The sequence below is a fragment of the Thermobia domestica genome, chromosome 9 (assembly GCF_964235325.1).
Source record: "Thermobia domestica chromosome 9, izTheDome1.hap1.1, whole genome shotgun sequence".
In the NCBI taxonomy this organism is placed as follows: Eukaryota; Metazoa; Arthropoda; class Insecta; order Zygentoma; family Lepismatidae; genus Thermobia; species Thermobia domestica.
In genome coordinates this window covers 238,599,235-238,671,323 of record NC_137462.1, presented here as the reverse complement: position 1 = coordinate 238,671,323, position 72,089 = coordinate 238,599,235, and the positions used below count along the sequence as shown (strand labels likewise).

The window sequence follows — 72,089 nt, the reverse complement described above, 5'->3', positions numbered from 1 at the left end:
CACTAAATATCCAGAATTGACAACTGGTTTGTTTTAACTGGTTCTCAGAAGCGCACGATTCATCTAGATGTAATATATCAAGCCTTAGGTGAGAAAGGAGCTGAAGTTATACTGAGAATGAATTCTCTTTCTGGATGTGACACTATTGGTTCCTTCAGTTATAAATCAAAAACTAGTTTTTGGAAAAGCTTCATAAACGCTTGCGACAGAATTCTCCAAGCTGATGCCTCATTAGGTCTAACAGATATTATCGAGGATGAAACATACACTGCACTTGAAGAATACATATGTTCAGTGTACATGCCAAAACTAAACATTAAATCCTTGAGAGAGCTAAGATGGTGGTTGTTTACCCAAAAAGCAAGTTCAGGGATCAAATGTGCCTTCGACTCAAGCTCCCTTCACCTGGCTATTAAAGAGGACATTATCAAGCGATGAAATGGCAAAGAGCTTACGTTCCACAACCTAGTATTCCACCTCCAACTTCTGATTTTGGCTGGATGTTAAAGGAAAATGAATACCTACCTGTCATGTGTGACATGCCTAGTGCTCCTCAAGAACTACTTTCATCAGTACGCTGTTCCTGTGTCAAGTTACGGTGTCTAGCATCTTGCAAGTGTGTGCAAAATGATGTACCATGTACTGAAATGTGCTCATGCTCGGAGACAGATAAATGTAACAATGTTGCAAACGTTGATGAAGTGGATTATGATGACAGTGACATCGAAGACTATGCTGTTCTGAAGTTGGACTTTTCATTCAGTTTCAAGTGTGACAATTTTTAACATATAAGTACATAATATACACAGAGAAAAATCCGTTCTCCGGACAGCGGTATATTGTATAAATATACGGAATCCTCTTGCTTACTATAGAAATCAGTACGGAGCATACGTTATCCGTATGCTACATAGGCACTACCCTTAGATGTTACATCATGCTGTTGCAGGATGTCTGACATCTAAGAGTTTTCCGTATATCACATGCATATACTTATGTTATCTTCGTCAGCTATATGTTATATGCGTCCATTTGTATGTGAGATCCTGACCGCCTACATTGTTTCATACAGAAAGTACGTATAGATGGAAAACTTATACAGAAAGTATTATAAAACATGCGTTTTCAGTTATACGTCTGCTGTACGTTAAGTCCAAAAACTACAGGAATTACGCATATAACCTATCTTTTTAAGTACGCCACCTACAATTTTTTTTCTCAGTGTATAGATACTATACACGGATAATAATTTTGCACTAACATATGCATCATTTAGTAATAAGTTTCTCTTGGCCTGTCTTAAGTCTATAAAGCTTATTTTTTTCTATTCCTGTACTAATAGATTTTCAAAATGTTAACTGCAGACTGTAGTTTTATATAGTTTTATACTCATTTTATTTTATTTTGGATACTATTAAAGCAGATAGTAGAAAAATTGGTGCAAACAAAAGAGTAGAACTGCTAAAACTTATCGTTTAAAAAAATGATAATCGAAAACGAATGAAAAATAAATGAGACAGAGAAGGGTTTCAATTTCATTCGTCCGTCATATTGAAATGGCCACCATGTTTGCCAGTGGATACCCCAAGACCTTCACCATCACATCTCGTACATCTCAAGTATCCAATAAAACTAATTTCTTCATATTCGCAGTTAGTTTAATCTCATCCCAAACTTCTCTTGCAACAATATTGAAAGCAATACAAAAATGACAAAAAACGAATTTTTGCATTTTGCGTAAAAACTAAAGTAGATAGCAGAAGTTTCGTAATAAATAAAATTATAGAGCTACCAAAGATTTTTCGATTTTAAAAAAAGATGATCGAAATCGGATGAATAATAACCGAGATAGAGGCAAATAAAAATGCCATTCGTCCGCCATCTTGAAACGACCGCCATATTTGCCAGTCGCGGGTCCCAGATGTCCATCATCGTTTGCTTATTCTACAATGCATAATGAAAAAATGAGACCACTCCCAATATTTAATCATCAAATTGCACACGGGATGTAGTTACAAAAAGCACTATATTGTTGTACGTGGAATGCGACAAACTATCAAATTTATATTTACGTATGTGCTTGAGACCGACAGCTCCTCTAAATACGCCACTAATCTGACATGAAACATAAATTTTACGTAACATTAACGACGAAGAATAACAGATCACTTGGAGATAGGATCTTAGGGAGAAAACTTATGTAAGAAAAATTTTCATATGGTATATTCAGAATTTATGTTACCTGTTAAGCAATCACTAAAGTTACTATGTTTTGTGTAAATGTGAGAAATTATGTTTCCCAGACTATTTATGTCCAATTATTGTAATTTCTGTGTTTTACTGTAGAAACATTATTTTATTTTAAGAGTCTGATTTATGAGATAAGTTAATGATAAATGTCGTACTAAATAGGAAATGTTCTTCGTGGAAAATGACAAAGTTACCATACGACTCTAAACTATTCGATACGTTTACAAATCCCTCATTCGTGAAGGCATCGCACAATAAGTACTAGGTTATCTACAATACTGTTAATGTTTAAGGAAAAGAAAGTCCAAAGATAAAAAAATATATACCAGTCAATAGGACTTCTTGAACTGAAAAAAAAAATTGATATGGGTAAACGTAAACCCTTATTCGTAGTTTCTGTTTACTCCATAATATATGCTGTAGGAGCCATACTACTGACGCTGTTACACGGAGATGTGTAGAGAATTTCTCTTCAAAGTTGTTTCTTATATGTCTAAGGATAGTTTTTAACTTGGGTGCGCATTCCTTGTATGGGGAGGTTTCTCCAAATTGGCCACCAATATGGATGCCAGCCAATGTTTAACGTTGGTGAAAAATAGCCCATGTCTCCGAAACTGTTACTTTTAGCTCAAAATTTCAAAGGACCAAAATTAATTAGTACATATTTTTGAAGAATGTGAAAACAGTTTAAAAAAACTAGTTTTAAAAGGTATAACAAAGCTTTATTAACACATTACATTATTTGCAACGTTACTAATATAAAATACACATTTTGATAACTTACACAATCTTAAACGTAGGAGTGACTTTAATTATTAAAAAGTAAAAGCAGTAAATTATTATTTGTGAGGTCTAATCTCTATATTAATACAGGCTAATTCCAATCATTGTGACACGTCGAAAGTTCACAAGTACAGTATCTGGAACAGGCTATTACATTCTTCCTACATATGCAAGTGTTTGGTTGTGCACAAGTCTGACAAGTAGAAATGTGTAATATGAGGGAAGTCAGTAGGAAGTTGTTCTCCAGTAATTTGAGAAATCCACTCTAGTTTCCACACATCAATATTCACTAAGATTACGAGTATTTTGTACATCTGTTAACAGACTGTACCAGCAGTTAACTTGTAAATATGCCCTCTCGATGTGTAGTGTCGTATTAGATAATGTTGTTGGAAGTTTTGTGAAGTCTAATATTTTCATTCGATGATACTGTATTTCATGATTCGAAGTCATCCATTTTTCTAAAGTCTTTAGACAACATTCTTGTCAAAAAATCTTCAGCGTTTAAACTTACCGAGCTTGACAGTTCATCTTTTACAAAGTCTTTAATCAAGTATGAATATTCTTCTGCCAGCTTTAAAGTTTTTTTTTTTTTTTTTTTTGCCCAAAGGACCCCGCTCAGAGCTTATGGAAATTTGGTTTCCGTTAAATTGGTTGGTATTGTAGTATGATGTGTATTTTGGTCCCCTGATGAAAAGTCTCAATAGGCACGAATTCCTAAAACCCCGCGCTTTTGAAATATCCGCTAATTATTATCGTCACTTAAAGGCATACGCTCCCTCGTAAACTGAAAATAATAATTAGGTCTACATGTTATCTATGAAGTATTAACGAGTCTCACTAGGATATACTAGGTTTTTGGGGTGATGATTCCGAATCCGAGATCGGTTCGGGTCAGGATCACGTCAGGTTCAAGGTCATTTGAAGGTCAAACCCAGAGGGAACGTTGCAAAATATCTTAACAAAAAGTACATATATGTTTTTCGAATCTCTGGATCCGACTATGTCATTTTCTTGACACGACAAGGTAATTTCAAGGTTGTTGCAGGGTCATTTCAATTTCAAACTTGAAAAACCTTCGGAAAAATCTGAAAAATTCATAGATAGAATTTCAGGGTAGCTGAAAAACTTTATTTAGATCATGAAAGTACTAATACTTTTCAATTAGATAGAAACAGGCTTGAGCCAGGAATTTTACCTTTTAGAATCTTTTCAAGCTTTAGAAACGCTACTTGACATCATCTTTGGGTTCGATTTGCAGTAAATGGTCAGGAATTACCAGCCATGAAGTAAATGATCCGATATCAGGGTATTATTACACTTCCGGGGCTATGATATTAGGTTGTTGTGCACATGTAGCCAGTGTCCTATGGTTTAATGATAGGTTCGACATCAACAACAAGTCAAATACCCTAGTCAAGTTCTACTGGAATACATACAAGATGCTGTTAATCGTAATGTAAACAACGATGGAAATTAAGGTGAGATATGAGATGCAGAACAAATCTTTATTGAAGAAGACAACATTGTAAATGAGTGACTGTAAAACTAAATGGACAATATTACTAATAAATTCGATCAATGCCGACCTCGGATTCGGAATCAGCTACCTTAAAAACAAAACCCCATCTATGATTCCTTTTTCAGATTTTTCCGATGGGTTTTTCAAGTTTGGCCTTGAAATGACCCTGCAATGATCTTGAAATTACCTGGTTGTGCCATAAACCACATGTTGAATAACTATAGCCAGTTCCTTGCGACAAATATCTTGGGTGACCTAAGTACTCCATAACTGACATCTACAACACCTGCCTGTGGAGTCCGACGCTTCCCTGTTTCACTCAGAAGCGATCCTGTTTCTTCCAATTTATTCATTAGCGACTGTACTATGTTCCTGTCTGGAGTACAACGTGAGGCAAATTTGTTTCTAAATGTCCTTTGAGTAGGAACAGCAGATTCCGCTCTTCAAAATTTTTTAACGATAAACGCATTTTCCTTCAGAGTACACTATTCTCACTGTGCCTTGATCATACTCACAATATAGCACTGAACTCTACAACATAATTCCCAATACAACTGCCCAGTTTCTGTTTCTTATTGACCTTCGCGAGTTGCTCTCAAGCGAAGAAAACTCACATCTGCACACCGCACCGTACCTCATTCCAATTGTAAGATACACTGGTGAATATTTGCTGTTTTTCTTGAGGCGTGGCCAATATTACTCCGGAAGAATTTAAACCAGAAAACATAGTTCCATAAGTCTCCCATCCTGCCTTGATCAGTTGACACAAACCGCATGAAAGTCGGACTTCAGTTAGAAATTCTAGACCAAAATGAAATCCGTGAGTTTTAAAAAATCACCCTGTACAATACCAGGCAATTTAACGGAAACCGGATTTCCATAAACTCTGAGTGGGGTCCTTTGCTGGTATAAGGTAACCAAGAAAATTTCGTCTTTTTTTTATGAAGGTCTGTGTTCAATTGGCCTTCACACCGTGTGTTGAATGCGACTGGAGATAAGGCGAAAGTCTGTTATTGGCGTGGGTATACCCAACATACTACCTGGTTGTGGCAGTTCAGTTACACGGTGAACTTGCGTAAGAACAGATGAATATGGGACCTCCACAGAGCGTCATAGGGGCGTGTATGCTGTACGAGTTCAAACTGGGGTCAAACGCCGCTGCAGCGGAGCAGAAGATATGCCAGGCCTTTGGTGAGGGTGTCTTGACTACGCGGACAGTGCAGCGGTGGTTTAACAAGTTTAAGGATGATGACGATATACTCGAAGACGCACCACGTGCCGGAAGACCAACACATGAACAAAATGAAGATCTTCAGGCAGCAATTGAGACGAAAAGTGGCTAGACTGTGAGGAACTGGGTCTACCATTCAGTGTGAGTGGAAAACAATTCGACAGCTACTCCATCGACTTGAGGAACACTAGAAGTTGGGTCGATGGGTCCCCCATGAATTGACTCCGGGCCAGAAGGCAATGCGAGCATATACATGTTTTTTTGCCTTCTCGTATGAGGAAGGACCCATTTCTAGACAGAGTGTTGACATGTGATGAGACGTGGGTCCTGTACGAAGCTACACGCCGCCGTCATCATTGGTTAGCACCCCATGAACCGGTTCCAAAATAGCCGAAACCGCCCTGCACCAGAAGGTCCTCCTGTGTGTTTGCTGGTCTGCTCGCGGCATTGTTCATCTGGAAATGCTACCAGCTGGTCAGAGCATAAATGCAACTGCGTACTGTCACAGTTGAGTCGCGTTCAAGACTTAAAACTTGGGAGCCAGCACTAAAAAATTCTCCAAACGGACGGTTGCACTGAAACTACAAATTCAGTCTTTGCAAAATTTGAAACACAGAAAGTTTTCTGCTAACTGGTCGCCATCTTTGCTACTAGCGGTTTTTAACGGCAGAGAAAACAGTGGATACGCAAGAGTGCGTACAAAACTGTTTGAGTTGCTCTTTCATTTGATGGATTAAAGCCTTAATTTTGAAACATCCTGTATGTCTTGGGTGCTTGTACAATGAGTGTACAACCACATATTTCCATTTTTCCACTCACTTTCAGAAAAGCATAACCAGAAAGAAGAAGGTGTTGAGTTGATTTTGTGTTTAACGTCCCGTTCAGCAGCAAGTCTATATGAGACATGGACCCGCTGATTAACGTGGAATCCGAACTACATGATCTCCCGCTGGGAATTAAAGCTGGATTTCCCACGCTACAGAAAGAAGAAAGAATTGCCTACACGATGTATATAGTGCTAAATTAAAATCAAACTTATATCGAAGTTATGAACTTGTGCATTGTCCGGTATCTCAAGAGATCATCAACATGGTGAAACATTCAATTGAATTTTCAATGAAACGTATTTTGTTTTCACTCAACAGCCTTTGCACATATATTGAGACTTTCCATTCATTTAGTACCTTTATTTATTTATTTATTTATTTATTTATTTATTACATTTCTAGTGTCTAAAGTAAGCTTTCTTGGTCCCTCACTACTTAAACCTTTGTTCTTCTTTTTGAATAGTTTGAAAGTGTTTTACCAACCGTGTTGTTCGGTACGTTTGTATTAGTGCATTCTATTTAAGTAATAACTCTTCCATATTAAGGTTAAATATCTCAGTTTATCTTTTCACTGTGTACTGAAGACTTTGTTGTGCTTGTTTATATTAATTTAATGTCCTAAAAATAATGAAATATTTCCATAACTTAATCTAAACCATCGCTTTTAGTTTAATGTCAGTACATAAATTACCTTTGTAAAACCTCTCTTTATCGAAACCTCATTTCCTCTTCTACCTTATATTCAGTATGGCTTTGAATCCATGACTAGCATTACAAAACATAAAACGCAGGGAAAAACAAAGGAAAATGTAATTGCTCCCCGGTTTATTTGGTATTGCAGAGATGATCCTGCAGCTGAAACTGTCGCTCGTCTGTGACATAACACAACAGACATTCGCTGTACCGCATGGTGAAGCTCTGTCAGCTCCTGACAGATTACCAACTCTCTTCATCGTTATGTGTCTGTGTGTGGTGGTGGTGTGCAGCCAGTTTTAATCAGCTTTTCCCCGTGGATGAAGGCCGCCAAAATCGGTGATACACCTCGGCTTAAGTAAATTAATTTCAGAGTATTATAGCATTATGGGGACCTAATAAAATTGCGGAAGCTTACTGCGTAGAAACAGAAGAAAATCACTCTGTAAAAAGAGTGATATATGAGAACTTACGTATTATATGACAAGCTATTGAATAAAAATACATCACTCTTAAAACAGATACGGTTTAGGAGTGTGTTAGAATAGAAGCATTTATTTTCACCAATGAAAAATAATAATAGTAATGCTAATAATAAAAATCATAGGCTATGATCTAAGACATTGAAATTCGTAAAGAAGAAAATTTTCATTCGGAAGATAGTTTCATATAGCACCTAATATCAGAATATTTAAAACCCTACGTACCGTACATCAACCTAAAACCACTGTTCTAGCTATGAACTATCAGACACGAGATGGATCCAAGTAGAGTACTCAATATTTTGCTGAATGAACTGACGCATTGCTACTAAATGATTATTTTCGGCATTGCGTGTAATGTAAATCTGTTAATAAAATAACACTACAAGAATAGTTGGTTTCTATTTAAACAACGGATCTAATAATGTAGCACAAATATTTGACATATATGATCTAAAATTCTGTTAATTGCAACTAGGGTGCCACAATAAGATTGTAGTAGAGCATGTTCTAGCAATTTCACGCATCTTCTGACGTCCCTTATTCCTATATATACTTTTCATATTCATATTATATATTTCTTCCCTCAACAAACTTACAATGTTGTCCTTGAAACTCATAAACAATATTTCAATAACTTGCTGCTGACAATTGAATCCCAAGCCTTTTTGTCTCCGCCTTTCTAGGGGAAATATCACAAGAAAGATGAAATATATGTCTAATTACATTAAATGGCAGTCCTTATACCAAATTTTATGTCCTTACCCGTGAGAGATTCGGAGATATGAACATTTTAGTATAGTAATTTTCACCCATATTTCCTTCTCTATCCCGTCGAATTTCCAAAACTTCTTACTTAGTGGTACCTTACACCACAATTTCTATGAATTGTCAATATTTCAAGTTTCTAGCTTAAGTAGTTTGGCCTAGGCATTGACTTATTCTTTTCTATATTGAGTTATACGTCAGTTAGCTTGGTACGAACACCTTAAAAAATATATAATCCTGGAATTTAACTTTCAGTAAAGAGTAAATAGTAATATTTATATAATAGATCGATCTTCTACATCTGTTTTATCATTGTCCCGTGTAATACTAACATTTTTATTTTCGAGTTACGATAGGAGAGAAGAAAGTATTATGATTGCGAAAAATATATATATCAAATTCGAATTTCAAGAAAATTCTCATAGCCTTTACACGTTGAAAAAGTGTTAGCGTATGCGCCGTTGGCGTGGGAGATCCTGGTTCAATTCCCGGCAGGAGTTCATGTAGTTCGAATTCCACGTTAATCAGTAGGTCCCGTCTTAAATAGTCTCGCTGCTGAAAGGACGTTAAACTCAAATCAACTCAACTCAATGTCGAAAAATTGATTTTTGGATGCTTGGCCATCTCTTAGTCCGTTCTGATGTGTGTATACTCATGTAGAGGCAATATCATTTAACATATTTACTAGTCAGTTCGTTTAATTAACTCGCTGTTGAAAAATGTTTATAACATTCAATAATCTTTTGTTTCTTACAATAGTAGAATTGTTGTGCATTGCTAAAATTTCACATAAAGAGCATCGTTCTCTGTCAGTTTTATTAAATGTTGGAGATGTTTGCGACAGACTTCTGGAGATACTGCAGAAATACGTTTGCAAGAACTTGGTGAATTCGCTCCCACAATTCATACATTTTTCTAGTTTTGTGTAGTAAATTACCTAGTGTGAAACCAATAATAATAATAAATTAAACTTATCACGTAAGAGTTTGATAACATCACTACACTAACAAGAATGAGTTTCGTTTCACAGTGTAAATCTTCTGTAACTTCCAAACTAGGAAGGTTCAGTAGCAATACTGAAAATAGTCGATAGAACTTCAGGTTGCAATAGAATGATAATGTAAGATATAGAACCTGTTCATCGGACGATGAAAATACATCAAAAACAGTTTTTTACTATCTCATGTTATGATTACTATGTTGGAATAAATATTGATACCAGTATTGTCTCACTGCGAACAGATTCGTCTTCCACCAAGTTATTAAACACATGTGTGTGTCCAGAACTTGTACACAATCTGCTGATGAGCGATTGAGCTCATATCTACCTCTCATCTTTCTGATATAATTTTAAGCACCTGATGTAATTATTTTTATACCTCAATATGTTGATGTAAAGGTGTAAACATCCAATTTTTATTTCTGTTTTTTCACTATAATGATAATTTTTAACTTCCTCATAAAGTATTCACAACCGTACGATTCACTGTTGCGCCTTGTAAAATTTTGGAAATTCCAAATGATTGACGAATTTTAATTACATCAGCAGGTCTCCCCTGAACTATTGGATATAAGGACCTGAAATTTTTATGTATGTGGCCTTTTTGATTTCTTACACAGGACACAAATGTTTCAGTTATTTGAAAGACTTTTGGTCATTTCACCATTAATAGCCAAACCTCAACTATTATTACATCTTTCTTCTAAATCAAAACTACGAAATTAAGTATGTGGAGTATTGCACAATTGTGGAGATAGAATCATGGTATGCATATTCTAGATATTAAACAATGACTTTTTATACACATTTATTAAGGCTTTCCAATCCTCAAAATTCGAACATTCTATTCACTGGCGCGAGTCTCGGAAATTTTGCGAAAATTGAGGGGAAGAGTTTAGGAAATGTAAACTCTCTAATCTTCTTTCTGTTGAACATACAAGCACTAATTTGGAGTGGAGGCTTCTCGATAACTAGAGGAAGATATCGATATCTAGAGAAACATTCCCTCTTACAAACTTAAGAATCAGGAACGTTAGAGGATACAAAAAGTCTACTAGAGGAATTTGACAACAACTGGAAGTTCTCCTTAACCGTTGAGCATTTTATGCATGTCCTATAGTGATTTTGACACTGGAAATACATACATTTGATGAACTTGATGATACTTTGAAAATTTCATCTGGATTTGGTGAAGATATTTAAATGCTACTTTCTTTTTTGGTTTACATAACTCAAATAAGATTTGTAATTTCTTGCCAAGTAGATGAGGAAAATGTTCCATATACGTTCTGAGACTTGAACAAAATTACGAGGATAAATCAAAAATTATCGGCAATGTAGCTATAACTTTATTTACATCTTTCATACTAATCTCTGTCCTCATTTCTTTTATTGTTATTCTGTTTTGGTCATGCTTTGAAAGATTGATCCTAATTCCTCCGTTTGTCTTTCTTTAGTTGCAGATAGATCATGGCCGATCCATTAGAAGTTTGCACCAGAGGACAAATCTTTTTTTTTTTTTTTTTTTTTTTTTTTTTTTGTGGTAGGAAATTCAATTCTATCAGGGGTCGCAATCAAGGCTTTCGGCACAATACGAAAACAGTGTTTTGCTGCAACAGAGTGTCTACGAATGGATTGAAAAAAATTTAAAATAGTCGCACAAGTGTTATGCACGAGGAAGGAATCGTAGATAGTCCTCCGGCTTGTGCGACAATTTTTGAATTTTTCAATCCATTCGTAGACACTCCGTTGTGGCTGGTAGAAGTAACACTTGTAATAACAAAACTTACATAAAAAGATTTTTTAGTCATGCTGTTAAGGATATTTCATTTCGAAGTGTTGAGGAAGTTTATATATTATTGCAAATCTCTTTTGAACTTTTAGACCTAAAGGCATGACATTTGATTAAGGCAGCTTCGTAATAAATCGAATATGAGCACGAATACACTTACGAAAGTTGCATTACCCATATGTAGGAGAGAAAGAAGCTTCTTCTCAATTGTAGGATGAAATTCTGATTTTGGAATGACATTTCTAAATTATCACTAAGTTCAAACTGCTATCAACTAGTTTCCCCATACAGATGCCAGATATTTGAGTGTTACAAATATTTCCCATTAATTTATTTTCTATTGATCGCTTAAGCTAGTTTCCACACGGTACTTGTGAGTAAATTATTTCATCCCAAATAGCAATGAATTGAGATTGCTCTGTATATTTGCATTTTGTAAGCACTGCATGATGTTACTGGAGTCACAAATGTATATTTAGTGAGATTATGAATTTAAATATTATCAAAATGGAAAAATTCATCTTCGCTACGAGGTATCAGTCACAGAAGTGAGAGAGGAAAAAGAAGTGTTTGAAAATGATCTACATTACGTAGAAAAAGACGAAAAGAAACAAAAAAGCCACTTTTAATGGTACTATAGTACGAAACTCAACTATTTCTTTACACTTTTTTCGTTTTTGTTCTTATTAAGCTTTATTGAACTATTTTTCTTTCTTCTCCAATGTCGAATTCAGATTTTCATTAACTGTATCCCGACAAGATCAGACAACCAAAGGGGAGAGAGAAAAGGGAGAAAAGGAAGACAAAGAAGGAAGATCGACCAAGAAAGTCAAACGCTAGCTGCTTCAATACATAAACTTCATTTACCAGCTGTTTCTCTTCAGTAAGAATTTCGTGAAACAAAGGATTCATGAAGACCCCTTCCTTTTTCCGTAACTTTGTACAGTAATCGATTTTCAAAGTTTAATCTTCAGCCAATTGTTTGAAAGTAAGTAGAGAAAGAAGAACAAGAGAAATCAAAGAAGTATGCATAACACCAGTGGCGGCCAATGCTAATGTTGCAGCGTTGCGCAACGAACAAAGTTTTACGATAACAGTATTATTAGAAGTAGTAGTAAAGAAGTGAAGAATTTTACTTTCTATTTCACTCCCATACATACCTTAAATAACATAGTTTTTACTTTTTCATATTTACTTGCTGATCTTACATTTGGCGGCTTACAGTGTACTTTCCAGAACATTGACAAGCACTGTCTCGCCTCATATGGAAGTATATTGTGTTCATAATGCATTGCTTACAACGAAGACCGATGATTTGGGATGTAATTTTATTTTTCGCACATGTGTAGTGTACTTGCAAAGATGCAAATGCTGATTTGGGTGCAAATATGCAAATGCTGATTTGGGTGCAAATATGCAAATGCTGATTTGGGTGCAAATATGCAAATGCTGATTTGGGTGCAAAGATGCAAATGCTGATGCAAATGCAAAATGCACTTGCAAAGATGCAAGTAGCAAGTTTGAAGAAGTTGTATTTTGTGTATTGATTTGTTGCGGCTTTTTTCTAAAGAAAAGTAGGTTTTATGATGTGTAGTATATCAGTTTTCCACATTACGTAATTTACTAAATTACATGTGACTTACGTAAAAACGGTAATGAATAAATATGGGAAGGGGTTGCTCAGTGGGAGAGCTTACAACTCTGGTGCGTGGGGTCCCTATCTCGATCCTAGCTCTCGTGAAGTGGGCTTTGTGGTGGACAAACACTATATTCGTAGGTTTTTCGGAGTTCTCCCGTTTTCTCCTACTTCATTCACTCCATCATTGCATTCATTTCTCATCATCTCTGTCATTTCTCATCATCTCTGTCTTTTAGCCTAGCTGGGATAATCGTGAGACGTAAAACTGAAATATTCCATTTCAAGGTAACAAGTAAATTACTTTATCAACTACGAATCTGACACTTGTTCCCAAAACACCACATACCAAAAAGAAAAGATAAAGAGAGACTATCCTGGTATTTGAAACACAGTGTGATGCTAAAAAGTAATGAGAGAAAAAAAGAGTGAGATTTTCCAGAGTTTATATTGAGTATTCATGGCAACCAAAATCCTCTTTACCTTGAAAATAAAATTTGTATACGTAATGTGTGACAGATATTTATCAAAACACACACTGAGGAAATTAAAAAAAAGAAGGACGAAATGTAATGTAAGAATCTTTGTGTAGACCAAGTCCATCAGACAAACATCTTTTCTAAATACGTTACCTCATTAATTTCGTAATTTACATAATGAATTATCTAAGTTGATTTATTCACTTTCACCCCAGATTGAATCTCATCGGAAGTTAGCAATTACAGGCTACGTCTTAATTGGAGAGGGATTTTGAATGCTACCTTCTCACGTTATTAATTTGTACAAAGGAACAAAAGAGTGGCTCCCACACTATCATCATCTTTTGAGTTATCGCACGAGCAAAGTGAATAAGTTAACAAGTCATCATACAAATAATACATCAAGCCAAACAAAACCTTATACCTTATTCATTATTACAAAAATTTAGTATTGCGAAAAGAGAACAACGTTAAAAATATTGAACTATTTGAAAGAGGGTTTCGATTTTATTAGGAAATTTACCATTGTATTACTCACTGACAAATAGCTAGACCAAGAATTCGTGAAAATGTATAGATAATTTTACACCCTGTGTATTGCAGTAGTTAACTGATTTAAGGGTGTGGTTACCAGCAAGAGCTTACATATAGATTGATAGGTTAATCATGAATATATATAATCCATTTTCTGTTTCTTTAATGTTGTCGGTTTCATTTAAATGTAACCAGCACAGAACGATTAGCTACGACAAATTTGACTTAAAGAAATTTAAGGAGTTTTGAGTTAAAGTAAAGTTTTAAGGAATCAATGTTTCTCTTAGCTCAAATTCCACTTCATAAACATATTTAACAAAACTTTATTTATACTTACAATGGTTCAGAGACTTGTACAGTCCGCAGCAAAAAAAAACTGCAACATGAGCATGTAAGTTTATTGTGAAACGACGAAGTCTTTTGCAAAATAAGTGTACAGGGGAGGACGCCGATGTTTCTGCTGGCGTAATTCATGCCACTTAGACGTTATGTTGATTCTCTGGTCTGTTAGGCGTAGTTTCACAATAAATTTACATGCTCATATTGCAAGTTTTTTGCTGCAGACTGTGCATTATGTAAGATAGGGAAGAAGTATTAATAGTGCTTTGATATGTGCTATTGGACGAAGATGGAGAAGATAAAATGGACAAAGAGAGTAACAAAGAAAGATCTTTCAAAACGGATAGGGGAGAAGAGAATGCTTCTCTCGAGCATTCTTCGTAGAAAGGTCAATTGGATCGCACACATCTTGAGAAAACATTATCTTCTTCATATCACCATAGAAGGAGAGATGGCAGAAAGCGAGGAATAGGAAGAAGAAGAACCTAACTGATCGGTGATTGGAAAAATAGAAGAAAATATTGCGAGTTAAAAGAGGAAGTTGAAGATCGAGATACGTAGAAGAAATATTTCTATACCTAAATCTAAAGTAAAAAAAAAAAAAAAAAGAACAAGAGAAAACGCATTAGTCCCAGGACCTGCTAAGGGGCAGAATATTTTATAATAGTAATACTAGTGTCAAACTTTTTGGAAATAAGTTTCAGTAAAATTTACCGCTCTATGAAGAAAGAAGTTCAACTTTTAATTTTCTTCATTACGTTGTTTAAAGTATTTTATTATGGTATCATTATAAAGCAATTAATCAAGAGGGGCCGCGGTGGCTCAGTGGTAGAGCGTTCACCTCTGGTGCTTGGGGTCCCGGGTTGGATCCCAGCCCCCGCCAAGTTAACTTTGTGGTGGACAAACACCGTGTGCGTGGGTTTTCTCGGGGTTCTCCCGTTTCCTCCCACTTTCTTCATTCCACCATTTCATTCATTAGTCATCATCACCGTCTCCTTTAGCCTAACCGGCATAATCGTGGAACGTAAAACTCAAAGATTTCATTTCATTTTTTTTCAATTAATCAAAAAAAGAGAAACGAAACTATTTACAAAGAAGCAAGACAATGGAAACAACGTGGTTTATTATTTAACTAGCTGAGAGATTTGCACAAAAGGAATATGTTTGTGGAAAATATTTCATAGATATATATTTGAACTTCCTTTCCACATTTAGTATGAATCGAAATAAAATGATAAAAACTCAGCTCGTCCGAAGTAGTATGATAATGATTCATTTCAAACGGTGCAGTTTTTTTTAAAGTATAGTTCTTTACTCCTCTTAGGATATCCACTTCAATAAAATGTTATGATAAAAACTCATGTCAAGCAAAATGTGGATTTTTTGCTTTTGAGGGGCTTGTGAGCTACTCTATTTCTAGCATAAGTATTGAACATCTTTCCTCCCTTTAATACTATTTTAATAAAAAACAATATGATAAAAACCCGGCTCAAAGAAAGTGCTTATTATGCCCAAAAGTGCTTTTCAAATGGTTTAACCGTATTCCCGTCATTATGCAAATATAGGAAATACCTCTTCCTCCTTTTAGATTCAGAATTCTAAACGATAGTATTTAATGAATTTCATTGAACAAACTCTCTTATGCTCAGATAAAATAGTTGAAATATTTCAGCTGGTGTTAAAACCTTACTTCACAGATAGGTATAATAATATATTCTGAGATCATTCTACATTTCCAAAGAAATATTTCAACTTTAGTTCTCGTCCCTGTTAGTGAGGTAAATTGGTCTCATAGGGTATACGAGGTATGATCAAAAAATACGGTGACTCATTTTATTAGAAACAAAGCAATAAGCTTAATGGAATTAGATTTAGTCTTCTTCAAAATACTGTCCTTGGCTAACAATGCACTTATCCCAATGCTGAATCCACGACTAAAAGCATTCTGAAAGATCTTTTTTTTTTTTTTTTTTTTTTTTTTTTTTTTTTTTTTTTTTTGAAAGAGGTTCAGCTGCTCTTCGTGGTCCTCTTAATGTCAGGAGTGGTCTAAAACGTCTTCCTTTAAGCACAGTTTTAATTTTTAATTTTTGGGAAGAACCAGAAGTCGAACGAGCGGATGTGGACAGACAAGAACAATGTTTCCGGCCAAAACCTCGCGGCTCAAAAGCAAGGTGTGAAACTGCGCGTTTTTGTGGTGAAGAGCGAAGCCATTTGTCCATTTAATCAGTGGTTAAAATGCATATACGAGATGCTTAGTTCTTCGGAAAACTCTCTAATAGTCATTGGCTTGTTTGAGTAAATCATTTATCCTACATTTTGCACGTTTTCATCTATTTTTGACATCGAAGGAGTCTCGACCGTCATCGTTTCCAACCGACTCCTTGCTCTTTTTTAATCGCTCATACCATTTGTAAACAGTCTTCAATGCCACCTTCATTGCCATACACTGATTTTGACATTTCGTGAACTTTTTTCGCACTTTTTTGCAACTTAGAACAAAACTTAAATGTTGGCGCTCGACAGACACTCTAAACACGCTCTCACTCTTCTTCCTCTGGAAGCCAACTAACATGTCAAAACTCGTTCAAACTCGAGATTTATGGGACGTTTACACTTGGTCGATTTAGTCGCACGGCTAAATCGACTCGCTGCATTTGCGACTAAATCGAAGCAACTAGACCGAATGAGATCGATGAATGTGTTCAATTGTCTCAACCGAAATTAAATGCTCCTTGTCGACTCGCTCTCCTCTGGTCGATTCGAAATCGACTGGCAATTTTAAAGATGTCCAAGCAAAAAGTAATAGGTGCAATTTGCGGTGTTATAGCAGAAGAAAATAGAATCGACCACAGAAAATAGAACGTCTTTCAATTCAGTTGCTAGTCGATTAGTCGCTTTCGATCAACACGCGATTAAGTTGAAGTCCTGTTTACACGGTCGATTAAGTTGAAAGTGACGTCAATTCAACTGAATCGAACGCAAATCGACTAAGTGTAAACGCCCCATTACTGTATCAAAGACTTAGGTTACCGGGCTTACTAGTTAAAATGGATAGGATTTGAGCAGAGCTTGAGGAAAAGTAATGAGGACAAACAGGTTTCGTAGTATATCTATGCTGAATTTGTCGATTAGTTAATTAAAGTTTGATTTCCCTTTTCATCTTGAGTCAATATTAGTTTAAATTCACTGCTTTAATGTGATCTTTTATACTTTATATCTTTTAAACTATTACCGAAAGCCAAACCTGATATCACGTGCATTACACACTTGGACACAAATGAAGGAGGGCTTTAGCCTTTACAGAAGTGCGTCAAACAAGACGGAAAGGCAGAACCAAGAAGCATAGATGTATTTAAGAAATATGAGATTTTCATGAAAAATTAAGAAATAGACGATTGAAGAAAATGAGCAAAAAATAAAGCAAGGTTTAATGAAATTGCGTCAAACTATTATTAACTAACATCGTTGCTTTACAATGTCCTTTTATATTTAAAAAATACACAGTGTAATATTGAGAGTTTAGTAGAACGTTTTTGTGGAGAAAAACTCTCATTACCAGACATTTTCTGAACATGATTTGTTAGATGCAGTAGCGGATTTTCAAATATCATTCAATTTCTTTTTAGATCATATTTGACATCAAATCAGGTCATATATTTTGTCATTAGATTCTTTGTATTCTGTGTTTTATAATTTAAGTGTGCAAAAGTAAAGTGTTTGTCGGTGTAGGTAGAAAGGAAATGTTTTGCTTTGTTTAAAATACAAGACTGTTATGGTTAAAAAAAGTTCTCGAAGCTTTAGCTCTATTTTATTTCAAATAAAATAATAATAATATTAATAACAAGATTTTGAAGCTAGCTAAAATTGCCCAGGCGCCTCGTGGAAAATGCAGCTAATATTTAATACTCCTGCTATGCATATTTAGTATAACTTAGCTTTTGAATAATATTTTGCTTCATGTCTGGTAAATAATCTTTACCTGTTTTGAGCTTGCAGTTGTCATTTTTGTGCTGAAGATTCAACCACTGTAGCAATAATAGTCAGTATTATTTAACGTGTAGCATGTCGAAAACAGGATCATACATATCCTAAATGCTATACACACAACAACTAAAGTAAATGGAGATTGAAGTTGTAAGAAATATTTGCTCTTTCTCCAGGGGAACGTTGTGGTTCGGTAGCAGAGAGCATGAGGTTCCTGGCACAAACGAAACCATTTGTTTTGAGCTTCGTTTGTACTTCCTCTTACAATACATGGATCCATTATATGAATTTTCCCCCTATGCCAAACGTTTGTGCAAGTGTCCATAAATGAGCATGATTTTTTTCTGTTAAATGCCTGATTAAAGTTCATAGATAAAACCATAGGATTGTTTGATGAAGCTTAGCAACTACCAATTAAATTTCGAATCCTTTGCAGAAGATAGTATATTTTCCTATCTCCGGCAACTGGTGCGGTCTGTCCAAGGATATATTGTTGTTGTCTGTTGTTCATGCAGCCCAAACTTTCATAATCAGGGTTCATTAGTGTGATGGGTCTATAATCAGTGACCAAGTTGCGAAATTTACTTTGGGAATAAGTACTTTCACTCCCGGACATTTATAATTTTGTACAGTCGCAACACTGAAATATTTATTGATTAAAGGCTGTTAAAGTTTCTCCTATCAAAGCAAAGAATCGTTGGTACCATTTAGCTCGAAGTCCATCAAGACCAGGAGATTTGTTACAAAGTACGTTCATCACAGCAGATTCTACATCTTCTTCCTAGACGAGATGTCCATTGTTCTAGCAGCATCATAAGCGAGTACTGGAGAAAGATTATTAAGGATCTGTTTTTGGGCATTTGTTTCACCGTGTTCTCCAAATAGGGTAATATGGTGGGTATAAAATGCTTAAAATATATGCTAACCTCAGAAGGTTAATCTCTTGTGTATTTATATGGAGACTCAAATTATGGAGTTACTGTTTCTTCAAAAGGATACTGTTACAAGTAACTCTTTCCTGAGTATGATGGGGATTACTATGCCGCAGTTACACGGAATTTTACTATATCACAACCAACAATAATCATTCAGTAGGATGATGCCCCACGACATTGGAGCCTTTTTAAAATGTAACAATCCACAACAGTTGGATTAGCGAGTCAACGTTTTGGCCTCCTCGTTCCCCAATTTTACTCTACTGAAATTTTCTCGTGGGGTACACGAAAGCCAAAGCGTACAATACAGAAGTTGAAAATATACGGAACTTAAAACATCGCATAAGAGATGCCATAAATACTGCATAACACATGACATGCAATTGATTACAGATTGTCCATTCTTCCTTCTGAAGGTGCCCATTTGTAGATGTACTGAATTGAAGTGTAGTATATAATTAGTGTTAAACTTATTGAATTATATTATTACTTTCACGTAGACCTAGATTAACAGATTACACATCTTGTATTCTCTTTCATTTGCTTGAAAATTTGAAGTATAACGTTGTATACACCCTGTATAATTTTAACAGAGATCGTGTAATAGTATGTAGATCATTGTTATGATCTGTCCATTTCTTAAGAGGAATAAATATTGAAGTTGAACTTGTTGTATATTATTATTATTATTATTATTATTATTATTATTATTATTATTATTATTATTATTATTATTATTATTATTATTATTATTAAGTATTCTGCCTTTTGGTCAGACCCTAGGACTAATGAGTTTTTATTATTTTTTAAAAAATTTAGGTATGGGGCTGGAAATGCTTCTTCCACGTTTCTCAATTTCCACCTTCATTTTTTAACTTCCAATATTTTCTTCTATTCTTTAAATCATCAATCAGTTATGCTCTTCTTCTTCCTACACTTCGCTTTCTTTCCATCTTTCCTTCTATGCTGGATAGGCTTATATGTAGTGGTCGTTACTATATCCAATTAAACCTAAAATGTTGACAACTGTCGGTATCAGCGCCAGACAATAAATTTCCTATTGATATAGTATCAGTATATATAGATATAGTAATATATACAGTAGATGAAACAAATACAATAATAAAATTAATTGCATTTTTAAATTTGTCACATCGACAAACATCGTTCTAAGATTCACTATTAATGAAATTAATTTATTGTAACTAGAAAATGGATCAATCTAATTAAGAGTAAACTAAAATCCATAGTATTCGTTCATGTTTGTCCCAAATTCTATTGACCTGCTCCTTATCTATTTTTTTTATCAATGTTAATCAGTAAGGAAAAGAAGAAAGAGTAATATGGTTTGGTGACTAACTATCTCTTGAGAAACGGAAAGTCTTTCCCTAAAATTCAAATCTCATGGTTCCTACTAGCACTACGCATATTCTTCCTCTATTTTACGAGAAAGCTAATTTAGTACGTCAGGAAGTGAGGACAAATGGGATGTAATCTGTATAATGCTTTTGGAACTAATTAATGTCACAGCATAGTCTGCAACCGAAATTCTGTGAGAGAATCAACGAGCAAAACACGAGCTAACGAGGAAAGAAGATAACAGATACTGTTAGCCGTCTCGTTTGTATCGCGATATATGCTACAGACAGCTCCAAGATTGGTAGGACAGAAACTGGTTACGGAACAGAAGCGGAGCTGGGGGAATTCTCCCACATTATACATACCCCTGCAGCATCCATCGAATTAGACAACGTTTTTAGCTGAACTGTCAAGTCAAAACATAAGTAAGATATTTGCTAGCTAATTCAAAATAAAATTAACTCTAAACTTTGTTTCAAATCCTTAGCCTAACGAGAGTAATATGATCAGTTCTATTATATTACGCGTTAGGTTTGAAGACGTTGGACAATTATTAAAATAATGAATTTATAATGCCAACGTTTCTATGAAAAACTAACCTACTATGGTGTGTATCAAATATACAGGGCGATTTAAAAAGGCTTAATATTTATTTTTAGTGTAAAGTTCCATTACTATGCACCAAGATTAAGGGAGGAGATGATGATGAGTTGGATGGTAATGATCGAATGAAAAAAATAGAGGAAATGGGAAAATCCTGACGAAACCAATGTACACCGTGTTTGTCCATCGAAAAGCCCAATTGGTGATAGCTGGGATCAAACCAGGGATCCCACCCACCAGAAATGTGCGCTCTAGCACTGAGCCACCACGAACCTGTTAACATTTTCATGTCATCACTTTCTGTAATGAATGACAATTTAGAATCATTCCTATAGCTTTATTAAAACCTAAATTTCCCTTAGTGATTGCGCCTATAAAATATGAACATTCTTTTAGCTCCAAAGCCGCCTCGGACTGGCCAGGGCAGGAGGGCAGGGATCCCTGCCGGGGCCATCTCTAAATATATGTAATGAATATTGAATAACATGCAAAGTAAGATAAAACATGTCTGTTGTGTTAGAGGATTGTTACTGGTGACAGTTTGTTCAATTCCCAGAATTCCATGGCCCCCAGCAATGAATATATTCTTGGGGTTACATTATTAGAATGACACTAACAGTATTATAAAGTCCTGTTTGGGGTCCTTTCTTTGTGCCCTAGTAAGAATATAGTTCAACAATATGAAGAATGGGGCCCCATGAATGCCCAAATGAGACTTACTTTTATAAAGTCCTCTCAAACGACCTTTGTTAGTCGTTTGACAAGTTATTGCAGCACCACAAAGAAACAAAACAGGTCCCCACCTTGGGGCTCCATTACCACGCGTAAATGAGGCTGACAGCTTTATGAAGAAAAGCTCCCCACACACACACACACGCCAGACCGAGACTTAAGAAGATGAAAATTAGTATACTTTGTGAGGCTCCTACATGCTACATGGAAGGGAAGATAGGGCCCTCCAAGTGAGGCTCCCACCGGGGAGCTATACCCCTCAGTCCGAGACTGCTCCAAGCTACCATTAGTCAGATGTGTATTAAAATAATACGATAACAATGATAATAAATTTAATCGAACCTTAGATTTAGTCTTCTCAAATACGTCAGAAGAGAGTCTTTTAAACAAAAATGAAATGAAATGAAATCCTTAAGTTTTACCTTGCATACTTATGCTGGCTAGGCTAAAGGAGACAGTGATGATAATAAATTAATGAAATGGTGGAATGAGGAAAGTGGGAGGAAAGGGAAGGACCCCGAGAAAACCACTCACACGGTGTTTGTCCACTACAAAGCTCACTTGGCACGAGCTGGGATCGAACCAAGGACCTCATGCACCAGAGGTGAACACTATACCACTGAGTCATCGTTAACCCAGTCCTTTAAATAAGTAGAACTGAATCACCCGGTCATTGTAACAAACATCATACCAACAGTCGACAGGAAAAGTGAAGCAGAAGAGTAACGTCTCCGAAAATAACTTTTTAAAAAAGTTTACTTTTTAAAGTTGTAACAGCAACTTTCGTTTTTATATTGGAATTGTGTTCAAAAATATGATACTGTTCACAATTTCGCGAGAAATTTCTATGACATTATATTTAACATATTTTATAGGAATATTCTGCTTAAAATGAGCTCACATTATAATTATCTTTGCTAGTTATCAAAGTATCAAAACCTCGAAACAAAATCGATTCATCATAGTAACTATGAACTTTGTAACTCAATTTATATAAAGAAATTGATGAATTACACACAGGCATTAAGAAAAACATTAAAGTAGCATATAATTAATTTACCCAAAATTCGCAAAAGAATGTCAACAGTAATCCTAAAGAGGTTGAAACTACTTAAAAAGAGGACTAAACATCTCCCTGGGTGTACATTAAAGTTTGAAGGTTGGGACTTTCATCATAATCACGAAATAGCTAGTACCTTTGCTCAATACGCCTCCTTCATATTTGTGTTGTCTTCATCGTATGTGACTATGGCAAACACCTTTTTCAAGTAATGAGAATAAAATCATAAACGAAATTGAAATAGGTATTAAAAACTTCCAGTGCAGAACAGACGTAGGACCTGATGAAATACCCCTGCATAAAATCAAGGACTGCAATGCAATATTTAAATATCCCATATGGATTGCTTTCAAAAGCTTCATTAAAACATGCATTTTTCTGATAAAGAGATAGTCTGCCCGATAACTAGGTCTAATAATAAGTTTGTAAGCATTATATAACATTCATGTAATTTTGCGAAACTATTTGAACATTTTTTTTATAAACGGATTATTGATCATGTTAAACCAATAATTTAAATTTATCAACATGACTTCGTTCCTCGTAAATCAACAATTAATCTACCTAGTCACTGACTTTATAGCTAGCTCGTTAGTTGAAGGAAAGCAAAACCCCTCCTTGGTTTAGTGATTTGCACGCTTGACTTCGTTTCGTGTGGTCCCGGGTTCGATTCCCTGTGGGGGTACAGTTAAAGGACCCAAGTGGTTCGGATTCCACTATAATCAGTAGGTCCAAGTCTCCTTTAGTCTAACAGGCATAACCATGGGATGTTAAACTAAATCAAACCAAACCAAATTGAAGGGTAGCAAGTTAATTTAATATATATTGTCTTCGACAAAGCCTTTGATAGAGTAAATCATAATATAGTGTTAAACAAACTAAATCATTATTGTTTTCCTTCAGCCTTCACCAAATTCTTTTTATTATGTGTAAGTGAACATAAACAAACATTTATCAGTAAAGAATTTAATTCAGACGGGTATTCGCATTATCAGGAGTACCATAGGGCTCGAATCTGGGTCATTTACTACTTCTGTTAAGTATTAACAATTATTTGAATCACATATTCAATAATAAAAAAAATCTTTGCTGAACGATATGAAAATATACGCTAAAATTAAATCTGTGTATGATTGTCTTAATCAGAACACGACTTTGATTACCTCCAACAGTATACAGTATATTGTCTCACAAATAGGAAACTTAAAATATAATATCTTTCTTCATGGCTGTTACAAGTCGTGAATAATATCATAGATCAGTAAAACAATTTTACTTGTAGTGTAAGACCTTGAAGTATTGACATAACCATAAAAGATCCAAGTAGTTAGAGGCCCCTCGATTTTAATTATTGAAACTGTCTCGCAGTTTAACAATTGACGTTTTCTAGATAGCCTGCTTCAAACACAGGCAAATAGTATAACAAATAAAAATATCTTATAGTTTCACGTAGATACTTGCTAGAGCAAAGTAGTCGATATGCATTTGTTACAAATTTCTTGTGCATTTTTTTCACCCTTCTTTTGATTTTCTCGTGAAAAATTCAAGGAGATTTTATATCACACGAACTAAACCAAACTCATTCGATACAAATCAAAGTTTGCATGGAAGTAAATTAGCCTGCAACATAGTTGTAAAATATTATTTTGTGCAGGCTCTCATTTCCAGAGTTATGGGCGATCAGTATCATGTCAGACTTAAAATATATACTAAATTTACTCGATCGGGATTAAACTTCCCATGGTAGTAGAGAATCATCGGCTAAGTAAGCAAGGGAAATATTATATTTTACAGGTTTTTAGTTCCAGAGTTATAGGCTATTAAACTTGAGTTATATTTTCTAATACAATATGCACCAAACTCATCTGATCAGAGTCAAGCTTGATATGGTGGCAAATTTTGACCAGCTGTTTAAGTGTGTAAAATATTATGTTGTGCAGGATTTCTGTTTCCTATTTATGGTAAAAGTTTGAGTCATATGTTTGAAAAACAAAATAATTAACGAAACTCATTTAATTTGGGTAAAATTTGACAGACTGATAGACGTTGAGCTGCTACATAAGCATGCGAAATAGTATTGTTATGTAGGGTTTTGGTTTCCTAGTTATGGGCGATAAAAATCTTGAGTCATACTTTTTAAAAAGGAAAATATTAACGAGACTATTACGATCTAAAATAAACGTAGCATGGTCTTAGACTTAAATACAAATATTCGAATATTTCATAGTACTTACGATTTTAAGTGATGTCCGACACACTACTAGAAGAGAGAATCCGAAGTTATATGGATAGGATATGTTCATTCGTTAACAGTATGTTTGTTATACCATGTAATGCAAGCAAATAGTCTACAAGAAGTCGATTACAAATGCATATCCACAAATTAGTTCTAATCGTAATCTACACGAACCTATTAGAAGGTATGGTCAAAACGTTCGGTGAATGTAGTTGCAGAGTGTCATCTGTCGATATTGTAAGCCAGGTAAGCTAAATCTTTCACACAGACTGTGTTGAGTTTAAACGAGTTGTGACATGTCAGTTGGCTTACAGAGGCAGAAGAGTGAGGACGTGTTAAGAGTGTCTGTCTCGCGCCAACATTAAATTTTGTTCTAAGCTGTAAGAAAGTGCCAGAGAAGCTTACGAAATGGCAAAATCAGTGTGTGGCAATGAAGCGGTAGCATTGAAGACTGTTTACAAGTGGTACGAGTGATTCAAAACGGGCAAGAAGTCGGTTGGAAACAAGCCACGATCGAGACTTCATTCAGCGTCAAAAACAGATCAAAACGTGCAATATGTGTCAAAATTATTTGCTTAAATAGGCGAATGACTATTTGAGAGCTTTGCAAAGAACCAAACATCTTGTATGTGTCCATGAAAAGCATTTTAATCGCTTGGTAAATAAAAAATTGGCTTCGATCTCCACAACGAAAAAGCACCGTGAGACATCTTGATTTTGATCCGCGAGTGTTTGGCCGGAAAAATTGTTCCTATCTGTCCACACCCGCCTTACCCACGATATTTAGTACCATTCAACTTCTGGCTCTTCCCAAAAATTAAAACCATGCTTAAAGGAAAAAGTTTTGACACATTGAGAGAGCCACGAGAGAGCACCTGAAGGCCTTTCCAAAAGATTTCCAGAAATGCTTCCAGTCATGGATTCACGTTGGGATAAGTGCATTTCTAGCCAATTGTAGTACTTTGAAGATTAAATCAAATTCCATGTGAGCTTATTACTTTGTTTCTAACAAAATTTTTCACCGTACATTTTGATCACATCTTGTATCATTCCTTTTCACAAGCTTTTCTTGTTTTGGGACACTATGTACAGGAAACGTCATTTATATTTACCAACATCTTATTTCAATAACTGACGGAAGAGAGTGCAGTTGGAAGGGGAGTTCGACAAGGATGCTGCCTCTACCCAACACTATTTAATGTCTATCTAGAAGAGACAGTGAAAAAGAGTTTACATGATGATGATGGCATTTCGGTAGGAGGTAGAATAATTAGGTACATAAGATTTGCAGACGATATGGCGCTTGTTGCAGAATCTAAAAAGAAAATCAATAAAATGTTAGAAAAAATGAGAAAGGGCTTTGAAGAATATGGGATGAAAATAAATGTTAGAAAGACAAAAGAAGGGATTGGAACGAAGGGGTCTGTGTCAAATATAAAAGTAGAAGGGGAGAAAATAGAACAAGTGAATAGTTTTCGATATTTGGGTAGTATTCTTAGTAATAACATGAAGTGCGAACGTGAAATAAAAGCAAGTATAGAAATGCCGAAAGAAGCCTTTAGGAGGAAGAAAAGTCTGTTTTGTGGGACCTTGAAGAATGAAATGAGAAAAAGACTCAGAAAATGCTTCGTGTAGAGTGTTGTACAGTATGAGGTGGAAACGTAGACATTAAGTAAATGTGATGAAAATCGACTGGAAGCCTTCGAAATGTGGGTGTGGAGAAGAATGGAAAGAATTAGTTAGGTCGAGCGAAAAACGAATAAGAAAGTGTTAGAAATGGTGGGTGAGAAAAGAACACTTTTAGATATTATTAGGAAGAGGAAGAGAAACTGGCTGGGACATTACCTAAGAATAAATTGTATCATGAGGGACTTCATAGAGGGTATGGTGGCAGGAAAGAGAGGGAGGGGGCGAAGGAGACTACAACTGATTGATGATATAAAAACAGAAAGATCATACGCCAAAGATGAAGAAGTTAGCGGAGGACCGTGGAGCATGGAAGCTTCTCAGCTGCGGCAAGTGACCTGCCAATAAAGGCAGAATACCTATGATGATGATGTTTCAATAATTAGGCTTGAAGAATATCTTGCTTGAAGAACAACTTGGGCCCCCTAAACTTGCAAACGTTTACACCAGGATGAGTGCTGTAATGCTAGAATTTTTTGTAGGTATAAATTGCACAGTTTTAAAAAATATACTTTTCTAAGTACTTTGCTCTATCGAGAAAGATGTTGTTTACAATCTACTCTCCCGGATGTACGAAGCATTAATCAGTGTTGGAAACTCTACATTTATGTACAGTGACGTTAGTTTATCTTCTGGTATTTTAAGTGAGCGGAACTGAGCAACTGTATTTTTAATTCAAAAATTATTGAGCAATGATATAAAATATAATTATTTATAGTAAAAGAAGTATCAGCGTGAATCTCACGTGGATATTTCGATTAGTTAATTTTTTATTATAAACATTGTATTGATCAAAAGGAGACTGAATTAGTTTAATCCTTATTGGAAATAGGTGTAATCTTACTGTGAAATCTACTTCTGCCGGTGCCAGCGTTGGAAATATCTAAGCTTTTTCCGTTTTCAGATATACATAATGGGGATTTGTGGTAAGTGTTCCAAGTCTATATCTAGGCAAGATACTAATTTAAAGATACAATGCGGGGAATGCAAGAATCTCTTTCATGGAATTTGTGTTAATATGAAGGAGGATGATGTTAAATTTCTGAAAGTCAGTGACCAAATTTGGCGTTGTGAAGATTGTAGTAGAGTGCGACGAAAATATTGGTTAGTGAAAATCCACCTGAAGTGAGTGAACAAATCCCTACCTTAACTCAAATGTATCAGTTATTACTAAGCATTAAAAATGAAATAAATGATATTAAGGGTACCAATAAAGAGTTAGGGAAATCTTTAAATTCAGTACACGAAAAGTTACGCGAAAACTTCAACCTCATAAGAAGTCAAACTGAAGAACTGAATAAATGCAAGGACGATATCGATGTTCTGAAAAACGAAAATTTACTGTTAAAGAAACAAATAGATAAATTAAGAGTTGAATTAGACGAAATAGACCAATACAATAGGAGAAACACAGTTGAAATTCATGGGGTTTCCCTCCTCCCTAACGAAGATGTTAATGACATAGTCAAAAAGGTTGGTGGTGCACTTAATATTGATGTAACCGAGAATATGATCGATGTTTGTCATAGATTTAAAAAATCACCTAATCAACCAAATCCAGGTATCATCCTAAAATTTGTTAAGCGTTCTGTCAAGGATAGGTTTATTAAACAAAGGAAGGTCAAAAGAAATGTATCCTGTAAAGATCTCGGCTTATCTATTGGAGGTCCTGTCTATATTAACCATAGTCTTACATTGCATAGGCGAATAGTCTTTAGTGAAGCAAGAAAAGTTAAGAGAGAAAAAAATTACGACTACTTGTGGATAGACTATGCTGGTAATATCCGATTAAAGAAGAAAGCTGATGATACTTTTGTATATACACTTAACACAGTTGAGGTAGTAAGACTTCTGACATTGATACATGATTGAAAGCCATAATTTGATACATTTAAATTATCAGAATGTTAGAGGTATACGTAGTAAACTTACAGAACTATATACAAATATTGCAGCTTCAAGCTTTGACATAATATTACTAACTGAAACTTGGTTGTGTGAGGGTATATACAATGGTGAATTTATTGACCAAAGGTATAATGTTTATCGGTGTGATAGGATTCATAAAAATGGTGGTAGTGTTCTCATAGCTATTTTAAGAGATTATTTTGTATCTGAGGTATCCATAACAGTGAATTGTATTGAAGTACTTTGTCTAAAAGCTACAATATCTAGAAGAAATTTTTATATAGTATTGGTATACTTTCCACCGAAGAGTCAAGTAGGAACCTATAATGATCTCTTTCAAAAATTAGAGGAAATTGATGACATATATGATCAAAGTTTGCTTGTTGTTGGTGATTTTAATATATCATCAATTACGGATGCTGATTTTGATTTATTGCAGGCTGGGTCTGTTTGTAATATGTTGGCGAACTTCATTTCTTTACATAATTTAACATCGCATAATTTAATAAGAAATATTTACGGGAAAACTTTGGACTTGGTTTTGTCTAATTTTGGAGATGATATTAACCTAACTAGAAATGTATTTCCATTATTAACAGAAGATAATCATCATCCATCTCTTAATTTTAATATTAATCTTGGAAATTTCACATCCAGCATAAAACATAACTCAAGTACTTTGCTTAATTTTAGTAAGGCCAATTTTTATAACCTTTATAAACAACTTGACCTACAAGATTGGATGCATTTATATAATATAAATGATGTTGATAAAGCTGTCAATTATTTCTACGATGCTCTGAATAGTATTATTGAAAGAAATGTGCCAAAAAAGAAAATATCTAAGAAATATCAATATCCATGTTGGTTTACTTCAGAAATTATTAATATATTGAAAGAAAAGTATTATTATAGGAAACACATAAAAACCTCCGACTATAATTTAAATAAATTTAAGGAATTGCGTAGAAAATCAAAAACGTTGATTAAGAGGGCTTATGCTTTATATATAAATCAGTCAGAAATGGCATTGAAGGATAATCCTAAAAATTTTTGGAATTATATCAAAAATAAGAAGAACCAAAATTTAGAAATAAATCATATGACTTTCAAAGGTAAAGTAATTACAACAGATGCGGACATAGCTTACAACTTTGCTCAATATTTCAAAAGTGTGTATTCTCCTCACCCTTCTAATTACGATATTATCTCCCATACCAAGTCAATCATACCGTATTGTCTGACGGTGAATTCCATTTCTGAATGTGAACTTAAAGAGGCTATTAAAAAGTTAAAATCTTCTAAATCAAGTGGGCCCGATCTATTGCCAACTTATTTATTGAAAGGATGTGGAGAACTTTTAATAAAACCATTAAATTACATTTATAATCTGATATTAAGAACTTCAAAATTTCCAGAAATCTTCCAGAATTTAGTAAATTCGTCCAATACTTAAGAAAGGAGATGCCAAGAGTATTGAAAATTATAGACCAATATCTCTAATTTCCACAGTAGCTAAAATATTTGAGCATATTCTCTATAATAGAATATTTCATCATGTCAAACCTTACATATCTAATTTTCAACATGGATTTTATCCACGGAGATCGACCGTTACCAATTTATTTCTATTTATACAGTCTATTGCGGATTCCCTTAATAATGGTTTTTGTGTGGATGTAATTTATACAGATTTTGCGAAGGCCTTTGATAAGCTAGATCATGCTGTATTACTTGCAAAATTATCTAATTATGGCTTTTCAAAGCAACTACTATCATTAATTTCTTCCTATTTAAATGGTCGAAAACAATATGTTGTGTATAATAATCACATTTCTCCATTGTTTGATGTTAATTCGGGTATACCACAAGGCTCTAATCTTGGACCTCTCTTCTTTCTACTATTTGTTAATGATTTACCATCTGTACTTGAACATTCACACTGTTTATTATATGCGGATGATATGAAATTGTACAAGGAAATAAGAGAACTTGACGATGTTCTAAAACTTCAGAGTGATTTGAACAACTGCTATTTATGGAGTGTTGAAAATAAGTTACAGTTTAATATAAATAAATGTATTGTAATCACATTTTCTAAAAGCAGAAACCCTGTACATTACAATTATACCCTAACAAACACTTCTCTTAATAGAGTTCAGGAAGTAAATGATTTGGGTGTCATTGTAAATACTAAATTGTGTTTTATCGCTCATATAGAAAAGGTTGTCAATGAAGCTTTCAAATCTCTAGGTTTTGTGATAAGAAGTACTAGAGATTTTAATAATCCATATGTCATTATTATGTTATTCAATTTTCTAGTACGAAGCAAACTTGATTATGCAAGTCTAGTTTGGACACCGTATTATAAGCAGTACATTGCAAAAATTGAACGGATTCAGAATAAGTTTCTGAGATACTTATATTACAAAACCTATAGAATAAACTCTTATGGAAATAAAATATCGTATACAACTCTTCTAAGTTTATTTGATGTTGGAACATTATCTGCTAGACGAAGGTATTTTCAACTTATATTTCTTTTTAAGTTAGTAAATGGAATTGTTGATAGTCCTGAGAGTTTGCATTTATTAAATTTTAATATTACACATAATTGTCTGAGAAAAAGATTGCCATTTATTTGTAAACGATCCAAAACCATTGCACATCTGAATACACCCTTGATAAGTATGTGTAGATTATTTAACAATTTAATACAAAATAACATTGAAATTGATTTTGCTATGCCACGTATTGCCTACATAAGATCGCTTATAAAAATTTTACCACGTTTAGATTATCTATAGTATTGATATTTCTATATCTACTTATTATGTAAGCCAATTTAATTGTAACATGATTATAATGTAAGTCTTCAATATTTGAATAATTCTTCTATTGTTACTATTTTGAATTTGCTTAGTAACTATATTGTATATATTAAAAATTGCTTTGATAAGTTGGTTTATGGACTTTGTTATGCTCCTTCACTAAAAGATGGCTTTATAAATCTACTTTAGAAGTATCTCACTGATCCTGTGCTCATAAAAATTATTTTATCAGACTTCTAACGTATTTTCTATTGTTTTTGGTCGTATGTGATTTTATAGTTTGTGTATCTTCTCTTTCTGGTATTTTATTCACATCTTGCTCTCTCTCTATGCATTTAGCATTTTGCCATTATATGTTCTGGTGTTTCCTTGTGGATATTTTTTTTATTTTTTTTATTTTTATTTTTATTTATTTTTTCTTCTTTTTATTTTTTTCTTCTATTGTTCATTTGTAGATGTAATATTAATTTTATAAGCCTGTTGTAACTGGGATAAACTCCTGTAATAGGCAGCAATAATATATATATATATATATATATATATATATATATATATATATATATATATATATATATATATACCAAATCTTTTTAATAAGTGTTATTTTTCACACATGCAAAGAACGAACACTTTTGCTGCTTATCTCTATATACTAGCGTTACTCTTTATGGAAAACCTACAGTATATGCAACCTTGAAGCGAATGGAATACATTAACATATTCGCTTTATAATGAAGAGATCACATTTATATTCTAAGGAAAATTCATTGCTACCATGGTTTATTCCTGTCAATTTGAATTCATAAAGAAACAAGATAACTAAAAATACTAAATGTTACTAAAATAATCTTTATAATTTTGCCAAACTAAAACTACTTCCAATAATAGACGTCGTTTTCTAATATGATTTAAAATTGTGTTTTAAAATTATTTGCATATGGAGATACAGTATGTGTTAGGAAGTAAGTGTATAGGGAAAATGCCACATTGTTGTTGAATATATCAATATCGTATTAAAATCATCCTTGAAATTAATTCGCATGCACGTTGTGATTGACGAGATGAGGACTTCGAGAGGGGGATATTACAGCTCAATCAAATGACGCAGAAAACCAACTGATTTACATCCATCCACAAACTTTCATGACAGGTAACATAAGCACCTGACACAAAATAATAAATTGTGGATCATATAGGGAAAAAGTACAGCGCACAGGTCTGGTGGTTCAATGTCAATCTACAATAAAACCACATTGACTATCAAAGTAATGTGCGTACCCACGTATTACCAAAATAGTCTTTGGAAAGGGATACGTTGGAACAATGAATACAAGGTATTTAGTGGTAAACATACGTGGTTGGAGATAAGAATGATAGATTACTATGCAAAAATATTTTCTTTTTTAAATGTCTGTTATGTCATACGCACAACCGTGTTCCTTATATATAAACTATAAGCTTGTGACAAAAAAGGGAAGCTTTCGTTATTGCAATAACGTACTGTTAATACAAATGATACGAGTAAAGACAAGTAAAGATCGGGTCGACTGAAACTGAATACACCTAACGTAATAAAATAATTAGTCATTGTTATTAATTACTCATTTTCTTGAACAGGACAGGTAGCATGATACACTCAAATCGTTTTTTAGATAGGTACTAAGGCCAACATTTTAAATTTTGAAATTGACAAAAAAAAATAAATAAATAAAATAAAAAAATAAAAAAATAAAAATTAGTAATTCTTCCTAGGACGTAAACACACATACGCACACGTAAAATTGGTTGATTCGCCTCATACTTTTCTTTCGGTAAAAATTTGCCAAAAGTGTAATTAAGCAACACTTGATATTTTGCCCGATTTTTTTTATTTTTGGTAAGAAATATAAATTAACTATGCTTCCTTCTATCACATGGCACAACTAGATGGGAATTTTGAACATTGTTCCCCAAGGCTCATGACCAGGGGGTTTTAGTTTCTTTGAACTCGTTCCCTAAAATTAGCAAATTCAAATTTGGAAGATTTCTTCACCTAATTTATCCTCTACGATGAGACCTTATTGCAATATATGGTATCTTATGAATGGATTGATACCATAGTGTACGCCTCTTTTTTAAGAGGAAGCACATTCACCCACTCTTAAATTTGATAAATGTTCTACAGGAGTCGTGTGGCTGTGTATTTCTAACTTCGTGTGATGAATTAATTTCTTGATCTTATTTAATACTTTATGTTCATAAAAATGGATATATCTGTATATGTGAGTGAGTGTACTTATGTTCCAGCATAACTTTGGAACTCCTGAAGTAATTTCAGACAAATTTGACACACATATTATTTACATTATACGAAAGAATACTCTTGAGGTTGGACACTCCTAGCACACTAGGGGAATTGCAAGGGGAAGACATATAAAAATTATCGATAATGACCCATATTATTGCAAAATCAGTAGTTTTCGAAGTCCATGAATTGGTTGGTGACAGTTTCGTTGCCCTTTAAGTCCAAGTTCAGATTCTCAGTGAGGGTAAGATTCCCAGCCCACATAGTGTAAGTAGAAGAGATGGCATATAAGAATGATCAAAAACGTCCGATATTAGTCTCGAATCTGTAGTTTTCGAGGTCGCTAAGGTGAACTTGCAATGCCATTTAAATAAAAAATTTAGCCATTATAACACTCCTGAGGGTGTGGAATTTTGACATGTAAAAATAGTTCAAAATGACCTATATTAGTGCTGAATCCATAGTTTCTTGAGTCCCTAAATTCATAGTTGACAGTTCCGATGACCGTTAAGTTCAAATAGTCTCCAGTAGGGGTAAGGATTAAGACTCCCTAGCACACCTAGGTTGAGTGGAAAGGGTTACCATAAAAAGTGATCAACCACAGTCTTCTGGGTCGCTGACACGAATAGCTGCACTTTCAAGTCGTTTAAATCAAAGTTCAGCCCCGTTAGTACCCTAGTAGCGGGGTGAATGGTGATAAGAAAAAATAAACAAAAACGACCGATATGATCAAATCCGTAGTTTTCGGGGTTCCTATGTTGATTGGCGTCACTTCCTATACCATTTAAGTCTGCGTTTAACCCCCATCAACATCCCTAGGATGATGGGAAAAATTTGACATGTCAATAGATCAGAAACAACCGATATTAGTATCGAATCCGTAGTTCTCAATATCGCTGAGATTAATAGTTACACTCCTAATAGCGTTAAAGTCCAAGTTCATCCCCCATCGGCATAAGGTTGAGAAGAGGGGAAAACGCCTCAGACGACTGAGATTAGTATCGAATCCATAGTTTGGATTTGCCAAGCTATTAGATTACAATTCCGATGGCACCTAATCTCAAGTTTAAGCATGAACGAGCATTTCAACTGGATTGAAAATGTACAGGGGCAACGTCGAAGACATTTCTCGCACATTTATGTATTTATTTGGATGTATGTGTATGGATGTATATTCCAGAGTAACTTTGGAACGTTGAAGTAATTTAACCAAACTTGAAAGACATATGACTTTCAATCTGAAAATAGTAGGTGAGTCCAGGAAATCGGAGTTGGAAAGAGATACATGTAAAATACTGCAAAACGACTGATATTAGTGTACAACCCATAGTGTTTGGGGTGCTGAAATGAATAGTGGCGCTCCCAATGCCGTTTAAGTCCAAGTTCATCTTCACCGGCAGAGGAGGGGATGGCAAGAGAAAAGGTATCAAAAATGACAAATTTTTGTTGAATTCATAATTTTCGGGGTCGGGAAAACATCTGACCCATTTGAAGTGATTTTTGGAAGATAATTAGTACCAATTTCAAGCTGTTATTTTTAAAATCATATCAATTTGATTAAAGATCTATTCTGTGAGGGTAAAGTATTTCAATATTTATGTCAAAAGTAGAGTATCTTTTCTATTTCTATCATTACACTTTCGTTTTAATAAACATTCTAACGGAAAGGGGATTCAAATATTTCCCATAAACCTTTTCGTGCAAAGAATGAGCATTTCAGCTAACATATCATATAATTGAATACACGATATCACATAGCTGACATGTTTACTGCTGACATTATTTCTATTAATTCAGATAAAACTACAAACACATAGATAAGAACAAATTACACTTAATTCATTTTTTCTGTTCCTTCTTTTGTTACACTTAGATGCATATTTATAGTTAATGTATATATATTTTTTTTTCAATTACGCACGTATTTCTGTTCGTAAATTTTGCATTGCATTGATGACAAACTACGCTTGTTTCTTGCTCGGACCTCTTCTTCTTCTTCTTTTTCTTCTTCTTCTTCTTCTTGTTCTTTTTCTTCTTATTCTTCTTGTTCTCCTCCTCCTCCTTCTTCTTCACCTCATCCTTCATCTTCTTCTTTTTCTTCTCCTCCTCCTTGTTCTTCTTGATAGTGATTAAACCAAGGATCTTATAAATAGGGGATCTGCCCTTACAATAAAATCATGAAGCCATACGTCACAGTTTCGCCACCCCTACTCTGCCCACTCCGCCCAATAGGACCGCAATGTTTTGAGCCAACAACATGGCAGAAACGAAAGTAGCCAATCAGACGATGTCGGAAACGAGAGTAGACAATCAGACGTACCTATGCTTCGTTGTTTTTTGGCTTCATTATTGAATAGATGAAGATATATATGGGGCAGATCCTCCATTTTATAAGATCCTTGGATTAAACCAGTTAATTTTTTTCACAGAACGACAATCAAATATTAGGATTAGGAATTACATTTCTGAGTTTTCGGCATTTATGGCCATGTTAGAACGTTACGTATGAGGGATGACGTCCCTCGGCGGTCACATTACTCGCAAAGTGGGGAGAAAGAAAGGAATCGGTACGAAAGAAGCAACCTGGAGCCGTAACGTTAGGTACAACCATGGTATTTGGCTGGTGTTAATGAGGACAAGTTTAGCTAGTCTTATTGCGTTATTGTCAAATTTAATTAACAAAAGTCAAGTAAACGACCAAACGGAAGATCTGTGAAACTGAACAATTATTATCATAAGGTATTGATCATTAAATTATTAATCTTGAAATTTTAATATGCTACTTGGAATAGTTCTTGCGATATTAATGATTAAATTTTGCATGGTTTTAGATGGCGGGATATTCAAAGTAGATTTAGTATTAATTCTTCACTTACGTTTTGAAAATAAAATTTGTATGCTATTTGGAATATATCTATTACATCATCACACTGTAATTTATAATCTCGGTATGTATAAGTTCTACTGTTATCAAACAGCAGAATGACTTCAGGTTTTACCAGGAAAGGAAAGAATATCTACACAGAAAAAACGTGCCGTACGTAAAAACGTAGGTTGCATGCGTAAAACCTAACACTCTGCAGCTAACATATAACTGAAATGTACGCAGCATATATTTATGTATAAGTATTAAATATATATGTATTTTCCGTATGAAAGAAAAATATATAAGCGGTAAGGATCTCACATACAGATGAACGTATATAACATAGTATACGCATGTAATACAAGGAAGACAATTAGATGTCAAATATTCTGCAGCGGCATGATGTAACATCTAAGTGGGGAAAGAGACCACATAAGTAGCATATGCATAACATCCACCGTACAGATGTTCCGTAGTAAACATATGAATTTCCATATATTTGTACAATATACTGCTGTACGGATAACGGACTTTTCTTTGTATAACGACATAAGATTCACATTTTTATTAGTATATCAGTATCCAATTTATTTTTTTTAAATATGTTCCTCAAACTCAGGAGGAGGCAATTACTCCTGGCGTCCCTAAATGACGAACTGTTGTCAAATCATGATAATTAGAAAACAACGTGCATATACATACAACATTTTGGGATAAGGTATGTTCATACACATCTATGACAGGATGAAATATAATTATCATACTTAAACTAATTCATAATGATCATAAGTTCTTAACAGAATTAATAGAAAAACAAATACTATCAAGATAAGACGAAATTTTAGCAAATTAACAAGAAATGCTAAAAGAACAAGAATTTATGGTAAAAGAAAGATATACATTAGAATCAAATTGGCATAGTAAACGTGAAAATTAAAATGTATCTTTCAATGACGATGACAGTTATGATGAGATAAATTCTTAGGTGCATATTGTTCAAAATATCTTTCCGTCGTTGGTACTCAGAAACCAAGTCGTTATTTTCTTCCTTATGAATGAGAAAGATCTCCTCTAATTCTTTACCTGTGGGTAACGTACCCAAAATGGCTGACACGTTCCCAATTTGAACTGCAACACTGATCCGTTGAATAAGGAAAGATTTAAATCGTTTATCTCCCGATTTAAGTGAAATACTATGGCCGATTTCCCTGATAAATTTAGCTCCTTCTTGACCCCAAATACCACTTGACTCGATGGCAATTGGAACAAATCAATATTTATCAACGAGATTAATATATTTATTCCTCTTGTCGGTCTCCTTACGAGCAGCTACGAGACCTGCGCGTAATGATGAATGTGGAAGATTGGAGGGAGCATAAGTATCTGTGCAGGTGAAGTCCCAACCTAGAGCTTTCCCTTTTTTCCAGAGCACTAAAGTCATTTCATTTGGTCTTTTTTCGTCTGAACGACTGCACCCGTTTGGTTCTCTACTGATGGGACACCTGCAGATGTGAGAGCTCTCAAAATGATATCGTTCACACTTGAGTGCCCTGATTGTCTACCTGCACTGCTCTTGCATGATAAGCCATGTAAGCCTCTCTTATCGATGAGAGCATTACAAGCATGACAACGGTGTGGTTCGCAAATATCTGCTCTGCGAAAACTTTCGTTACCGAGATGTAGCCCAACAAAAGATGACGGTAGAGCTTGAAGCCATGCACCGTTTTCAGGGGACGAAACAACGAAGAATCTGGCCTTGTCTTCAATCATATGAGTTGATTGTATTAATGAGGAAAGATAATGTTTTACTATGGATTCGTCCCAGGCTGATTGAAGATTTCTTTTCTCGTTAGCCGGAGGAGCAGACCCCACTAAATTACACCGATTGTCGATGGAGTTTTGTACCTCTGAAACGGTGTCCAATTCGACTTCTCTCTGTAGCAGAGTTCCAGTTAATTGACTTGAGCCATAAAAAGAAGCAAGAAATGACGGCTTAGCAACACCTGTGGACCGACGGATTCCGAGACCTCCATTTCGGTCTGGTAATGATATTTGTAACCATGATTCATTGCTTAGGGTGCAGTATATAATATCATACAATTTCGTTATATACTGTCCTGAAGGACATTGATGTAAAACAAAATCCTAAAAATCATAGGTAATGATAAAATTGTATTAAACTTGTATCCACTTTTCATTTTTTTTTTTAAAAAAAAGCGTGTTGTTATAAATGTTAGACGAGCAAATATTTTTTCTTTTAAAAAATGCTATTAACAACATTCGGTAGAAATTACTACCAACTATTTTGACCTACTATTCCGACTAACGAAAACGGAAAAAACAAGAATATAGTTTGATTTCGTGAATCTCTCGCAATAAATCTTACTATAATTTTATCAACTTTCTGGAAATAAATCTATTTAAACAAATACATCTACGTAGTTCGTTTTAATGTATATGTACTGAATAAAAATTGACCAGAAAAATATGAACAACACCTGTTTCTAGGCGGAAAGGATTTATTTTTAATTACAAGACACGGTTGAATAAATTCAGGAATATATATTTATAGGAACACATTCTATACTTGAATGGGATTTATGTAGGCAAAATGCATTAACACTGTTTGGAGATGTATGCGGCGGATGAGTTGCAGATTAAAACCAATTGATGCATATGGTGCAGCTGACACAACTAATCCTATCAACATGCTATACTGAGCTTCAGGATTTGCAATGTTGTATTTATGAAAGCAATGCACAAATATAATAAACAGAAATGTAATAGTTCCATCTATATGTACCATTTCGTCTCAACCCTCTGTTTCACGTATATAGTATGGATATTCAAGAGCATTCACATGATGTCGGAGATATAAGTTAACTTTGGTTCAAAACATAGATAACTTTGCGTAATAAATGGATTAAACACTATTAAATTAAACAATTTTTGAATTATCAATGCACAAAAACATGCCACTTTGCCATCAATAACTTGTTTCAATGAAATTCTAATATTTGATTAAAGAATGCATTGAGTTCTCAATATAATACTTCGGAAACAAAATGCGATATATCTTATTGATAGATCTAGCACTATTTGAATTCATACATAATAGTCCAACTATTATCTTGTTCCTAAAATCAAAACAGAGCCACACACACACACACACTCACATACGCAACTAGAAGTTCTGGGTACCGGACCTCAGGGTATGAATTCGATGTATTTTGTTACACAGAATCCAACTTTCGAAACACGAGAACGATCGACCGCGTCATTTTTTTTTTTTGTTGTTGTTGTTATGGGGGAAAAAAGAGCGATTTTGAATAGGGAGGGTACACGAAACCCAGCCATATTAACAACAACAACAAAAACAAAAAAAAAAAAAAAAAAAAAGATTTGTTCAGTGGACTTCAGGGTATGAATTCCATGTATTTTGTTACATAGAATCCAAACATCGAAACCCCAGGAGGGTTGACTGTGTCAACATTTTTAGGGTGAAAAACGTGTGTTCTTCCTATCCAAAATCACTCAAATTTTCATCCATAAAAAATTGAAATTGATAATCGTCTTTGAGTTTCGAAATTGGGATTCTATGTAACAAAATACATATAATTAGTACTCTGAGGTCTGCTGCACGTATCTTTTATTTATTTATTTATTTATTTATTTGTGTGTGAGTGAAGCTGTGTAATTAACCATTTTGGTTTCTTGAATGAGAAGGCGTCAGGACTAACGCCTTTGGAGTTGATTTCGAGTTCAGCGCCCCATCCAGCAGTGAAGCTATATGAGATATAGACCTAACACATTAACAGGATATCCAAACCATAAGAGCTTGCGCCAAGAATTGAACCGGATCTCCAGCGTTAAAGGCTCGCGCGCTATCCACGAGGAAGCTCTAATGCAATAGCTCTTACAAACGTTTGGAGTAATTGGTGTTATGTTTCTGGTCTTTACCCGAAATTTTGTCACGTCAGTCATCAGTCAAAGGTTTACGTCAGGACTTCAGAGGTAGATACAGCAAAAAAAAAAAGTATCTCACACAGATACACAACACTTTTGTTCTTGCTGGTCTAGTAGCTAGTGCGCATGACTTTAATACACGGATCCAAAATGTGATTCTTGGTTCGAAATATTTGTAATTTGAACGCAATACGGTCTTTCGTATTCTACGTAAAACTGAACTCCACATCTCATATAATCTTGGCCCTGGAAAGGGACGCTATCCTTAAAGAAACAACATTACTTTCACTGAGAATAAATATTTAAGGGAAAATGAACAAAATATTTGTAATTACAATGCTAATAAATGATGATAACTGATAAACCGATCTTAGAAAATATGAGGAAATTGTGTTACCATAGAAAATAAAATCCATATACATGATGCTTTTCTACTATAACATCCATATGAAAAAAAATGAGAATTGGAATTTATATCTTAGCATTTCTCATGGCAACTAAGTTGTTGATACAATGTTCTATTTGCTCGAAACCTCTGGAATAAATGAACTAGTTTGCTTGAAGTTCGATATAACTACAATCAACTACTTTCTAGAAGTATGTTTTCAAATAATTTTCACTACTTATAAGTTGTTGAGAGAAGAATAACAGAGTTACCGGTATCGACTGTTGTTGTCGACTTGCAGTGACATTCAAAAGTGTTAAAATGTTTGATTTACTCATTTCTTTCAGAAAGAAAAAAATAATCTAAGAACTTTTTTGAAGACGCTGAAAATGCCACTTGGAAGTTTATAATAAGATTTTCGAGCAAACAAAGAATAATTATTAATAATTTGAATGATCCTGTAGAATAATATAGAAACAAAATGTTGAAAAAACATTTGAATGTTGCATTTGCGATATGCTTGGTATGATTTACAGCCATCGACAGAAGTGAGCAGCATATGCCATATGTAATCTTTATATAAAATATACTATTTTCTTTGTTGGTGACTTGCGAACAACTCGTATCATAGAAACCAAGGGAGAATAATTGATCTGATTTTAAAGTATTTAATTTACTTTCACGATCCAATAAAATTAGATCTACCCCCCGGGGAACACTGTAGAATAGACTAGTCCAAACTTATTACACGAGACAAAAGGTACTTCTCTGCCATCGAAAATTGAACCCAGGATCTCATGTAGCAAAGAAAGGAGGATAACTATTATCGTGGATGATTAGAATTCTGCTGTAGGTTAGAAACAGGAAGGTAATAGAGCAAGTAAGTATTTAGAGATTAGAAAAGAGCAAGATTGATTGATTTTTGGAAAAGAAAATACCGATAATGGGGACTGAATTATTTGCTTAACCAATCCAAGAGAAAAAGTATCTACCTAGAAATGTTAAATGCATGAAGAGAGGTATCAAAGAGATTTATTCAGGAAAGAGTTAAGGATAGATTAAAGAATAGCCATGTTACTGGAACAACAATCTTTTCAAGCATTGGTAAACTTTCAATAGCCTAAGGTAGATATTTAAAAAAATAAAAAAGACGGGAGCAAAGTGACGTAAATAAAATTGGATGCTGGAAAGATGAAAAATAGAAACGTGAGAACAAATTCGTTCGGAATTGTTAAGAGAAATTCGAAAGAAACAAACCGAGTACTGGATTAAAGGCAACAACACCATTAGCTTAAACTTTCATGCATCAGGCACCAGAAGTTGTACTGGAACATCGATAAAAGTTTACGTTTAAGGTACAATAGATATGATTGAAAGAAATATTTGGTAAAACTATACCACTCATAGCGAGAAGGTAATTACAGAGGTATAAACATCAAATTAAAAGAGAAACACAGAGAGGGGAATAACTGAACAAAAGAAATGTAAATAAAGGAAAGGGAGATAAAGGGATCAAAAAGGAAAAAGAACATGAACAAAAGCGGAAAATCAATGGAAAGTCGTAAGAAACCAAAAGGAACAACAGAAATAGAACAAAAGTTAAGGAAAATTATCAGCGATGCTTACAAGTTTTGTTATTGTAAATAAAATGCATAATATAGGCTTATAGCGAAAAACATTTCTTTTAGTCATTATATTTTTGATTTTTTATTTTACATTGAACACAACAGGTACGTCTCTGTTGACTATTTTGAGTAACGTACCACATATCATTACAATTTGTAGGAATGTGTGATTAAATATTATTCTTTCACAAGTGAAACTCAGAATGAAACAGGATTTGATTCGCATCAGCAAAATATATATAGATAAACCAGGAAATTCATGGGATTATCTATGGCTCAGTTGTAAAGCGTTCACATCTGGTACATGGTGTCCTTGGTTCAATCCCAGCTTGCGCTAAATGAGCTTTGTCGTGGACAAACAGCGCGTGCGTGGGTTTTCTCGGAATTCTGCCCTTTTCTCCACTTTCTTTATTAGACCATATCCTTTATTGCTCATCAGCACCGTCTCTTTTAGCCAAGGCGGAATAATATTGGGACGTAAAATTAAAGATTACGTTTGATGGGATTATGTCGTATTCGTGGAGGGGATATTTAGGGTTTGGTTTATCTGGATAGCTATATAAGTGGAAAAAGAAAAATGACGAATTAAAAGCACCGCTAATACATGGTGGGATTATGTGATGGTGTGTAAATGAATGACGGCAAATGAAGTCGGGTAAACTGTATTTATATGTGATCGAAAGGATCAACTTGTATTTTTATGCTTTTTCCTCAATAATGTGGAAAACAGTGTACAGGAGCTACAAAATAAAATATATTTTTACGTTGTTCAAGACAATGACCCAAAGCACACAGCAACAAAAGTGTGATAGTGATTTTCATATACGGTAGAACCCCTCTTCTCCGTTCTCGGCTGGTCTGCCACTCCGGTTGATCCCACCATGCTCAAGCCGAACTTGTCCCGACTCGTCGGTGACTCCCGAGGCCCATTGTCGATCATTACCGTTGCGGCATTGTTATTTCCTGTTACCGCATATCCGCTTTAGTGCTCCGTAACCTATTGTATCGTTTCTTTCGTTATACGTGTTTTCTGTACTGTACTGCGCAGTTTTTAGTGCTTACTGTTCGTTTGTTTTTACTGTAGAGAACAATACACTCATTTTTGAGTTCAGAGATTATTTATTTTACTGTAAATCCGTATTTTTCTGTATTTCCTGATAATCCGACCTTTTTTTGCGTCCCGATCATACCCCCAGTCGCAAAGGTGACGGATTAGAATGGTTCTACTGTAATTGTTAAAGTGCTTCCAATCCCCATATTATCTGACCAATCCTAATTAGCCATCTATGGGAAATTCTCTATAGAAATGTGTGACAAACTCCAGTCACATCCAAAGCAGAGATACCAAGAAGAGTGACAAAAGAATGGAAAACGAATTAAAACATATTAGCGACCTACTATGAAGTATCCCAGGGCAACTGCTGGTCTACTCAGGCAAAAGAACATATTACGTTTAATTTACATTGAACATATTAACATAAATGAACTAATATCTATATTCGTTGGTCATTTGTAACAAATTGCTATATTTTTTCCGTTTTCTGTTTTTTCAACACAAGAAAATTGAAAGTTCTCATTTATGTAATGTGCTCCAGGCTGTTGTTTTGAATGTATGTAATATTTTTTCTTTGATTATATGTAAGATAGAAATTATTAAACATCTAATTGCAAGAAAACTATTTGTGTTTGCGACTGTACGTATGAAAAAAAAATCTTTTTACTATGTTGTCTACTTCAAAATTATCTATTTTTGGTAATTTATTTGCAACTTAATTCAAGTACAGTAGCGTACCAAGAAATTCTTGTTGAGAAGGGTCCAAAGTCTACGGGGGTCCAACAATACAAGACAGTACGCCTATGCAGTATTGAATTGATGTTATTGTACACCCAAAAAGGTAAGAAATTATTATTAAGTATAGAGAAAAATGATAAACTAGATCGTTTTTTATAAAAAAAAAAAAAGAAAGTGCAGACGAAGTATAAGATCAAATGAACAGAGTACATCAATCATTTCTCCGCTAAACAAGTATAGTTTTATTAAGAAAGTGTATAAATATACATTGAGTTACGAAGTTTGAAAGGGGGTTCCGGACCCAGTGGACCCCTCACCAAGACCGTGCCGTGGAAAATCAGCGCCCGGGGCGAGAGTATACGACGGCTCCCCCATACATATATTCCAAGAAATTTTTCCGTTTTTCTCCCGAATTTTTCGCCCCTCTTACTTCGGCGCCCGGGGCCCTCGCCCCGCTCGCCCCCTCCACGGCACGGCATGGCCCTGCCCCTCACATAGATGTGCCCTGTTCAAATAACATTACAGATATGTGTCATAATGTATATAAATATCTATTACATTCGTAAATTCCTTTAAATTGAGTATTTTGGTTGTTTCCGAGTTTAAACTCCAATGACTATTTGGAAGAAAAGATATAGAAGTAAGCTGAACGAAGTGGACATGAAATAGCTTAATTCCAGTCCACTGGAAACTGGCAACAATACTCCCATAGGAATAATGCGGAGATTGATTACAGTAATCCATTGTTACGTCAGCACAAGAGTCTGACATGGAAACGAAATTACGCAACTTTTGTCCATGCGATAGCCCTAATCCTCTGGCGCATTGTATTATTCGCTTTCTTCTTCAGACTCTTGTTTTTCAGCTCATTGGAACTGGGGCATAAAAGGGATGTACCTCTCCCCCTCCCCCCGTTGAGGCCAATTCCTCTCCTCCCAAACTTCACATCAAATTGCATGCAAGCAGGCAAAGAAGCTTCATGGTTACCTCGTGTTTTTCCTCACTCTGAAAAAAAAAAAAAAAGGTAAAAACCAAACAGACGCTGCACACGCACATTACAGAAGCACCAGCAACAAAAACAAAAACAAAAACATTTCAAAATGACCGCAGAGTACATTATAGAAGTTATTCATCCTAATACAAGAGTAAATTACATTTAACAGTTTTTACCTGAGCCTACTTCATATAATGTATGGAGGTGATACATTACTGATAATATGAACAAGTAACATGTAACTTTCTGGAACTTGTCAAATAACGACTATATATGCAATTTTCAAACGAATGATTGATAAAGATTTCCATAGATATACGATGTTAGAATATCAATTGCGCTTCTCATCAAATAAATGGAAATAAAGTGTTTGTAGGTTGTTTTATTTTATCTTGGCGGTCTCTCTATAAGCGATTGTCATTTATCGTGACGAAGAAAAAAGTCTCGGTACTGACTTCTCTATCAACAATTAATAAATAGTATCAAGTTGTTCTTTTTTTTATGGCGATCCCTTGTGGACACACTCGGTCAAAAAAGTGTAATGTTTTCCCAACCCAACCATGTTGAGTGAGATTTTCCTGGGTTTTCCTCATTCACACCAGGCAAATGTCGGAATGGTACTAGCATATAGGTCCCAGGCCGCTTCCTTAATTCCCCATTCCTTTCTTCCTTCCCTCTCCTCGTCCAGTGTAATCGCCAAAGGACATCATTCCTTATATGTGACGGGCTAACGTAGTCATAGATGCCGAAAGCCCAGAACACTTAAATTCATATTTTTTTTTTATTTAAGAAAATATAGGGAAAAAAACATTTCCTATTAAAGGTACATAATTTAATCTCTAAACAAAGAAAAAAAGAAAGGTACTAAAGCATATCATAATTAAAAGCACCTTAACAGCCTAGGTTACTGCAATCTCGTACGCATTTAATTTAACAAAGTTATTTAACAGCAGAGGTCATTTAACAGAAGGACAATCATAAAGGAAATGAGTGTATCCAGATTTTTTTTTTTTTTTTTTTACAAAGTGGAACGTTTAAAAATCAAAACCTCTTTATTAGAAAAATTTATAATGGAGAGTAGAAATATACAGACAGACCTCAAGTGACATTTTAAGATGAATTGAACGTAAGCCGAAAGTTATAGTTTCTTTCCATCGTATATATATATATCTGGCAAGTTATTTCCTGAAAATCTAGAAGCTTCTATGCATTATTATCGTCCATTAATTCCTTAGGTTTCACATAAGAGCAATTTTCTTTATTAATGCTCATCAATTGTGATATTTTCAGTTTCCCTTCTTATACTTGTCATATCACGTGTCTCCAAACACGATTGCTTCACAAATAATTTTCTTTCTAGTTTAGGTTTCACTTGCTAAGGAAGCGCGAAAACAGATCAGTTTCATCGATTATGAATGAAGGATGAAGAATTTGAAAACAATCAGTCTTTTTGTCTATTTCTTTCAACCGAGAAACAGCTCTAAAGGTTATCTACACTTCTAAAGATTCAATAAATTTACATATCACTTTTCAATTGCACTAGAAAGGTAAAGTGAAGTTTGAAATTGAAAAGTTGATTCTTGTTTTATTAAGCCAAGCCTCAGATACAGAACTTTCAAGAAAAAAATGGCATGTGGCGCCAAAAAATTTGGAAAGAACACTTATCTTGAGTTTTTAAATATCTACGACTTCATTGATAAAATATTTTCAGAAGTTGCTCTGCAACAGGAAGAAGAGCTAGTCATCTTGTTTTACTGTATTCTAAAATGCCTTCATATCCCTGCCCCATCAGGATGCCGCGGTCGGCAAGAGGGATTGCCGCCGTCGACGGTGGCAGGCCGCCGGTAGGCAGCCGGCACCCGTCCGCGGCGGCACGACGATCTACTTGTTCAAAATTGCCGACCTTTTGCCGAGGCGGCAAGCGGTCGAAAATCGTAAAAAATAATGCCCTTTGCCAACTCTTTGCCGACTGTTGCCGACCGCCAGAGTCGGCAAAACAGTCGGAAAGACCTCTTTCCGACCCTCTGCCGACTCCTTATGCCGGCCTCTTTTCGACGGCGGCGCCGGCGCATTTACTGCACCTTTCCGGCTGTTTGCCGACTGCTCGGCAAGGCAACTTTCCGACGGCGGCGCCGGCGCATTTAATGCTCATTTCCGGCTGTTTGCCGACTGCTCGGCAAGTCAACTTCTCGACGGCGGCGCCGGCGCATTTAATGCTAATTACCGGCTGTTTGCCGACTGCTCGGCAAGGCAACTGTTCGACGGCGGCGCCGGCGCATTTTATGCGCCTTTCCGGCTGTTTGCCGACTGCTGGAAAGGACCTCTTTTCGACGTCGGCTTCCCGATTCTCCCACTGGCGGCATCCGACTTCTTGCCGCCGTCGAAAAGTGGCCCTTTGCCGACTGGAAATCAACGCTTCAGGAAGGCAAAATTTTCATCAGCTTTTACATTAGTCTTGCCTAAGTCTTCCTCCATGCTATGATTTCTCGACAAGGAGCACCCTTGGAAGTTCTTGAAGTATAAACTTGCATTTTTTTGTGTGTCCCAGTACAAAATTTGTTCTTTTTGCTTTTTTGCAGCACTTTCAGCCAAAAAACAAGAAATTGAATGGGACATGGAAGTATTATATACTTTCAGAACTAGCAATTGTGCCCTTCATGAGAAATCATAGCACGGAGGCAAACTTAGGCAAAGCTACTGTAAAAGGTGGTGAAAATTTTGCCTTCCTGAAGGGTTGATATCCAGTCGGCAAAGGGCTACTTGTCGACTGCGGCAAGAGGTCGAATGCCGCCTGTGGGAGAATTGAGAAGCTGACATCGAAAAGAGGTCCTTTCGAGCAGTCGGCAAACAACCGGAAAGGCGCATAAAATGCGCCAGCACCACCGGTGGAAAGTTGCCTTTCCGACCAGTCGACAGACAGCAGAAAAGATGCGTAGCACTGCAATGAAAATCATGGCGGATTCCCACCAGTAATAAAAATGAAATGAAATCTTTAATTTTACGTCCCACGGATATGCCGGTTAGGCTAAAGGAGACGGTGATGATGAATAATGAATGAAATGGTGGAATGAAGAAAGTGGGAGGAAACGGGAGAACCCCGAGAAAACCCACGCATACGGTGTTTGTCCACCACAAGGTTCACTTGGCGGGAGTAGGGTTTGAACCCGAGACCCCTAACACCAGAGGTGAACGCTCTACCACTGAGCCACCGCGGCCCCCCCGCACCAGTAATATTGCACTCGGTACATACGCAGTACATTTCTACAATTCTCAGTACGATTTAAGTGCTATATAGAGGAAAAGTATCTGGGAATGACTTACAAATGCTTAAAAGCGAACCAAAAATAACAACTGAGCAGCTAATAATGAACGTTAAGAATAATTCAATTAACATGTCTGTGCGCCTAATGTGAAAAACTTATAACAGTCAGTACATTTTCCCCCTGAAAGCACATCTTTCACTATCACGACCACTAGGAACAACACTGTTCTATGCAATCAAAATTTGCTTGTTGCAAACGCTTTCTTCGAAAAAAAAAAAAAAAAAAAAAAAGCCGCAGCAATCCGTCGGAAATACGGTCTTTTTAGGTTGTCGTTTTCCCATCAACTATTGGAAAAGGATTTTAAACGTCAATGATTTTCTAAATTTTTTTAAAGTACAGGGGTCACACTCCCAATGGAAAATGAGATTTAAATAAAAATTAATGAAGTAAAAATTATAAATAAAAATACTGTAATAAAAGGTATGTGGTGGCGGAGAGATTCAAACCGAGCCTACACGCAAAAAAAAAAAAAAAAGAAGGTTAAAGTAAACAAGAAAAAGGTGGAGAGTAACCATGTTAGTTTGTCAATATATGGAAAACAGAGACGTGTATCCAAGCAGCCAAGCCAAAATGTCTCTGCACTTGTTGTAACTTTGGTATTTAAAAAAAAAAAAAAAAGTGGCCGGAGCGATCACTTGTCTGCTTACACCCATGACTATATTCGAAGAAACCAAACACTGAAATGCACTAAATACAAGTTCTAACGACTAAGCTGTCAGTTCTAACTCTATGCCTTAAATATTTATTTAAATACACTTTAAAAGTGGAAATCATATTAAGATAAAATAACAATTAAGTAGGTAACTAATTGTTCATTTAATGCGTTCCTATATGATTTATACATTAATTGTATACAATGAAACAGAAAAATGTGAGAAAATAATTTATATCGTAAATGAAACAGCCACATGCACAGTATACTCATAGTGCATACCCATTATATAGAGAAAAAAGGTTAATGAAGTTATTTACATAAAAAATGAAGTGTTTTAACATAATACTTTGCAAAGATCCTTTGTTTTAAAGGAATTCTTTAAGAGAATAAATGAAGGGAAGATCACAATTTTTTCTGGTCTATATTAGCACTAAAAACACACCAAATTGTATTAACAAAATACAATGCACATCGTATTAACTTATATACATTAGCCTATGTAATGAACCTTATCATCATTTAGAAGTTATATGTAATATACCTTCGGATGTACTACTACTTTTTTTTTTTTTAAACAGAAATTTGTAGCATTCCATAACATTGAGTTTTAACACGGATAGCCTTCATACAGTATGTAAAATCAGAAAAGCAAATATATATGAAGTGATTACAATGTTCAAAAAAGCACTATATTATTCTAAAGAATTCCTGCTATCCATATTTTGTCTTGAATAACTCAGCCATTTTTCTTTTTTAGCCCATTGATATATACGAGGAAATCTTCCTCTGTTTCTTTGAGATTTTAAGGGTTTTACTTTTTATTATTTTTCTTCAGGTCTATTTAAATGTCTCTTACTTTGTGGAAATAAAATTCTGTGTTGTATGTTTTTAATATTCATAAATGACATCTAATTTAAATAATAATATACTTATATATACTAAAAGATCATTTTGACAAAGCAAGGGACATTTAAATAGATATTCAGAAGAAATCAGTAAAATCAGAACATCAAAAATTTTATTCATTTCAAAGAAAAGGAAGAATACTTCCCCTACAAATCAATGGGATAGAAAAGAAAGGAGGCGATGGTACTGAACCTCACCGTTAAGGAGCTTGTACTCTGAGAAATATAATTACACTTTCTCTCTTAACTGATTCCACGAAAAAAAAAAAAAAAAAAGTTAAGAACAATATCAAACAACAGTTGTCTTTATAATTGAAGAAAACTTCAAACCTATGAAATAGTAATGTAGAATTTAAATAGCTCAGAATCAGGATTGTGAGGATATAGAGAGATACAGAAAATTTTACAACACTGCATAGAAAAGATGAAGTAATAATAAAAAAAGAATTTAACGACAAAAACTGGGATAGGGAGACTAAGGTAATATTGGCAAAACAAAAATCAATTTCAAAGCCGTAATTCTCAATATTCGCTTCAAAGGTAAGTGATGACCATAATTCCCGTGTGATTTGAAATAAACCGCATTAAAATGGGAAATGTTTTACAAATGTTATGATTGAATGAAATTCACCCGTTCTAAAAGAAAAAAAAAAAAAAACTGTAGTCCCACATATATTCTACCACTCTTCACAAATAAGTTTAAGGATGTTAGTACATATGATTTTTGTCAATACTCTCCGTTAGTGGCGTAGGGAAGGGGGGCCCAGAGAGGCCGGGCCCCCAAAGAGGTCCGACAATGTAGTTTGATGTTTGTAATTTTTTAGATATTTTTGTGTTTATATATTTTTTGTTTGGAATTGTTCCATATGTACCTATAACAGCACTTGCCCCACCAAACACACATCCTGGCTACGCTACTGCTCTCTGTGGGTCTTCTTCCATTGCAACACTTCTGTATTTCTTGAGCAACATTTCCCCTTGCTTCCAGAAATAAATGAACTATCTAAAATAGAACAAATATAATGCTTTGTAAAATATACTCTTCAATGTGTACGGCGTTGGCACATCACGTATATTTATTACAATCGAAAATATACTTCATCACACCAAAACCAAACCAAACTACACAGTGTAATAGACCTTGTTGCAATGAACCGGCTTCAACGCTATATGTTAGACGCTATATGTTACAAGAAAACCTGTAAGAGTAATGAAAACTATAGTCACTGATGAAGAATTCAATTACGTCGAAACAGTTAACTTTTACTTAACCTTTTGTCACTTGCGCTGTTGGAAAAAAGCAAACAGGTGAGTAAAAACTAATGATTTTTACGAATGGGGTCGCATTAGCGGAGTCACCCTCACTGCTATTCCTCAAGTGGCTCCTTCCCCTCTTTCACCCTAAAGCTCGCTGACGTGCTGCAATTGTAGTAGCTTCCAGTACAGGTTGAGGAAATAGTTTCGTCTGCGTTTGCTTTTTTCAAGCGCGCGAGTAGTTCCGTGATAACACTAGCAAACATATATTTTTATGGAGTTTGAAATTTTCCAACGCGCGATCGTTAATGTGATAATTATTGTTTATGAGTGAAGTTTTGTTTTTCTAAGCAACGTCTCGCTTCTTGAATAGAAGTGAGATAGAGAAGTGGCTTGACAATATTAGTGATGAGTCTGATGTTAACTATCGAAAATTAGTGGCTGCTGAAAGTGATGCGAATTGAAGTAATGAAAAAGTGAATGAAGATGATATTGATCATGATAGTGAAGCAGATAAGAACAGTGTAGATGCAGATTCAGATGCAAACGATATGGATGTGAATTACAGTTACAGTGAAAATATTGTTTCATTGGGAAAGACAGGAAAACAAACTGTAAATAGTAACTGGCAGCATCAGCAAAGACAAAGTGTAAAAACATTGTGAAAAAGATGCTAGAACAGAAGTTTACTGCTAAGGGTATCACTGAGTAAACAGTTTTTTTTTTTTTGTTTTTTTTCGAAATTTATCGATATAGCCGTGATTGATGAAATTGTAAAATGTACTAACAATTATTTGGATAAATTACGAACAAGTTTCGGCGAAGAACGCACTGCAACTGTACAGCAACTTCAAGAGCAAAATTAATGACTTTATTTCGACGTCTTTATTTGATTCCCAAAAGAAAGGAGCACGTGATGATGTACGATCATTGTGGACATGTGACGGAACAGGAATTCTAATCGTAAGAGCAGCAATGAGTTACACGAGCTTTTTACTGCTACTCAGGGCATAAGATTCGATGATTTCGAAAGCCGATCTCAGAGAAGAGATATTGACAAGCTATAGATAAAACACACTGACTTGACACCTAGTTTTCTGTTCCAAGCGTTGCTATCGGCTGAAGGAATTCACTCCCTTTCGCCAAGGCTCTCTCGTTTAGCAACAGCTGAACCCTTATTGGCTCAACGCGTGGATGTGTCGATGGTTTGAACTTTAGTTCGCATTTTTGCCACGGATCAAGACATTTTGACAGCACTATAGCAACAATTTCAAATATCCTAAGTATTTACTCAACAATTGCATGCATTACTTCAAATAAGTTTACTAAATATATTGTTTGTATCTCAAAATGTCAATGTTGGAAAAAAGCAAACGCGCGAGTAGTTATGTTACTAAATTTGGCGCGAGTGACAAAAGGTTAATCTTTATTACAACAGTACGGTCGCCACCCCAAACGAGAATCAGAAAAGAAAAGAAATCCTGCCGTATATCCAATGGTAGGAATTTGAGTTTCTTGAGAAATCTTTGAAACATTACCTTGAAGCTGCAAGTTAAACAATAAATCCCTAAGTCCCTCACCAGACAAAAAGATGTATTAAAATAGAATATTATATTTAGTGAAGATAGCATTATATTACTTTGAAATAGAACTTCGATACGCGTCAGGGTTTTGCGACACTATTGTATTGGCAATTGAGAATTTTGTATTCGGCTGAATACAAAATATTACATCTTAAAATAAAACCTTGTTAATGGAGCAAATAAAATGCACATATACTTAAATAAACTACAGGTAAAATCGATCAGGTGAGCAAAAAGGATAAAAGTTTCAAAACAAATACATTTTATGTTCTCCTAGGAGTCAATTTGAGTAACATATCTAAAACACAAACCATCTGTAATAAGAATTCAATCGAATGAACATAACTTTGAGAAACGCTATAAAAAAATATCACAAAACTATAACTTTACATTTGTTCGTTTGTCTGCCGAGCTCCTTTATGGCTGGGCGTGGGTGACCCGGGTTTGCTTCCCGGAGAGAGCTCACGTGGTTCGGATTCTACTTTAATCAGTAGGTCCCGTCTTATATAGCCTCGCTGCTGAAAGGGACGTTAAACACAAAATCAACTCAACTTTCGGCCTTTTAAGTTAAAATTTTCAGAGTACAATCACGAGACACTCTAAATTCCCTGTTTAGATTTTGGCGGCATACCAACGTAATATATCAAAATGGCGGCCATTTTGTCAAATGAACGAGTATCTACGCTACGAAGCGCAATTTTCAGTCTTTTAAGTTGAAATTTTGACGGTAGAAGCACAAGATATGGTAAATTTGCTGTGTAGTTTTTCTCGGCGGTCCAATGTAAAAAAAAAAAAAAATCAAAATGGCGGCCATTTTTTCAAAACGGCAGTGAGTAGACAATTGTTGCAAGTTGTGACAATGACAATATTGAAATATAAATCACATTTTAACACTTTTACCCCCAAAGACATTGAAATATTTCGAAAAAAAAAACAATTAAACCCGAAAAAACCCAATTAAACTCGAAAAAACCCGAAAAAATGGGCCCAGGTGGGTTTGGCTTTTTCAAAAAAGCCCGGGTCTTTTCAAACCCTCGTTCATGATGAGCTTTCCTCCTCAAAAAAGTTTTAATAGTAGTCGCTAATGGTTTTCTACAGATGTTAATGTTAAATTGTTAAATTTTTTCAAACTTCCGATGTCCAAGGTTTTGTACCTACACATCGTGAAACAGTGTCAGGAGGAAGGGTTAACACTCGGAAAATGAAAATGAAATATTTGAGTTTTACGTCCCACGATTATGCCGGTTAGGCTAAAGGAGACGGTGATGATGAGAGATGAATGAAAATGGTGGAATGAAGAAAGTGGGAGGAAACGGGAGAATCCCGAGAAAACCCACGCACACGGTGTTTGTCCACCACAAAGTTCACTTGACAGGAGCAGGGTTTGAACCAGGAATCCCATGCACCAGAGATGAACGCTCTACCACTGAGCCACCGCGGCCAGCAAAAAATCAAAATAAGACAGTCTGGTGCAGGTGTAGTTTTGGTGCACTACATTTTGGAAGATTTACAGGTAAAATTCAATACTTTCCATGAAAAGACATGTTTATAAGGAACGAATTTCTACAGGTAACTTAATTACATACAATGTAATACAACTGTATCTTACGTTTACTAATGTTAAACCATTACAAGTGCTTTACGACGAATAAAACAAATGAGTGCATATGAAAAATGGCTCTATTAGATGTTATTTTCCACGGGCGGCTTATTTCTGCACCGTGTACACCGGCATCATATTTCTGCACAGTGTGCAGAACCTGTATTTTGTTTACAAGTGGAGAGTTACTAGTATGAAACAACAACAAGTGTTGTTGAAACTTGTATTATTCTCAAAACGCACTTCCTTCCACTACCCTCACTTCTCCGCATACACACTATCGCAGACGTGCCTGCTCCCTTAGGACGTATTCCCGCGCGGGCCCACCAGCGTCGCCCTATCTGACTCGGTTCGATAGCATTCGTGCTATTTAGTGGCCACCCAGCACAGATTGTTTTGTGCTTTTTTGCGCTGTTTTTATGCTAGACATCTGGAAGCCTTATTTATACGCAAATCGTAAAAGAATTATAATTTTTCAACAATTACTTCTAGAGGTCCCCTTGAATTTTATTTATGCCAAGTAAAATATATTCCGCCCATTTGAAACCGACTAGGGGACAATAAAAAAGAAACTGGTGAAAGAATTATAATTTTTCATTTTTTTTTTTTTTTTTAGTATTGCGCCACAAGTAAACCTGTACACAAGAGCGTTTAACCACTACCTCATTTCTCCTTTTTTTTTTTTTTTTTTTTTAATTGGAAGTTTTCGCTCACATGTGAAACAAGTCCTGCAGTATATAATCTAGTGGATCTTATTAGGTTACTAAAGATACACTAAATACTAGAGAATACTAAAGGAACACAAACCTTGTCATGGCACAAGCATTATGAGAAATTGTCCACGTTTCTCTAAGATAATTATCTTGCTTTTTGGTATTTCGGCTTAAAACTTATGTACAAATCCGAATTTGTGTTCGTTCAGGTTTATTTTCGGCGCACCACCCGGAATAATTGATGAAAACTTTTCATTATTTCACCAATTTCCTTCTTATTGCTTCTAAAATATTTCCACTGGGCGACATGAAAATATCACACCTGGCATAGATAAAATTATTAACTGCTTCTAGCAGCCATGTTATCCTTTAACCTCCAGTTGGTTACCGATTAATTTTCTCAGTGTACCACTCACCGCGCTGACGTTTTCCCCTGGAGTAGGATTTCTGCTTGGAAATAGCGTTCCTTTGATTGTATTGTAAGAGTGCAGCCTGTATACCACCTCGCTTTATTAAGTATTTTAGCCATAAGAAAAGGTTGCGGGTCACTTTCTCACTCTATTATGCAACAACTATTCACAAAAGACAAAATCAAGCTAACATCTCTAGTAGTACGTCAGAGCACTTAATCTAAAAATTATTTAATCTAACCTAACCTAATTTAGGAATTTACTGTTGCATCGCAGATCCAATTTGAAAATCGAAAAAAAAAGTACCAAAACGTACTCCGATCGGTTATATTTGGTTGGATTAGATTAAGTTACGTTCGATTACTTTACATTAGCTTAGGGGCATAAAAACTACAGTGCAAAAACACGAACGAACCTGTGCTAGTCAGGGGCAGATCCAGGACGGATTTCTGGGGGGGGAGGTAGGTTGTAATACTACTACTTTGAGCTACTTTTAAATACTCGAAACTCTGGAATGGGTTTTATTTATATATAAAGTAAGAAGGATTTCTGTTTGGGAGGGGCAATCGCCCCGATCCCTCCCCCTGGATTCGCCCCTGGTGCTAGTTGGCCACTAAAGAGCACGAATTCTATATAACTGAGTCAGAGCAGGGCAACGTTGATGGGCCCGCGCGGTAGCGCGGGGGTGTGTCCGAAGGGAACAAGTGCGTCAGCGACGGTGGGTATACGCGTAAGCGATGGTAGTGAAAACATATGGGCTTTGGTAATCATACATTTTTCAATATCACTTTTTATGGTTTCATACTAGTAACGCTTCAGTTGTAAACATAAAATACAGCTTTCGTACACTGTGCAGAAATACATTGGCGTTGAGTTAGAAGACACTTATCTTAAAAACTAAGACATGTAAACTTTTGCAATTTCAAGAAGAAAATAATGTACTACAGTTTCTTAACTGTCCCTCGTTTTGTAAATAAAAATTAAGTGAAACCTTTAAGTTTTTTGTCCAACGGTTATGCCGGTTAGGCTAAAGAAGACGGTGATGATGAGTAATGAATGAAATGGTGGAATGGAGAAAGTATAAATAAACAGGAGAACCCCGAGGAAACCCACGCAGACAGTGTTTGTCCATCACAAAGTTCACATGGCGATGGCTGGGATCGAACCCGGGACCCCAAGTACCAGAGGTGAACGTTCTACCACTGAGCCAGCGCGGACCCTACAATTGTAAGCGAGTTCTTGATATACCGGTAACTCTTTACTTTGGGCAAGGCAATGATATCCTGTCAGTACATAGTATTGCCGAACGAGCGTTAGCGAGTGAAGGCGGGTTAGAGCCCCGCAGGGCACGTTGTTTTCTGTCTTTCCTTTTTGGGAACTGTAACTATAATTGCGGGAACCAGTTCAGATGACTTGGTTATTGTCACTGCCTTGCCTAAAGTAATGACTTGCCGATATACCTTAGGGGGTTCGTGAAGGTAAGCAGCAAGGCAACAAATAGAATCGAAGTTAATACACAGGTTGGGCTAGGTAGTACCATTTAAATTACTTTCTTTGATACCCGCCCCCCAAAAATTTTATATGCCAGAGACGCCAGTGCGCGGGAACATACTATAACCGAATCTTTTTCATGCGCAGCAAAAATTAACATATGTAACACAACATATAAAATTCATGACAATTTGAAATGTATATGCATAATATTAAATTAACTCACCAAATGTATATTGCTCTCTCCACTTAATACTCAATGAATTTTCCATAAAACGATGAGCGTCCTGCTCCTTCGGGAACTGTTGCAGCCTGATTTATATTTTAACGCAATATATTTATATTTATAAACATTTTATCGCCATTTGGAAACTCAACCCCAACGAACTTTATGTTTGAACTCTGGCCCACACTGCATCACCATGTGACAAATGAAGAACGCGAACCGAACATACAGGCAGCGCAACCAGACTACGATTTCTGCAATCAGGCTCTTCAGCGGCAAAGGCGGCTCGGCGCCTGTCCGAGCATCTTTTCAAGGTCGGTCCATCCGCTGTTTGCCGACCTTCTTTCGGCTCCTTTACTTGTCGGCACGCCGCCAACGTTTCGGCGTCTTTCCGACAATATTTGCCGCGGTCGCCGTCCGCTGTTTGCCGTCTCCTCGCAAAATGTTTGTCAAGGATCCTCTCGTACTTGTAATTTATTTTAAGTATTTACTTCTCATATACCCTTTACGTGCAGTCCCTTTACTACATTTCTTTTCATGCATTTACCTTTTTCGTGGTCGGCACCCCGTCAACGTTTCGACGTCTTTACAACCATCCTTTGACGCCGTCGTTCCGTCCGCTGTATGCCGACTTTCTGCCGACTCCGTTTTCATAAGACATATTTTATGGAATTAGTGCCCACCCACAAGAAAAACCTTCGGACAGTTTCAATTTTTACTTCATCATTAAAGAAGATACAGGCTCTATTCATTTTCCAAAATTCGACTCTTTGCCGCTGGTACGCGTTATTGTAACTTTCGCCGACGTCGTGCCGACGTCGCTTTTCAAGAAATTGCCGGCAGTCTCTTTTTGCAGTCGTCGTCCGACTGTCTGCCGACTGTTTCGAGAAAGCTTTATACGAGGGAAATATAAGCCCTAATTCGTATTTTAAAGCAACAAATTACCTTCTAACTCTCTTTGTTTTCTGTTGGTGAACGAATCTCTTTTTGCTCGTCGCGGTCGAAAATCGAGCGGAAAGACGCCGGTGTCCGGCGCCGGCAATCCGACCGCGGCATCTGGTCGGCATGCACAAATTGTCCGACTATAGGCGGCAGGATCCTGATGGGGTGTTCAACAAATTTACAAAAATCTGTGTACAGAGAGAAAGTTGAATAAATTTTGGACACGATGCACTCAACATCAATTAGAAGCATATCAGCAGTTGTTCATATGATGTCGTGGATAATATGAGCTCAAATCCTAACTCCGACTAAATCATGACCCTTAAAAATTACAAGTAGTGTAATCAACACAAAGAGTAATAATTTCCTCACTTGTATGGAACTTTTTGAACATCCATAGTCACTCATATCTGCTATTTTCCTGGAACTATTATACCACATCTAATAATTTTATTTGTACTCTCTTTTCAGTGTCGATATTTCATTAGAACCGCAAAAATTTCATGGTTTGATGAATCAGTTCAGACTGAAATGAAGTTGATTTTCTGTATTGTAAGTTCAAGCTATGACGTACCATAAGATGTGAAAAATTCATCACAATTTATTCTGTTTTGGCTCAAATGTGCATTGAATTACTTTCGAAGTGCAGTCCATCGACTTAAAGCTATGATTATGTTGAACAACGTTTGGTACGCGAAACTCCTTTCTGTGGTAGCCAATTTCAGTTCTTTTTTTGATAGAGTTTCCGTTTAAGAAATGTCACAGAGGAACTGAAAACTTTAGAACTCATTGTACATTTGTGCTTATACTACTGAATAATCTTTTGTCTGACTGCCCAAATGATTAATAAAAAAAAAGGGGGAAACACAGCCTACGTTAGGATCGGAAGTAGTTATCTTTAAAAACGGATGTTCTTTCTGAAGAACATCGTTGAAAACGCACCTTCGTTTTAGTTTCTCCATCACTGTTAAATTCTATCCCTGGAAGTCGGCACAGTGGGCAAAAAAACAAAACTTTACCATTACCGTGATCAGTGATCGCAAGATGTAGACCTAGTACAACTGGAAAATAAGCATAGCTTTTGCTTAAATGCTACAAGACTCACATATTTTCTTTATTGCTCAACAGCAATCACCAACACATAGCTTGTTCACACAGGATTCAAGGTTCAGCATACTTATTTTTACAGTTGTGCATTTAACTGTCAGAAGTGCTGTTCTAGTATATAAATGTAATAAGCACACAGAGAAAATTAACGTATGTGGCGTAGTAAAAATGTAGGTTACATGCATAAATCCTGTAGTTTTTTAGACTTAATGTACAACTATAGGTAACATATTGTAACAAATGTATAACTGAAAACGTATGTTCTATAATACTTTTTGCATAAATATTTTATCTATACGTACTTTCCGTATGAAACAAAGAAATTTATGTAGGCAATCAAGATCTTACATTCAAATACATTATATAACATGTAGCTGACGTATGTAACATACGTATACGTGTGTAATGTATTGAAGACTGTTAATATCAGACACCTAAGCAGTAGCGACATGATGTAACATCTAAGCAGGAAAAAGACACTACTATGGAGCATATGGATAACGCATGTTCTGTACAGATTTTAGTAGGAAACTTACCGATTTCGTATATTTGTACAATATACTGCTATCTGGATAAAGGATTTTTGTCAGTGTAATGACTTGCTTTCTAGTTTCTTTCGATTTTCTTTACCACACCACAGAAATCTTGCAGTTTAACGTCCCACGATTATACCCTTTAGCTTAAGAGAGACTAATAATTAAGACAAGTGAATGAGTATGGAAAAATCAGTGAGATGACAATGTGGAGGGAAATGAAAGAACTCCGAGAAACCTCAAGGACATGATGTTGTTCACCACAAACTTACTTAGTCGGGGATCGAATCAGTCACCTCATGCAGCACGGGTAAGGTGCTCTACCATTGAACCACCGCAAAACTACCATACCACAGAGATTTTTTCGGGATAGTCCCGATTTCGGAGAAAATTTCTCAAGCCCCTACGTGGCTCTGTCGGAACTTTAAAATATTTCGACATGCATGCTAGTTAATGATTTTGTTTATTATTATTATTATTATTATTATTATTATTATTATTATTATTATTATTATTATTATTATTACTATTATTATTATTATTATTATTATTATTATTATTATTATTATTATTATTATTATTATTATTATTGACATTTAGTTTGCATATTATTATATACTGCCCTCTAAATAAGGAGAAACCTCAAAACAGCGGCAGATAGGCAGCCAGGAATGATTACAAAAATAATGTATTAAAGTATCGGGATAGGCTCACTATTTCTTCTTTTACTTTGCACGTATTTAGGTACGTAACATACGGATCTATACATAGACTACATAGTATTCTATTGCCTATAATAAATCATTTTATACTACATAATACAGTGGCGGCACGTGACTAAATACATGACTCGTGCAGCACAAAATAAAGTGACCACTTTCTTGATGGTTTCCTACAATGTGATTTTCTGATGGTTTGGATAATTAATAGAGTATTTCCATGTATTGGGCTGTTGAAACATTTCGGGTACTTTCACTTGGATCATGCACTAAGAAAAATCCGTTCTGCGGACAACGGTATATTGTACACTCGGCATAAAAAAATTGCGACAGCTAACGCCGTGCAGATAGGCCACCCAATATACACCTTCTTATCCCATAATCGTCTCTGGTAAAGAGACCCCCTCTCTCTTCTCCTTTCTTCTCTCCCATACTAAAATTAGCTAACAACATGAAAGCAATTCTAATTTCAAACTACACATGTATTGGAATCGATAAAATGAAATAACAAAACCAAGACGAAACAAGATTCATAAGTTGATTTAGGGAGAAACTGAAACACACACAATGAAAACTTGAAACCAATGGATGTCTATTACACAGAGGCTCAGAAATGAGGCAGAGAGAGAGAGAGAAGGCGAGAGAAGGAGAAAAAGAAAAGGGAGAACAAATAAAAATGTGGAATTTTAAACTTAGTAAGAAAAAAACCTAACATTATAAAGTTCCGTTTCAAGAAATCCAACAGTAATGTAGAAATTACGTTTGTTTTTATATATTTTTTCTAAACTGTTCGAATATATAGAGGATGCTTGAAACATTCATTAAGTCACTTTCATAAAGGATAGCATACTCAATTTCGAGTAGAACTGTAGATTTCACAGACACATCTAAGATAATGTCAACAGTGTAACACATACTTTGTTTACGCGTGGTTTGGTTGTAAATTCGGTAGTGTTCATTGGACGTACTGATGCAGACTACATTCTAATAAACCCAGTAGGTAGCATAGGTCATATCTTAAATTCCAGACTACTAATACAAAGTGAACAAACAAACAAAAAAAGAAAAAGAAAAGAAAAAGTAAGTAAGAAAGAAAGATAGAATTGAATGAGTGCTATTTTACTGGCAAATTATCAGAAATATCCTATATTAAAAGTCCAAACCGTATCATAATGAAAAGTTACAAATGTTCAAATGGAAAATAGGATGTTCCTCATAGATGTAGCAGACCTTGCATGTTTCAAATTTCAACGTGAATAAATCACATTGAATTATAAGATGGAAACAAATTTGTGTCGAACTAGTATAAATAAAATTTTGTTTTCAAATAACCAAAGAGGTTGCCATTCTCTAGTCTTTCCCGAAGATTTAACTGTTCCGAACATCCAGCAATACTTTCATCTCTTGCGGATATAACGTTGTAATTTGCACAGATAGAATAAATACGTTAGAGCTCAAACGGATCATAGTACCAGTCGGATGATGTTGGTTAGCTTATGGGCCACCACTGGGTCGAGGATTCAAAAAAGTAGTGTCCCGGTAATTCGACTGAGACTCGGTAACCCAGATGATAAAAAAGATATGTTACTTATTATGTTGCCTTTTTAGAGTTGGCTAGGACTGGAGATGTTATGCCCAGAGCATGAAAAACTTGACGCTTGCCAGTTAATTACATTTTCCAGATCAGATCTATCGCTCCCTTGCTTCGTTTTAACTTTGGAACATGCGCACGCACATGAAGTGCGTGTGTACGTGAGAGAGAGGGGGAGAAGTGAAAGATGCAACTACAGGATAGAGAAACGTCAAGAAAGAAAGAGAGAGACAGGGACGAGTATAAATATGAAACATACTTATCATTACAGTGTATGATTAACAACGCACACACTGTTTATTCGAATTCTCGCCAGTGATACTTTGCAAGTTCTCCAACAGAAGATAAATCTCTGTTTGCAGCCATTATTTTATCCGAAAAAGTTAAACTACCTAACGGGGAATCGAACCCACATTTGCTGCTTGGAAGTCGAGTACTTTACCACTACACCACCGATTGCTTTACCCAAACTCTGTTCAACAAATGCTGTAATATTTCTTTCTGAGAACGATAACACGAAAAGTGTTTACTACAGATCAATGAAGTGTCTCGAATGTCCTGGTAAATCCCTTGCCCTTTCCCAACCAACATTCGTAAATCGTTTCTATCCTGATAAAGGTGTTTGCTTTCACATTCTTAAGCATTGCACGTCTAATATGAGAAATCGATTCTTCACTATCACTTTGTAAAAAATTCAACTTTGGTGTGAAGAAGACTTGAACCCATGCTGAACAGTCTATTATGCCACCTGATCTCAGAAGCCAAATATTATTTTCTTTAGCCTTGATCTTTGGAAGTATCAAGCTTCTTTCTGTAAGGTTACTTGCACCTAAATGCACAACGAAATTCATTTATTCGACGACCTATAGAGAAATTAGTGCCCACTAATAAAGGAAACCACATTCAATCCAGGAAAAAACACAAAAATAAAAATATATTATGCAGTAATTTCCCCATGCAAATTCAAAAGTACACGAATAATAATAATAATAATAATAATAATAATAATAATAATAATAATAATAATAATAATAATAATAACCTATATTATAAAATTGAAAGTGACTGTGACTTATAGTCTCTTGAACCACCCGATCGATCTCGATGAATATTCAACATTGATAATGTTCGAATCTGGGAGTATTTTATCTATTCGTTTTCATGGTGTTACTTATGGGAGGGGGAGGATGGAATAATATAAAAAATAAAGAAATCTTAAGTCTTGAATCAAACGACCAATCTGAATGAAATTTTCAACATAGATTACGTTTGTGCATGGAATGCTTTTAATCATTTCACTCTGTTGGTGGAATGTAGGGTAGGGAGAGGGCGGGGAGATATACAAAAATCAATGTAAATTAACAATAAAAGTGACTATGTTGATGAGTTAATAAGTCTTGAACCACCGGACAGAACTGCATCAAATTTTCAACATGGATGAAGTTCGAGCCTGGAGTGGTTTTCATCATATCACTTTGACGGTAAAACTTAGAGGAGTGGAGGGGAGGGGAGAGATATATAAAAATAAATAAAACTTAATAACTCTTGAACCACACGACCGATTTCGATCAAGTTTTTAACATAGATGAGGTTCGGGCCTGATATGGTTTTTATTATTTCACTTTGACATTAGAACTTAGAGAAGGGGGATGGGAAACGGGGATATATATATATATATATATATATATATATATATATATATATATATATATATATATATATATATATATATATATATAAACATAAATAAAATTTAATAAGTCTTGAACCACCGTACCAATCTCGATAAAATTTTCAACCTAGAAGAAAGTCGAGCCCGAGATAGTTTCCCTCATATTATTTTGATGGTGTAACTAAAGGAAGGGTGAAGGACAGCAACATTTAAAAGAGAACGAAAAATGACCGATATTGGTATCAAATGTATAAGTTTTGGAGTCGTTGAGATGGACAGTGACACATCTGATGCCGTTTAAATCCTAATTCAGCCTGCAACATGGAGGAGGAGAAGACATATAAACATGATCGAAATATCCAATATTATTGTCGAATTCATAGTTTTCCGGGTGGCTGAGATGAACAATGACACTGAAGATGCCGTGCACCGCAACATGAGAACGGGAGGGGATATATAAAACTCATCAAAATGACCAATATCAAAGAGCGCTCTGCTAATAGTAAAAGGTCACTGAATAACAGAGCGGAGCATATTATTATTATTTCTCAATTTAGCCCAGTAAAGCGGCCAATTGATGCTAATAATAATAATAATAATAATAATAATAATAATAATAATAATAATAATAATTATTATTATTATTATTATTATTATTATTATTATTATTATTATTATTATTATTATTATTATTATTATTATTATTCGTGTACTTTTGAATTTGCATGGCGAAATTACAGCATAATATATTTTTATTTCTGTATTTTTTCCTGAATTGAATGTAGTTTCCTTTATTAGTGGGCACTAATTTCTCTATAGGTCGTCGAATAAATGAATTTCGTTGTGAATTTAGGTGCAAATAACCTTACAGAAAGAAGCTTGATCCTTCCAAAGATCAAGGCTAAAGAAAATAATATTTGGCTTCTGAGGTCAGGTGGCATAATAGGCTGTCCAGCATGGGTTCAAGTCTTCTTCACACCAAAGTTGATTTTTTTACAAAGTGATAGTGAAGAATCGATTTCTCATATTAGACGTGCAATGCTTAAGAATGTGGAAGCAAGCATCTTTATCAGGATAGAAACGATTTACGAATGTTGGTTGGGAAAGGGCAAGGGATTTACCAGGACATTCGAGACACTTCATTGATCTGTAGTAAACACTTTTCATGTTATCGTTCTCAGAAGGAAATATTACAGCATTTGTTGAACAGAGTTTGGGTAAAGCAATCGGTGGTGTAGTGGTAAAGTACTCGACTTCCAAGCAGCAAATGTGGGTTCGATTCCCCGTCAGGTAGTTTAACTTTTTCGGATAAAATAATGGCTGTAAACAGAGATTTATCTTCTGTTGGAGAACTTACAACGCATCACTGGCGAGAATTCGCATAAACAGTGTGTGCGTTCTTAATCATACACTGTAATGATAAGTACGTTTCATATTTATACTCGACCCTGTCTCTCTCTTTCTTTCTTGACGTTTCCCTATCCTGTCGTTCCATCTTTCACTTCTCTCCCCTCCCCCCACGTGAACACGCACTTCGTGTGCCTGTGCGTGTTCCAAAGTTAAAACGGAGCAAGAGACCGATAGATCTGGTGTGGAGAATGTAATTAACTGGCAACTTCAGCGTCGAGTTCTTCATGCTCTGGGCATAACATCTCCAGTTGAGATTAGAATTGCGTTCATGTTGTTAGCTAATTTTAGTATGAGAGAGAAGAAAGGAGAAGAGAGAGGGGGTCTCTTTACCAGACACGATTATGGAATAAGAAGTTGTATATTGGGTGGCCTATCTGCACGGCGTTAATTGTCGCAATTTTTTTGATGCGGAGTGTACAATTATACCGAATCCTCTTGCTTACTACAGGAATCAGTATGAAGCATACTTTATTCATATGCTACATGCGCACTGCCCTTACATGTTACATCATGCCGCTGCAGGTTGTCTGACATCTAACAGTTTTCCGTATATCACATGCATATACTTATGTTAGCTTCGTCAGCTATATGTTACCTTCGTCAGCAAAAATCTCATATACGTCCATTTGTATGTGATATCCTGACCGCCTATATTGTTCCATACGTAAAGTACGTATAGATGAAACACTTATACGAAAAGTATTAATAAACCTGCGTTCTCAGTTATACGTCCGCTGTATGTTAAATCCAAAACTTGTAACCATAAAACACACTGTCTCTATACTACTGTTTTAGATCATTTGAGAGCCCATGTTCTGTACGTCCTGAATACATAGGCCATAGTAAATATCTCTATAATTCGTCTATTCCAGGCTGAAAGAATAGAATACCAAAACACGATTTGTGCAAAAGAAGTGTGTAGTGCCTATGTGATTTAATTTATTTTACTTTCCTTTTATCAATTAGGTGAATATGATTTGTACTTCATTAGAAATATATTATAGGTAAAGAATTGTTGGTATATTTCTGGCCCCACTAGCTGCACGTAATGTTCCCACATTTTAATTTGGATAGGTGGCAACTCTACCACAGAGTAGCTATCCTATTTCCTTTTTTTTAAAAAAAAGTATTAATGCTTTTGGATAGAATATGCAATGCAATATTTTAAATTATATGAGCTAGAAATAAAACCTTATTAGTTTTGTAAAAGAAAAGTAACAATTACTCTTGTTTGTAAAATAAAATAACTCTTTGAGAAAAATAGAAATATTAAAGCGTGCGAACTTCAGTTGAAAGAAGTCATGACTAGGATGAAAACGAAAATACTGTCTGGAGTAAATTGGATCTTCTATTAGCCTTACCGTAAGTAGAACACTAAGATAGAGAAGCCGAGATAACTTTCAGTGGCTGGCTAACTTCAGTTCATTTTACATTCTGAGATACATACTATAAAAAATGAAAGTGTTTTCAAGAGGTGCAGCTCTATAATTGCCATTTCCACAGAGCAGTTTTTGAACGAAGAACTATATTCATGAGTAAACAAGAAGATTTAAAAAGAAGGGGAAGAGGGTAACAAATGCCCCATTACATCCTTTATTATCCAACGTTTCTCCCGAAAAGCACTGTTACACATATTTCTCTGCATACGGCTGAATATGTTAAGAGCTCAAAAGATCTACTTCTTAGGTAAATATAACACAAAATGCTGCTATTTTAAATTAGAGATATTGTTACAAAAACCTGTAACTTAAGATTTAAGAAGTAACTATAAAGACATGACCATTTGAGTAGCTTATAAATCCGTGCAATGTCATGTATTAAAATATATTGATATTTTCTGAATTATATTACCGTTTCATAAATGAACTAACCTGGTGATTTACTTGGGTAACGCTAACGAAAACGTAAAAGCATACTGAATTTCAAGTTTTTGTTCCAAGTCCAAGTGCATAAAATAAGTTTGGGGTGTAAATGATTCCCCAGATAAACTATACAGAAAAGATTTTTAATTGCTCATAAAACTCCAATAAAGGTGGAAATTTTTATTTTTAGTGATTTTGTTAAATAATCCTACAGGAAAAGTACAAGCATACCGAATTTCAAGTTTTTATTCCAATCTCAAGTACCGTACCTAAAACATGAGATTATAAGTCCAAAAGAAGGTCAATTTAAGTAACACAGTGAAGTTTCTTCATCCTCCTTCTAGACCCTCTAAAAAATTAAAAATATTCACCTTTGGATGTTTTCCTGTGGTTTAGTCCTGAAAAATTACAACCATGCCAAATTTCAACTTTCCACTTTCAATCCATAGTTTTCGCGGTCACTGATGTGAACTGACACTTTCGATACCGTTTAAATCCGAATTCACCCCTTCATGTCCAAAATTAAACGTATTCTCCCAGTGCGAAGTAAGGGTTTATATATATATATATATATATATATATATATATATATATATTTACAATTGTATATATACACCTATATATGTGCGTAGAAACATCTTTATGGAAGATCCTCAAATCTTAAATGCAAAGAGAGAAAAGTATTTCTTCTAAACATTGCTCGAAGCTTCTCTTTTTTGTTTCTTTTTTATTTTTCTTCTTCTTGTCTCATACCCTTTTCTTTTCACCTACGTAAGAAAAATAATCGTCACATGAGCCACCCACATATACCACCCTAGATGACTTCATTCAGAAGTTATTTTCTTTTCATACTTAATATCTTACATTTTTTTGTAGCAGCAGACGTAGAAAGAAGCTAATATTTCGTCTTTTACTTTTTTCTAATTTTCTCCTCATACGAGATTAATTCCAGAGCAGAAATTACCTCCTGCTAGGTTTCCAAGATTACGTTTTTGCACGACATTAGACTTCGCTGACATATTCTGATAACTACTTTCATCTTGTGCCTTTAGTTTTCTTCTTTAACTTGTTATCGTGACGCATTTAGAGAAGAGTAAGAATTAACGCTACAAAAACTACTATTTATCAGGTAGGCTATTGAAAGATATAGAAATGATTTTCAGATTTAGTTATTAACAGAGCTTCAAGGCTCAATTATCGGTATCACTACAGTCAGTGATTAGTGATTTAAGTCATGGCTGTGTGTCCCTTTACGGTTGTTAATATAAGTACATTTCTGTCGACAAGCTAGAATGTTGGAACGTATATATGGTGTATATATATATATATATATATAGCTAGCTAGATAGATAGATAGATAGAGATATATAGATATAGATATATATACATAGATATAGATATAGATATAGATATAGATATAGATATAGATATAGATATAAATATAAATATTTGTAAGATGTTACAAAAATTTGTCACATTTTGGGAATAATTCCTCATATCAAAAAAAGAAAAAAATTATAAGGCGCCGAAAACGTGAAAAAAAAAGAACTTTGAAGGTCTATAGTTCCACTACTGTAGGACCGATCGTAGTCGGGTCAAGACATCACTGAGGAACTAGTATGTAAACTATCCAAATATCCATCTTTCAGGACCCTCGGTACTTGCATAATCATTGTTAGAGAGGCTGTTTGGGAGTATTTGATCACTTTCCACCTATCTCTCTGAAAATTGGTGTACAAGTGGTTGAACATTCTTAAACATGGATATTTGAATAGTTGACATACCAGTTCCTCAGTCTTGATAGGATTACGGAACGGACTAGCAGTGGAACTATGCACTTTGAAATTCACTTTTTTCACGCTTTTGGCACCAAGTAAGTCCGAAATTATTCACTTTTGAATACAGGTCCATATGAACTTTTTTCTTATTTTGAAGTTAAAACTCTGTTCCCAAAATATTGACACATTTTTGTAACACCCTATATATCGTCCCTCTCGAGACGAAGGGGCGTATCTCATTTTTTCAAAATTTTCAGGAGAGCATGTTTGAGTATTATTTTCAATCCTATTTTAATGAAAAAGTGTTATGAAATAGTAAAAAGTAAAATAAAGAATCCTTGGGCGCTGTTTGAACAAACGCCAAAAACTTTTTTTTATCACTAGTATATTTTTTTTCTATGTTGCGCTAACCCGCTCGGCTACGAGGGCCGATTTGCTTTTGACTCTTGATGTCCTATCTGCATCGGCCAATAAGATCAGAGGATATCTGAAATTCTTGGAATCCGCGAAAATGCAAGCCAGCAGACATTATTTTCGCATTCTTTGAATTGCATCAACACGTGTAGAAAAAGAAATTTCTATTTTTATCTTCCATAACTACTAGTGTGTTGTTTTGTCTTTGTATGAGGAATTTGTGGTAGATTGGAAGATTATGAAACTCGTATGTCACAGGCACGGGTTCGAATCAAATGATGGAAATCATTTTTTCTCAATTGGAAGGTATTTTTTACGTAATTGAAATTGTAATTCTGTTATTCCGTTATTATTATTATTATTATTATTATTATTATTATTATTATTATTATTATTATTATTATTATTATTATTATTATTATTATTATTGTTATTATTGCAAAGTCGAGACTTAGCAACATATTTTATACTTTATGAATTTTCTGATTGGATTTCAAGTCTTTTTTCGAATAATCAACACATTCCATTGTAGGGGGTTTGGGGAGGGAAATATTATCCTGTTGCTTTTTATTTGCTTACTTGCATGCTATACCAAGCCTGGATACTACATTTCGCCCTTCTATATATATACGGGAAGTACCCTAAAGGTTTTGCTGCTGATGATAAAAGAGTAAGTGAATCAGTGATAAGATCAATGAACTTTGCGTATTAACAATATTTAAAGTATCAAGTTGTCGGAAAAGTCATGCCGCATTTCGGTAAAATATGACAAATGATGATTTGTGCATATGGTAGAGTTATTCGGATCATGCAATAGTTATGTCATGGATAGCGAAGATGTTGAGCGTTTTGTGTATTAATATTGTTCTTTGTTTGGTTTGGTTTTACAGATTTGACTAGAGATGGCGTGGGTAAATGAAAACTTGACACACGATCCACTGGCCCACCACCCACCATGACCCACTCTGACCCACCACCCACCATGACCCACTCTTACCCACCACCCAACATGACCCACTCCGACCACAATCCACCATGAACTACTGACCCACCAAAACATATCAACTCTGGCACATAATCCGCAGCCTCTTTTCTACCAACTAAAGAGTTTATACTTGTAATAAAACCAGGTTGTCAAATTCTAACTAAGCGGAGTTTGAATTTCTACGGTCAATCGTTCAAGCACCGCTCTGTTACAATAACGGTGGATCTGACCTTTACGATATAAAATGGTAAAGTGCTTGTCAAGGACAAAATTACGATGAATTTCAATTAATTTATCATGGTATAATTATTTCCTTGTTGGAATGCTTTTCAGTGGAAAAACGGATGAAATGTGAAAGTCCCAAATCAAGGTAAGTAGACCAATATACAGAACCTTACATTACATATTTTATGTCTATTTTTCTCACAACTTTATGGCTTGATTGCCCTGTGCTCTAAGCGCTCCATATAATAAACAAGTTTCAGCAATTATTACAAAACGCATGGCACGCATATATGGATATATGATGCGAAGCACTGTATTTTTTGTTGAGTTCATTTTGAGTTTAACGTCTCTTTCAGCAGTGAGGCTAAATAAGATGTGGACCTACGGATTAGCGTGAAGCCGAACCACATGAGCTCCCGCCGGGAACCGAACTCTGCTGTATTTCTTCTTTCTCAATTTGTTTCTCAATTAATATCGATCGTTTTCGATTATTTTAACAAGCTGAACCTCTATCTATTTACCATATGCAGAAAGTGCACCCCTCCCCATAGAAGAGAATGTTAAAAATAGAAGGAGACGTACTGTTCATTTTCAATAAAGAGTTTATATACTAAATTTGAGGCCCTAAGTTTAATGGATTGTGATATACTCATTTTTACGAAAATATTTGGATCCTCACTATCCCTTAGGATATTATTATAAAGAACGCAATATGATAACATCACAATTTGGATTAAGGCCTAAGTATATACCAAAAGCCATTTTATTTGACTGCAATTTGGCCTTGATGATTAGGCACACATAGTTACATTCAATTTTTTAAATAATAATTTATGTATTACCGCGATTCAAAAATGTATTTTTTCCAGTAGTATTTTTTCCTCTAAAACTCAAAGGCTGTAAGTCTCGAAGGCCAAGTAGTAGCGTACGTCCTATTGCTATTATTACAACTACAAATTCAAAAAAGAGTCAAGTTCTTTTTTCACTTAGAGATACTCATCTCAGGTAACTAAAGAAAAACAAATGAAAAGGAAATGAAGGACTTGAAAGTAAAACGTAGACGAGTTGATCAGTGTTCAGAAGCACGTTTTTAAATCATGCTCGACCCT

The 72,089-nt window shown here is 35.2% G+C and overlaps 1 protein-coding gene and 1 long non-coding RNA gene across 2 annotated transcripts; one reads left to right on the top strand and one right to left on the bottom strand.

The window, feature by feature from the left end:
- The first annotated feature begins 28,086 nt into the window (after window positions 1-28,086).
- LOC145661176 (uncharacterized) lies at window positions 28,087-28,803 on the top strand. The gene has a single exon (XM_081726626.1). It carries the CDS (start codon window positions 28,087-28,089, stop codon window positions 28,801-28,803), a length of 717 nt encoding a protein of 238 aa, XP_081582752.1.
- Window positions 28,804-44,817: 16,014 nt separating this feature from the next.
- LOC145660629 (uncharacterized) lies at window positions 44,818-58,057 on the bottom strand. The gene is made up of 3 exons (XR_014126855.1): window positions 57,743-58,057; window positions 51,338-51,468; window positions 44,818-45,593 (listed from the first exon to the last, which is right to left on the bottom strand). It is a non-coding gene; the product is annotated as an uncharacterized LOC145660629 (long non-coding RNA).
- Window positions 58,058-72,089: the final 14,032 nt, after the last annotated feature.

Bases quoted from the DNA above. Each gene is read 5' to 3' on its own strand.
- LOC145661176 (XM_081726626.1), top strand. From the start codon at position 28,087: ATGTATCAGTTATTACTAAGCATTAAAAATGAAATAAATGATATTAAG.